Consider the following 72089-nt stretch of genomic DNA (forward strand, 5'->3'; position numbering starts at 1 on the left):
GCAAGTCTACAATGAAAGCTATTGTTGTACGTAAACTGAGACCTGACATGAGATTTGAACGTTGGCTAAACTCACATCAAATGGCAGACAGATAGAATTGCACTGCCATAACCGTACAACCATTTTTGTGTGACTTCTTATTTTGCGAGATAACATTAGAGATAACGTTAGAGATAACATAACAGTGTGGCTTACCAGTTTGGTGCTATTCTGTGAGTGTAAGGGTGCCATGGCATTGGTCCAAAGGTTCATTAGTCCAAAGGTTCATTAGTCTGTTAAGAATACTATGCCTAACCCTAACCCTAACCTCAGTAACCCTAACTAAATTCAGACTGATGAACCTTCGGACTAATGAACCTTACTGGACTTATGGGCAGTCCCCAATGTAAGTACAGTAGATTCCCCCCAATGGTGTCAGTAAAAAACAAACAAAACAAACAGAAAGTGTACCCTTTGTCAGCCCTTTTGCCTCCCTACTGTACATAGTAGTATTATACAGTATTATTTAACTAGTGCTTCAGATGCACTCTGTGCTTTATGTGTGTAAATGTAGTAATATCATTTTCACCAACAAAGAGGCTGAGCAAGAAGGTCCTTTGTTAGTTAGTTGGCAAGGTAAACACATTCCCATCCAAATGTAACATTTCATACATTTTAGAAATAATGACAATTTCCAGTTCACCAGTACTGTCACCAGAACAAGGATTAGATCACAGATAAGAGGGGAGTCATAAGACAGTTTTACCCACTGGTGATACTCAGGGTCTATAGTTCAGTAATGGCAAACTCATTTTGGGGTGAGGGCCGCATTGGACGAAAGGTGACTCGATGAGGGCCGCAATGGTGCAACCAGTCGCGGATCGGATGGCAAGCACACTCGCGCACATGTTCACTCTGTTTTTCTTCCTGTTGTCTCAGTCACTGCTATAGCTAGCAATATAGCAGTATATCATTTTATGAATTGTGTTCATTATTAAGTAAAATAGCTACTTTCATTATTGGTATTACAGTTGCAGCCTACAAGAAATTTGGTACGAGAGATGCCATTTGTTTAAGTGCCAATAAGAATAAACCATTTGATAATAGAATAATTCAATTCCTGATACAGTCCCTGCTATAATTTGTAAATGCCTACAAAACATTTTATTTGATGCAGGACAACAATAAAATGTATTTTATTTTATTTTGAGTAATGAACAATAATGGAATATTCAGAAAATATAATAAAACTTTTATTATTATTTTTCAAAGTTTTGATAAATAAGTTATTTTCTTAACATTAATTTTCATGCCTAATATGTGTAATCTTTGAGTACAGTTCGGATTTTGCAGGTATGTTCAGGTATATTCATAGCCAGACCCCCCCCCCCCCCCCCGCTCCTAGCAATGCTCTCATCTTCAGAGAGCTGATCACTTAACATTCCAATCAATCAACTCAATTGCCGCCAGCTGGTGGCTGAGTGAAGGGGAGAAACCTAGACTGCAGTGAGCATTAGTTGGTTAATTCTTTAGAAAATTATAACTCTTGACAGGAATGGGATAGACTTACTTTTTTTTTCTAAATGCTCAGAAATGTATGCTCTACAAACCTGGGCTTGAATCATCTCCGGCCCGCGGGCCGTATGTTTGACGCCACTGGTCTAGTTGAACTGGGCTTGCCTGGTCTTGTTTTGTCTATTTTGTCAATTTGTCTGTTTGTCGTCCACATTGCGCCCCCCCCCCCCCCCCCCCAATGCGCCACCCGATAGTTGCTTTGACACTCCCCTGGGGGACTAGTTAATGGTTAAGTGGTTCTTGGTTGCATGCCGATTGGCAATTTTTGGCCTGCTACACAAGCTTGCGACCGACCATGTATACAGTAAATCAGGCTTCAAACGCCTACCAATCAATTTCCAGCTGGTCTCACATCATTGCATGGAATGTTTGTCACCACCACCTGGGTGGTGACAAAACGTCGCATTACAGTGGTGTGTACGAATCAACGATGCATCCCCATTTGAGATACACTGCTAAATATGCATGCATAACAAAATACCATGCTCAGTCACTGTGATATCAATCGCTAGTGTGCTAGTGACTTCCAACAGCCATCTGCACAAATCCTTTTGTGACGCTCCATGGAACAGAGCTCCTGTCTCCTGCTGTGTTTTGTTTTCACATTTTCTCAATCTCTCATCCTTCTCTTTGTCTTTTTTTAAACGCTTCAGCGCCGTATTTGGACTCAATCATCATTACTCTTATAATCTCTGTTGCTTAACCTTTCTCTCTGTCTCTCTCCCTCTCTCTCTACGACGTGGTTCTCATCTACATCCAACCAGCACGATTCCTCCATCGGCTCATAATCAGCATTCCATGCAAGTAGTCTTTATTGATTTGAACACTTTAACTGGTTTTGAATGGGCTCTCAGACAGCGACCAACTAAAATGATGCAATTCATGCGGCTCCTCTCCTCTGTGATGAACGGGGCCCAACATTGGCCCCTCTCTGAGAGCTACCTGTACAGCTGGGGCAGCAATCATGCCCCCTTTTCTCTCTCTCTCCCACCAGCTCTGATAGCCCTGGCTGGGAAGGAATTACAAAATGTGTCTGTGTATTCCAGTTCATGCATGGCCCATAGGCTACAGTATACATTATGTGCAATCTCCATACTGAACAGCCTATATGCGGTTGCTTTTGTTATAAGACAAAGTGGGACGCAATAACAATGTTTATGAGCCTTGTGTGTGGTGGTGGAAAAAGTACTCACATTCTTTACTTAAGTGAAAGTATCAATACTGCTATATAGAAATACTCCGTTACAAGTAAAACTCCGGAATTCAAAATGTACTTGAGTAAAAGTATGAAAGTATTGGCATCGAAATCTACTTAATGTACCAAAAGTGAAAGTACAAAATAGAAGAAAATAGAAGATCTACAAGCTCACAGTGAGCTATTTTCAAACAGCCTAGGTATAAAATAGGCCTAACGTTGTTTATGTATGTTTTACAATATTATAATTTTTATCTGCGAAGTAACTAGTAACTAAAGTGAAATACTCAAGTAAAGTACAAATACCTCAAAATTGTACAGTACTTAGGTAAATGTTACTTTCCACCACTGAGGATGGGTGGTGGCATTCAGCGATAGAGATTTGACCACAGTAATCGACACTGAGAAGGTGAGCCACAGAGCGAGCTGACTTTGAAGAGTTTAACCTGCCAATCAGAGGAGTGTCTCTCCTCTGTGACAGGCAGCGAGGCAGAAAGCCAAAGACCCAGATATGTCAACTCCTGTAATGACCTAACTATGGCCTCATGTCATCACCATCCCTACAGCCAGCCAGTGTCAATTACTGTACTACAGTCCAGGCAGTTGGAGCTGGCCTGTTAAAAGTCTTACACCATTCAGTATACAGTAGATTTTGAATAATGCTTTTAAAATTATTAATATGATTATTAATGATTAAATCTAAGATCTCAGAAAATTCCAGTTGTCATTGTGCATCAGATAACTAAATTACTTTGATGAATATTGTGCAACTTTGTCTCATTGCTGGCATTTCAGAATATGGTGAAAATAAATAGTTAACAAAATAAGAGCCGAGGAACACCCAAATCAGAACAAAGGTACAAGCTCTCCTCTGAAAAAAATGCTACTATATGTGCGGATAAGAATAATGCAAAGAATGTGCTTTTTTCCCTAGAGAAGAAAAAAATGGCTAGTCTCAAGTGTGTGTGAGACTAATAACATTTACTCAAAGAAGAGCAACAACCTCATCCCATGCAATTATGAAAGCGGGTGTTCTGAATGAGATGGGTGACACAAGACTTATAAGAGTAGATACGGTATGCCGCGCTGCGTGGCTACGGACATTGAAAGGACTGCCAGTGAAATGCTTAGCAACTGTTTCCCTGCAGGCAGCTACCCTTCCCGGTTGTCCAATACATCTCCATATAGTAGGGCAGGAGAGAGGGGTCTACCAGCACCCCAATGACATGTTTTCGAAACCTGTTTTCTTTGGACCGTTATGATGTCTAGTTATGATTTCTGCTTGTTGCCGTCGCCAACTAATACCCCATGGGGTTCATTTTTAACCTTTTCTCACAACTATTCCCAATCTGAACCATACAATGGTCATAACAGAAAATGCCATAACGCTTGATGTAAACAACCTACAGGGACAAATGAACACACTTTTCTATATGATTTTGACCCAGGGAATTCATTAAAGTGGTTATTTTTTACATTTAAGCACATCTTGACCCTATTTCAGGACAGAAACGGCGAAGAATAACCCAAAAATGTTCAAAACACGTCTATACTTCTCTTTGTACAGATGAATTAAGGTGTATTCTTTTGATACCACAGGTTTTTTAGGACCCTTATGATGTCTAGTTATGATTTCTGCTTGTTGCCATGGTCAACTAATGTCCCATGGGGTTAATTTTTAACCTTTTCTCACATATCCCCAATTAGTGTGGGGATTTAGGGGAGCAAATGCTAAATTCGTGCAATTTTGACTTAAAGCGCGAAATTTTGCACAGATGTAGCCCAGGGCTTGCTCTAATGATTTAGCTAGGGCGCCCGAGTCTGCAACCTTCGGGGTCTCCACAGCGGTCAAATCAAGTTGGGCTTCCATTGACTTTCTATACAGGAGGAAAATACCCAGAAAAAGATTTTTTTTCTGGGTATTTAAGGAGGATCTGAGGGGTCTAACTAGGGGTTTGTCATGATGCTGAATCCATTGCAGGCATTTGTTTTGCACAAAAAACATTCAGTGGGCTAGAAATGGCCTTAGAAAACAATACACGTATGGGTGAGTATTCATGTTAGTCGGAGGCCTTAGGGTTTTTTTTCTCGTGCTAATCAGTCTAAAAGTTCAAGATTTTGCACAGATGTAGCTCAGGGCATGCTCTAATGATTTAACTAGGGCGCCCGAGTCTGCGACATTCGGGGTTGCCACAGCGGCCAAATCAAGTTGGGCTCCCATCGACTTTAGTGATGAAAAGTGATGAGTCATCACTTTTCAGAGTTGTGTGGGTGCTGTGGCGACCCCGAAGGTCGCAGACTCGGGCGCCCTAGTTAAATCATTAGAACATGCCCTGAGCTACATCTGTGCAAAATTTTGAACTTTTAGACTGATTAGCACAAGAAAAAAAAACCCTAAGGCCTCCGACTAACATGAATACTCACCCATACGTGTATTGTTTTCTGAGGCCATTTCTAGCCCACAGAATGTTTTTTGTGCAAAACAAATGCCTGCAATGGATTCAGCATCATGACAAACCCCTAGTTAGACCCCTCAGATCCTCCTTAAATACCCAGAAAAAAAATCTTTTTCTGGGTATTTTCCTCCTGTATAGAAAGTCAATGGAAGCCCAACTTGATTTGACCGCTGTGGCGACCCCGAAGGTCGCAGACTCGGGCGCCCTAGCTAAATCATTAGAGCAAGCCCTGGGCTACATCTGTGCAAAATTTCGCGCTTTAAGTCAAAATTGCACGAAATTAGCATTTGCTCCCCTAAATCCCCACACTAATTGGGGATATGTGAGAAAAGGTTAAAAATGAACCCCATGGGACATTAGTTGACCACGGCAACAAGCAGAAATCATAACTAGACATCATAAGGGTCCTAAAAAACCTGTGGTATCAAAAGAATACACCTTAATTTATCTGTACAAAGAGAAGTATAGACGTGTTTTGAACATTTTTGGGTTATTTTTCACCGTTTCTGTCCTGAAATAGGGTCAAGATGTGCATACATGTTAAAAATAACCACTTTAATGAATTCCCTGGGTCAAAATCATATAGAAAAGTGTGTTCATTTGTCCCTGTAGGTTGTTTACATCAAGCGTTATGGCATTTTCTGTTATGACCATTGTATGGTTCAGATCGGGAATAGTTGTGAGAAAAGGTTAAAAATGAACCCCATGGGGTATTAGTTGGCGACGGCAACAAGCAGAAATCATAACTAGACATCATAACGGTCCAAAAAAAACAGGTTTCGAAAACATGTCATTGGGGTGCTGGTAGACCCCTCTCTCCTGCCCTACTAATAAGGCAATGGAGCTGCACCAGACAGGCCATCTGTTCCAAGGAAGACATACACTATGCTGGACAGTACGCTGTTCAGAAAGAACATCACTGGGAGTGTCTAAGCACAAGTACTAGTACCACCCAAGGACGTTACGTTGTGCAGATCTGTTGACATTCCCAGGCTTCTGGGTGCACACAACAGAAGTCTTGCCCCTTTGACAGACACGGACACAGTGCCATAGTTCTTTACCAGGCTTTTCTACTCGTGAGATGAGAAATGGTTGGGAATAAGGTTAGCTGTACAGTGACGGGTGATATTCAAGTGCATCATCTGAACAACACTCTTTGTCTTGCTGAATTTAGTTGAGCTTTTTTAAATTGAATACACCAGCTCTTCTTTGGTGCTGTCTTTCACTGATTCAAACTAATTTCTAAAGATGTACTTGGAAAGGGTAGCCATCTACGTACGATACTTGCCGTAAGTAAGTGCTCTCAGATATAGCTGTCGGGTCCTTTCCCATAATAAGCTTTTATTTGATTCTGCTTTGGTACAGTACATGTATAACAGTGATGTTCTGAAGTCCAAAGATTGATGTCCAAAAAGAATCATCTTTATTGTCACATCACACTTAGGCATAAAGTAGTGGGCAAAAATAATAATAATAATAATGAGGCGGAGGTTTTGATACCAACTGCTTGCTCTCCACGGTCGCAATAATTTCCATAATTTTTGTTGTTTTCAGAAAGGGAGAAGAATAAAAAGTAGGGGCAACAAGAAGGAGAGAGCAGGAACAAAACAATAAACATTAAAGAAACATGTCAAAGAGGACAACAACAAAAAGCCCTTTACTCCTTCAAAATGTCCTTTTTATGACATGGGATTTAGAGTGACATCCAATCTTTGCGGTTTTGTTTTTGTTTATTTTGTTTTTTTGCTTTGTTTTATTAAAACGTTAAACCCAATAAAGAAAAGGAAATCTTTGTGACACGCTGTGGCATTCATGTTTTAGTTATCCTGCTGTGAGACAGTGCAGGGTTCCTGCACCATTTTGAAAGTAAAATTTAAGACTTTTTAAGACCTTTTTAAGACCTCAACAAATGTAATTTAAGACCCAAATCGCCCTCCCGGGCCCTTCGCCCTACCTCACGCTCACCACGCTGACGGTGAAGATGACGGAGGTGCGCCGTCTCAGGCGACCTTGATCCACGTGAGACACTGGCGAGCGAGCTAAAGCAAGCGAGTAGCCATGTCGAGCGTTGAGAAGGTCGCATGAGCCGGCTCAGCGCTGTCTGAGTTGTCACAATAGGGACAGAATAGTAAATAATTTCACCCCCGATTACGCTGGATAGACACCCAGGGCGAACGGCTGGGAGGGCGAACAGACCTGTATTTTAGAGCCCAATCTATTATATGGGTTGATAACTTGGGGATCGGGTGCGTATTCGGACAGCAGGTGGGTCAGCAGACCACCGTGGCCTGTCACCATTATTCAGAATTGGAGATGCACAATATTGTCTTTTGAAACCATAAACCCAGCTTCTGCAGTGAATTACAACTACAAGATGCTGTATTTACTGACTCATACATACAAGCAGTAAAATGTTGGGACTCCTACCACAGAAATGAAAAAATAAAATATTAATACACAATAAAAAATATAATAAAGCCTATGATATACAGATCCAAATAGCCAAATTCAGTGTTGCCAACCTAGAGGATTTGTCGCTAGATTTAGCTACTTTCCAGACCCCACTAGAGACTTAATTTGTGAAAAGCTTCTAGAGACAAATCTGGCTACTTTTTCTGCTGATTTGGAGACAGATATTGTTTACAGGAGCCATAGATAAAACCCTATTTTTCCTTCCTTTTCCCTCTCTCAGCCTCCATTTGCTGCTTGCCTTCTCCTCAGTGACACACAAACGTGCACGCCGCATCTCTTTCTCTCTCTACTGGTACTGCCGGCGTGCAAAAAAATACAAAAACTCGAATTATTACCCTAGAAACGTGCACGCGCATCTGTTCACTTGCACGCGCTTTTGTGTGCACGTGCGCGCAGCGCGCGTGCACCCCACCCCTAGCGACTTCTAGCTACTTCTGGGAGAGCCACTAGCTACTTCCGTTACTGGGGAGTTGGCAACACTGGCCAAATTAGGGACTTGTTTTAGAAGACAGGCATGTATCACAGCTGAGAATGCCACCCCTCAATGTTAATCTCAGACAGTCTGAGATCACCAGAACACCAGAAATCTGCTATGTTCAAAAGTTCTGGGGGAGGACCCCCAGATACCCTGCTTAAGGGTGTGGGCACTGGGCAGTGCATGTAATCATAGTGAGATATCCACTTAAGTAGTGAATATTAGTACATATGGGTCTTACATTGCTTCAGTTATAAAATCAAATTCTTCCATATGTCCCCCCCAAACTACCCCCCTAAAATCTCCTGAATTCTGACTGTCCAATGTTGGCAACCCTGGTCACTGAGTCAAATTATTATATTACTGAGTGAACGGGACTCAAGTCGGGAGAGGAGGAGATACGCGGTGTATTGATGAGCGTGTAGAACGTAAAATCGCTCGGTACAACAGCTGTTGTAAATCACAGATGATTGGTGGATTCTCCTCTTTGAAAACGGGCTGACTAATAACTTTATGACTGTCAGCTTCATTCTGTCGCACAGGCAGAAGGAACGGGACAATAGCCTTAGCATGTAGCTAGCTAATTCCTCATGGTTGAGGAAAATCAACAAACGTCGATTATGTCACATCCCCGCATCAATGCAGAATCGCGCACGGCCGCATCGCGAATTGTCTTAATCTAAAACTTTTTAAGAAGTCCACTCCACTCCACTCCACAGCCCACAAGCACAACTCCACTACACGCCAAGTGTGTTTACTTGTATGCTCTCATCTGCGCTCACTCACAGTGTGATGTGAGAGCGCTACATAACAGGGAGAGCACAGGGCAGTTGATGTGACGGGAGGCTAGAGAAAAGGAGCGCTTGTTTTGTTCAAAAACTAAACTACCCTCTTCCGCCTCCACATACATCACCACAGTACTGACAAAGCGGGCGGAGCCGAGAACAACAAGCAAGCTCCTCTTCCCACTGACTGCTGCTCGCTTCAGCCTGTTTGCAGTCGTCTCTCATCGTCTAATATTAATAAATCAAATAAACGAATCAAATGAATACGTAGGCCTACAAATGTTTATGGCTTAATTTCCCCATGAGCCTTAAAAACACCATATTCAAATTTAATACCTACGGTCAGATTTGGTCAAATTTAAGACTTCTTAAGACCTTAAATTCACGATTTTTTATTTAAGACAATTTAAGACTTTTTAAGGACCCGCGGGAACCCTGCAGTGGTCTCCTTCTGCTTAAAGCTACTTACTGGGAGAGTAATTACCAACCCAGGAGATTACTTTTAAACTACCCCATACAACAGCAGTCACTTTCCCACAGTCACATTGGACATGAAAAAGGCTAATCGCCGGCCACATATTTTCATTAGCCAGTGAGCTTCACTGGGAGGATGTAGTGCATGTGGAGGAACACACTATTCCTCACAGTTCAAAACCCCCGCTGACAAGTTCTCTTGACCAACCTGGAGGAGTCGTCATCCTCTTCCCTCCCATGAACACGGCCAAATGGGCTCGTGCCAATGCCTGGCCACGCAATAGGTACCATAGAGTATTCAAACCCCTTGTCTCTGCAGTGGTGGGTGGGAACTTGACCCCATGCCACCCGAATGCCCTGCCATTGCATATCTGTGTGCACACAAGCTCAGTTCCAAGGCCAATCCATCTTGTCTCCTTTAAAGTCATGAAGGCAGGTATCACAGTGCCTCCAGGGTAGACCTTCGTCCCCGTGGCAGTATGCTGTCCTCCATAGACACTGCCTTCAGAGCAAACAAGATTACATTGATGAACACAGGCAGGCTTGTTTACTCTCTGTCTCAAGGAACTTTGAGGGTGACTCGCTGCCAGCAGTGAGGACAAGAAACTTTGGAGATGAAAGATTTGTGATGAAGCCATCAGATATCTACTATCTACTGTAATTTAAAGTACTATACTGTGCTTGGGAGGGTACCTGTAAGTGCGGCTTTCAAATAAACAAACAAAGTTTGTTGTAGGTTTAAATGAGGTCTGTTTTTTTCCAGAAGGCTTCTGACATGTGCTATAATAGAATAAAAATTCAAGGACATTCAGGTAGTTTTTTAAACATCTCTCCCTCTTCTCTGTCATTAATGTGGTTGCTATAGGCAACACACTACTGCTCTAGGTCCGAGAATCATTTGCCAGCAAAGTCAACCTGCTTTTTGTTAACCTTTGCACAACAGAAAAGTGAAGCTTTTGGTCATGCATCACTTATCATCACAATATATAATATATATATACACCTGTTTCCGTGAGAATTTACTGTAGCATTATCTGCGGGACACTTCCGGTTAACAGCAGACATACAAGCTCACGTCGCGTCGCAGATGCAACCGTTGTGAGCTTGTAGATCACACTCGGCTGCGGCGCCGGAAGCTGCCGCACACCTTCTTCTGCGCAATGCACGATGAGATGTTGGAAAGTTGTGGATAAAAGATGGAATTCATTTCCCAGTGGATTCCTCGTGACTCACGTCAGTGCAACCACACTTGCAATTTCCCAGAATTGCTCCTTTCTAGTTTTAGTACTGTAAAGCCCTTTGCACACAGGCGCGTTTATCCGCACGGATAAAACGGACAATTTCATTTTTTTAAAAGAAAACAATGATTCTCTACGACCTCATGCACACCGGATCCGAATTAGCCGTGCGACGAGTGGCTGCGGCCGTGCGTTTTTTTCTCGATCGAACCCAGTTCGATTTGTGCGTCTTGTTGCATGCGGTAAAAAACTCATCACTCCTTTTATGACTCCTTTTGGGATCCGCAGCGCCGATTCCGCACAGCATTGCACACGAAAATCCAATGCGTTTTATTCATGCAGCAAACGAAAAAACTCAACTGTCCTGTGTGCAAAGGGCTTTACTGTATCACTTTGCGTCAGTGATATACTTGAGTGACTACAATGTACAGTACATAAACTTTCATCCTGATCAGCTACATTCCCACACTTACTGTACACAGCTCCTCCTGCAGTAGCTCAGTGTTAAATTAACTGGGTTAAATGATCAGGCAACAAAGAGGAATGTCAAATAGGACATTATTCCCATAAAGCTTGGGTTAAAGATTGGGTGCGGTCAGACGTCTGCTGCCCAATTGTGCAAAGATCTCATTCTGAGCAAGGCCGAGCGCATCCTTAATGACCCTTCTCAGCCCTTACACAGCAAATTTCAACTCAGTCACCGGGGCAACGGAAGGATGCAGCAAAGGAGAATCAGGACCTCCCGGTTCAGCAAATCCTTTGTCCCATGTGCAATCAGACTGTTGAAGAGCAGATCAATACACGTTGCCTTGCAGGAACATGTTTTATTCACTGTTATGCACTGTTGATTGTATAGTTTGTATTTATTGTTTTAATGTTGTTTGTGATGTTCTGTGTTTTTGTGTTTGCAATCGCACCTTGGACCATCTGAATTCCACTGTATGGGATAATAAAGTTGACCTTGACCTTGACATCATGGTTATTCAAGACAACAGCAAAAATCATTAATTATAGTAATTTGTATCAAGGTTATGGAATATAAGGGTGCATGTAAAACCTGGTCAAGAGCCTAACATTAGGATCTTCTTTCCACCAAACTTTTAGAGGAACTAAAATTTATAGGAATGTTGTGAGAGTCAGGGTTACAGTGTTGCACTGCATTCCTAAATGTCCTGGGTATCTCTATGCAGCAGGTATACGCAATAGTTTCCCCTCTTGGAGAACAACTAAATAATCTTAATTAATTCATGAGCCAGGTGTCAACATCTTGTTTCAACTTTAACAACATTGGTGAGGTGATCATTTTGTGAACCAAAGAAACAAATAGAAAAAAATGTAAAAGCCAAATACACTCAGCAGAGCCTGTTTAAACACAGGCTCAACGTAGATTGATATGATATGATATGATATAGTACTTTATTGTCAGTTCACACTGAAATTTGTCTTACGACACAGCAGTCATGTATTCAAAACATATATACAAACATTTGTAACACATCAAGGCATACGTGACACGCTGAGTCGCGGTGCAGCCCCTGTACCAGCGCACCAACAGATTTGTGAAGATAATCTTAGACCTAAGGCCGGCCACAGACATTAAAAACAAATGTTCTTTCAGAGTTCTGGGTGGAGGCGGGGGGCAGAGCAGAGCACAATTCATTCCCAATGGAAGTCACATGGTTTGGAGAAGCAAGCTTGCTTCTTGGTTGCACTAAGCATGCATCCAGCACCAAAGGACTTGCTTAGTGCAAGCACAGAGCAAGTTGTAGGCGAGCAGCTGGGGGCAGACAAGGTGCACTGGAGGAACCTTGATGAGACAGAAGGGCAGGGTTCAACTGCCAACCAATAGGACAGAAGGGCCATGATGTGATCCCACACAGCTGGTAGTCTGTACTCCACAGCAGCAGAGCCTGTCTGCACTGCAGTGACATGAAGCCTCCATTTCAGAACGAAAAATATTTTAAATAAATTAAAGTAAAGTGCGTGATTAGAACATGCTTAAACATTTGACAATAACAATTATTACAAATATTTATTTACATGTCATATAGTGACATAGTGATGCCTACAGAGATGCAATTGATTAAATGTGCTATTCATAATACAATTGAAGCTTTTTGTCATGTATTGTACAGTGGTGGAAAAAATACTCAAAATCATTACTTAAGTAAAGGTATCAATACTGCAACATAGAAATACTTTGTTAGGGTGCCCTCACACCAAATACCTATGTGAGTGGAATCCGCGTTCCGCCAATGCATTTCAATGAGGAGGGAGCGTTTTTTTGCAGAAATCCTCTATTGGCATGAAACCGCTTCACTCTCATTGAAATGCATTGGCGGAACGCAGATTCCACTAGGTATTTTGGTGTGAGGGCACCCTTACAAGTAAAAGCCTGGAATTCAAAATGTATTGAGTAAAAGTATTAGTGTTGGCATCAGAATGTACTTCAAGTACCAAAAGTAATTTTTTTAAATAGCAGATCTACAAGCTCACAACTTGGCGGCACGCTGTGAGCTTGTCACCAAAAAGCAGCAGGTACTCTGCCTTCACCCGATGACAACTCCAAAAGAACTACATGGCCAAAATCCATACCCGCTTGCTCCTCAAAGTATTGTGGGGAATGCATTCTTATTTCGAAGAGACTTTGATCCAACTTTGAAAGAGCACGCATCATGCAAAGAGCAAATGTTCTTAATAATATGTGATCGTGGCCTAAAAACTCAACCCCCTAAAACTATGCCTAAAATCCTAATACTTTATTCCACATTTTAAGATTTTACCCCCAAAACAAGGGTTTACCAAAACCTTCCCTGTAAATAGGTACATAAACTCTAACTACACCAGGAAACCAGGCTCCATACTCTAACTAAACCTCACAAAAAGCTATGCCTAACTAGGGATGGGACGGTGTTGTAGGAGTCCTAATCAGAGGAAAATGTAATGTTTAAAAATTAATAATAATAATATTTTTCACAATAATAACATATGCACATATTCTAGACATTCTAATTATCGCCAAAAGAAATATTACAGGCATTTTACTTATGTTTTTGTGAGGAATAGCTTCAGTTAAAAAGTGAGATGTTGTTCGTCCAGACGCTGGAATTTCGACTTCTCTCTCTGGGAGGTGTGAATGTCAGCCTCTGTGGGGGGTAATTATATGCAAATATCGTGGCCAATGGCATTGTAATACTAAACAATAGGATTTAATGGTGATGTTAATGTGAAAAAAGAACAGGAAAACTAATTATAACATTTTTTTAAAAATGATTTAATTTTTTTTGCCAAAAAGCATCGTTGGGCCTTGCAGGGTTAAAATGGTTAAAGCTAAAATCTGAACACATTGGGCCACTTTTTATGCGTACAGCTCTGTACATCACACACCATGCTTAGTCACATTGCATTTTGTCATTGCATCTGTGCTGGTCATCGTATGTAACCGTTTATAATTGGGTCCAATTTTGGTAAAATGTACGATCAAGATGGACGTTGACAAGTATGTTGTCCACTGGGTAATTGCCAGGGCAGAGATCGCTGCTTGCTTGGCTGGCCGACAGCCATTTGAGAGATGTTTCCATCCAGTCTAGGGTGGCTGATTCCTATCTCACCCGCCCTCGATTCCAACAATTGCTGGCATTACACTGGAGGCAAAGCTACTAAGAGAGCTACCTGAGGCCAGGTGATTGTTATGCTTACACATGCCTGGAGAATCACACGCAGTTCCCAGGGACGTTGTGGCCAGAGAGCAGCACTAAAGACGATGGATATCACACAAAGAAAACTGAGAGAAGCCATTGCCACTGCTGCCATTGTTTTACTCCAACTATTCAGTGGCTTCACAAGTTTAGAGTGGCGTCACAACCTGAAAAATACCTAAAAATGTCTTCTAAATCCTAATGGTTTTCTGAAAAAATGTATTTCTTTATCTGCGGTGCTCAGAGTTTTTAACGTCAAGGACCCCTAGAAGTAGGCCTCTATGTATTTGACTGCCGACCGCGTTAAAAATGTTCGATTTAGAAAAATGTGTATTCAATGATTTGCACACATTTTCACGTTTTCACAAAAATAGCATATCTACAAGCTCATAGCGCGGCACGTGCCGCGCTATGAGCTTGTATGTCTGCTACATACTGTGCAAGTGTCTGGGGATAGACTGAAAACTGTCTTGTCACTATTTCAGGTGAAAATGTATATTTATAAGGGTAATAATAATAATATTATAATAATAACCAGTAAGACGCCTAAGGGATATTAAGATTCCCAGATATTAAGGGCATATCTGGGAATGCCCATATTTGGTAATGCCCATATATGGGCATGTTCTGCCAATCTGTTGAGATTGGGTAACTGGTCCAATATACATCACTGGCCAGATAGCCAAGAATTGGCGCGACCTCGCCCTTGGTCGCCCTGAGGCGTCTTACTAGTAGTAAACTGCGACCTTCGGTCTCAAATAATGGTGAGGCGTCTTACTAGTAGTAAACTGCAACCTTCGGTCTCAAATAATGGTGAGGCGTCTTACTAGTAGTAAACTGCAACCTTCGGTCTCAAATAATGGATTGCATTTTTATAGCACTTTTCTAAGCAAGTTGTGAACTCAAATTTAGCTTTACAATGGTCCATTCATTTATACATTGGGAAGTGAAGCGGCGAACAGTCAACGCCAGCGTTCTCACCTCCCACATTCACACAATGGTGGCAACTGGCGAGCTAACACCATTGGAGGCAATTCGGGGTTCAGTGTCTTGCCCAAGAACACTTCGACGTGTTCACAGGAGGAGCCAGGATTTGAACCGCTGACCATGGGATCATTGGTCATTGGTCAACCAGCTCCACCTCCTGAGCCACCGTCACCCCTGTGCTTTGCTGAGTACCGATCTGCATTTCACACAAAACCATTTGTCTGGTGAGAACCTGTGTTATTTTCCGTGATGGCCTGTAATCAACCATGTGATAACATGTATAATTGAGTGTCTACAGGTGACAGCAACTGCAGTCTTCTGTGACAGGTTCAGTGGTAGGACAGACAGATGACAGCAGGATTTGAACCAAAGTTGTCATTATTTTCCAGTGATTACAGAACTGCGTTCCATGCCTCTCAGATAAAAAAAAAATGCTTGTCACACAGAAGTCAAATGGCAGAGGGAAAATCACACACAAACTGTAGCTCACGGTCCAATTCATAATGTGGGAATCAGTCAATACTGAATTTCCCTCGTGGGAGGAAACAAGTATCTATTATTATTATATCAGTGGTGGAAAGTATCCAAGTCAGTTTACTTAAGTACTGTACTTTTTGAGGTATTTGTACTTTACTTGAGTGTTTCAAATTTCCAATACTTTTAATTCTACTCCACTACATCTCGGATCCAAAAAATGTACTTTTACGCCACTATATTTATTTGAAAAGTATAATTAAATTAGCTACTTTGTAGATATAAATTATAATATTATAAAACATACATAAACCACTTTAGCCCTATGTTATACAGTGGCTATTTGAAAACAGCCGATCTACAAGCTTACAACGCTTCGCGACATGTTGTGAGCAGTGGAATTCTATCTGCATTCTGTTACTGAATGAAATGAATGCATTGTGATGTCCAAAGCACTCAGGACATAAAATCATTGCATCAACTTTCAGTGTCCTACAGTATATACAACATGACACGCACATTCACAATGAAGGCAATTAGAGAACATCAAGAAAACACTATTTTCACGTAATATTGTGAGGCAATAACATGGAGAGTGGCTATTAAGCATTCAGTGATTTCAGTAACAACAAAGACATGTAGGCTAATGTACTACATTTCTGTGACATTGCAATAAATGTAAAGACCCCTAAACGTTCCAGGATGCAAGCTATGTGCACACACACATTGCTTTTGTTTTACACTTATTTCTATTTACTAGTCACTTTACAGTTATGTTTTTTTATTTTGTCGTTGTTGTTGAACCAAAACCCAATAATTTCATTCAACAACACTGTGGGTGTGGCTAACTTCAGCTGGGTCACAACCCACCTGACAACCAGGCATACTTAATGAACAGGTGGGCGTGGCCACATCAAAGTATAATTTTAACCCTTCCAGTGCCAGCCCCTAGATGGCGCCAAAGAATGCCAGGGTATCTCTCATAGGCGAGCGCATTAGCATCCGGGGACTCACGTTGCAGTGACGCGCGTGCTCACGTTCGTGCACGTCATGAAAAGGTCCCGGATGAAAATGGCTACAAAATAGCTATTAGCTTGTTCTCATTTAAAAGATCATTTTTCGGCGATTTCGCCGTAAATAAACCTTGCGCCGCCTCCCTAAAAACACAATCCAGAGAAAATTACCTTCAAAGATGTGGGTTTGCATTGGATTCGGTGGCGATTTGCGGCGGCGTTACTCGTTTACGGCCGGCCGGGGGGCGGCCGGATCTCGGTCACTGGATGGAAAATTTAGGCTGGGGCTTCAGTAGTCCTCGGATCATTTTATTCATTTCATTAAAAAAGCTGCATTAATTCGGGATCGGCACACTGGACGTCGTGCCGCCGGCGGCGCAGAACATTCGGTGAACATTGGGGGGCTCAAAAATATATTTTAAACCATTTTTAAAGGAATATATCGTCGGACCATGTAAAATGGCTCGCTGGAAAGCGTAGGACGAGCCAGGACCACCCACGGCTCTACAAGCAGCTCGGGGTAAGTAAAAAAAAAAAAAAAAAATTGTATTGGATTGAAATAAAGCCGAACTTGTTCCCGCGCACTACACACTGGGTGTGATTTTCTTTTTCTCTAATACATCTGTACCCTTGAGGTGAATGCATGATCAAAGCATGGGGGAAACGGGGTGCAATGACTCAGGCCCCTCTTCCTGGTCTTTGAGGACCAGACTAAGCTTTCATGTGCTCCATCTATCTCCGCTGCTATTACCTATAGAGTAGACGTCACAAAGCCTGCTTCTTTTCAACTTTAAATGAAGGGGACAAGGCGGGCTTGGGAAATAATGTTCATTTGAAAAGGAGGTACAATGGTTTCCCCTTCATGTTGTCAGTGAATTCACTGTCTATACTCTGTTTTGGGGGTTTGCATCACAAAGCATTGTGAAGTGATGTGAAGGATAGACACTAGGAGCTAGGGATGGGACGATATGAAAATTTCATATCACGATTATTTAGTCCCCCCAGGAATCCGCGATTCTGCGATCACAGAATTTATCGTGGAACTCGCGACCACCCGCGGATTTCTCGGCCATTCGCGGACTTTTCTGACGGCCGCGGAATAACAGTCGCGAGTGGCAGCAGAGCGGCGGGAGTAGTTATTACTACTATTATAAAACAATTTGGCCAGTGGCCACCTCATACAGAGCCTGAGGGAATAGCTTAGTTTCCCTCCTGCTAGCACTGACGCTGGATGGTCCGGTCCCACATTCGTTCCTGACAGAAACTGTGTCCTGAACTATAGTTCCTCTCTATGCCTCTATGGTCCTGGCAATAACAATGCTAATGCAGACGAGAATAAATATTACACCCATACTAGGTAGTAGGTAGGCTATCCTCTAATGTTGTTACTATGGGCATGGTTTGGATGACAATATAGTCTTTGCAACAGAAAGTTATTATTAAAAACAATAGCAATTAAAAAATTATAGATTTAATATTAGATTTGTATTCTCAAAAATGATTATTCGATTATTCTAACCACTAATTACAATTAATTGTAGCTATTTCATGAAAGGTTTACTTGAATGTTAGAACTATATAATTTTTTGCTTGATAACTGGTCATTTTAGGTTGTCTTTTAATGTCCACGGAATCAAGAAATGTTCCCCGCAGAATTCCGCAGAATCAGGATTGGTCTCCGCGGAATCAAGACTTTTTCTCCGCGGATTCCTGGGGGGACTAATTATTGTGACAAAAGAAAACGTGATTTACGATATTATCACGATAATCAAAATCCATTTACCTAGGGCGGAACATTTGCCAAAAAAAGCAGATCGTTGCAACGCGTTGTGAGCTTGTAGATCGGCTATTTTTTTGGAAAAGACATTTGATAGAGTGAAAAAGACTGTATCAAGTACATATATTACCAGTAAGACTCCCTAATCGGGAGATAAGCGACCGTAGGTCACATGTATACACAAAGAGCAATGTGTAGACATACTGTGTACCGATGTGCGTGATTTTAGGGCAAAATCTGTAGGAGCAGTGTCCAAAAATGTGTTTTGCAAGAATCGGCCTCATGGTGGCGCTAGAAGAGGGCCATGTGAGAAATGAGGGGTGGGGTCTCCGCGTTGCCTTGGCGGACGAATAGGTACCGGCCCCGGCTCTCCCGGACGCTCCTAGCCCGAGTTATATTATAAGTACCTTTTACCAATTATAGAGGGTTTAAGTGGTACCGGATATGCAGCTCGGCAAATAAAAGGTAAATTGATCCCAGTGCGTGATAGAGGACGATATCACTATAATTTAAATCTCCATGATACGATTATCGTGAGTGTTTTTTATCACGATAAACGATAATATTGCTTATCGTCCCATCCCTACTAGGAGCAGCAGAATGCTTTGCATAATGGATGTTTGACAACTAGTGTAACTACAAGAACGATGGTGGCTATCTCTGTTTCACCTACTGTAAAGTAAAAGTATCAAAAGTAGAAATACTCTGTTACAAGTAAAAGTCTGGAATTCAAAATGTAATAAAAAAGAGTAAAAGTATGAAAATGTTGGCATCAAAATGTACCAAAAGTAAAAGTACAAAATGTCTGAAAATGCCAGATCTACAACCTCACAACTGTGAGCCTCACAACTGTGAGCTTGTAGATCGGCTATTTTCAAATAGCCAAGGTACTGTAAAACAGGGCTAAGGGTGCCCACACACCAAAATACCCATGAGAGTGGAATCCGCATTCTGCCAATGCATTTCAATGATAGTGAAGCGGTTTCATGCCAGTAGAGGATTTCTGCAAAAAACGCTCCCTTCTCATTGAAATGCATTGGAGGAATGCGGATTCCACTCTCATAGGTATTTTGGTCTGAGGGCACCCTAAAGTGGTTTACGTACATTTTATAATATTATAATTTATATCTGCAAAGTAACTAGTAACTAAAGTTTTCAAATAAATGTAGTGGAGTAAAAGTACAATATCTGGATCCGATATGTAGAGTAGAAGTAAAAGTGGAAATTGTAACTCAAGTAAAATAAAAATACCTAAAAATTAAAAAGTACAGTACTTAAGTAAATGTACTCAATGTCAAAGGCATGGAAGGGTAAACAGAGGATAGTTCAGTAAGCCACTAGGCCACGTGACAGCTAGGAGGAACAGCATGGCGTCAACTCCTGTGGGAGACATGGGGACTTTTTTGTCTGGGGGTCTCTGCTCCGAGCACCCATTAAGAGCAAATATGAGCAAAATATGTTTAGATCAGAATCATTTTGGGGTGAAAAAAGAAAAGAAAATATGAAAAAAGAATTCCGGACTATTTCTATATTGCAGTATTGATACTTTTACTTAACCCAGAACACATTTTAGTGTATGGGAGGGGCTTACAGTACATGTACAGTATGTAGCAACATATTTGTTTTTGTAGGCTAATTTCTGATTTCTGATAAATGGGTTTTAAAGGAGTGATAGATAGATAGATAGATACCTTTATTATCCCAAGGGGGAAATTCAGTTGTCCAGTAGAAGCACAGCAGTATGCAGTTATTTACAAAGTTACAGAGACGTAAGAAAAGATAGATAAGAGGGAAAAAAACAAAACAAAACAACGACAAGAGCAGTACAGTACCAATAAAGAGAAGGTGCATCAATAGAGGGGGCGAATAATATACAAGTATATATACATAAAGTGCAAAAGAGACCATAGCAGTCAATGCTAGTTAGTGCAAACAAGTATCTCACTGTCATTGTTAAATAAAGCAAAAATACTCAGAAACTACCAACACAACCTAATAGTGCAATGTCAAAAATCAGTGCGAAAAAAGAAGAAACTAGGAAGCATGTCACCGCAAGACGCACATGAGCACTCTTCCTGGACGGTCCTTAGAGGTCAAAGTCAATACAGCAATAGTTCCTTAGAGGTCAAAGTCAATACAGCAATGGTTCCGTCAGTCTAAATTAGGAAGGGAGACCTTTTCAAGCGTCCGTTATGTGTCTCGTTGTACAGCTTAAGGGCAGCCGGTACAAAAGATTTTCCTAATCTCTCACATCTCCGTCCTGGGTAGGTAAAGCGGTCGTTACCTCTCTTACTCCAGTAACTGGTGATCTCTAGATGGAGGGGTGGGAGGAGTTCTCCAAGATGGAATCTAGCTTCCTCGCTGTGCGCACCCTGGTTACTTCCTCCACCCCCTGCAGAGAGGACCCAACGACAGAGCCTGCTTTCTTCACCAGTCTGTTTAGGTTAAACGTGTCACCTGCTCTGTTGTTGCCACCCCAGCATGTTATACCAAAAAAGAGGACACTTGCCATGACAGACTGATAGAACATCTGTAGCATCCTATTGCACACCCCAAACGATCTCAGTCTTCTCAGGAGGAACAGCCTGCTTTTCCCCTTGCTGTGAATCGCCTGCGCGTTGTCCGACCAGTCCAGTGAACTATTCAGGTGTACTCCGAGGAATTTGTAGTTATCCACGAGCTCAACCACCTCACCGTTAATGGTGCTTGGCACCGGGGGGACTCTCTTGGAGGTGCGGAAGTCCACCACCATCTCCTTGGTCTTGCTTGCGTTGAGCCTGAGATGGTTAGCCTCGCTCCACTGCACAAAGTCCCTAACCACACCATCGTGCTCAGCCGTGTTGTCACCCGAGATCTTGCTGACCACCACGGTATCATCTGAGAACTTCTGCAGATGACGGGTCTTGGAATTGAAGCGGAAGTCCGATGTATAGAGAGTGAACAGGAAGGGTGAGAGCACAGTTCCTTGAGGGGCCCTGTGTTGCTCACCAGCACATCAGACCGACAGCTCTGCAGTCTCACAGACTGTGGTCTTTCTGAAAGGTAGTCTGTGATCCATGCCACAAAGCCCTTGTCCACCCCCATCAGCGTAAGCTTCTCCGCAAGCAGAGACGGTTGGATTGTGTTGAAAGCACTGGAGAAGTCAAAAAACATAATTCTGACTGTGTTGCCCAGATCTTCCAGATGGGTGAGAGCCTTATGGAGCATGTAGGTGATGGCGTCATCAACCCCAATATCAGCCTGGTAGGCAAACTGAAGGGGGTCCAGGTGATCACTGACCGCCGGTCTCAGTAGGTTCAGAACCAGCCGTTCGAAGACCTTCATGACCTGTGATGTCAGGGCGACTGGTCTGTAATCATTGAGGACCGAGGGACGGGTCTTCTTAGGCACCGGGACAATGCAGGAGGACTTCCACAGCTGTGGTACCTTCCCCGTCCTCAGGGAGAGGTTGAAGAGGTTGATACAGACCAAAATAGGACCCCGCCTGAATGAGAATGTTTCCACAGACCTTCTTACCTGGTTAGGTTGATATGCCTCATTTCTGCCAAAATATGTGAGCACTTTTTCCACCACTGACTAAAAGACAAAATGAAGTAATGTATTGCCTCTCTATAGTCAGCAACAATCACTTACGTTCAAACAGAATATTTATTTGTGTGCAGACTAGTCTTTGAATAGCACTGAGGAATTCAAGGATGGCTTAAGTGCTGAGGTTTTATGCCAATGCAGTAATCAAAAGGTAATTTGAATACAGCCGGCAGCAAGTTGAGGCTCTTTTGTCCGAAGATTACCATTTTACAAGGGCGCACATCGTTCCTGCAGCACTTTCAAGGATACTTGGAGCCACCCTGATGCACAATTATGGAATTCATTCGGATCAAATTGACAGCCGAATTCCAAATGTAGAACCTATTATTATCACCATGCTTACACTCACTCTTGTCAGAACACAATGGTGTGTCTGACACAATAGGGGTGCTGATAACATTCTCAATAGGTTAATAGAAGACATTTAAGGCTCCAAGACATTTCCAGTAGTCTATTTTTGTAATAGAGGTATGGTCATTGTCACATATCACACCAACATTTCTACTGCACATACTTGTATGAACAGTGACAAATAGGCTACGCCACTTGAATCTCGGCCAACCTCCATAGATTTGCAGAGGATAGAGGTGAGGGGGGGGATTATCAGCTTAAGAGTGGGGGGATCACTGATGAAGCGGCACGGGCAGAAGGTTCAGCGGTGTTTGAACACGACAAACAGACACCCAGAATTATGCTCCCATGTTCAATTTATAGCCAGCGCGGCACTAAACAAGCATCTGGGACATTTGGCTCACATTGCTGTCGGATAGATGGGAGGGGGGGGGGGAATCACTCTTCCTTTGGGAAAGCTACACTGGTCTGAGGAGATTTCCTGTGTGGGCAGTGGTGGAAAAAGTATTTCCAACTTAAAGGGGTACTGTCAACTAAAGGGGTACTGTCACTTTAAAGTAAAAATATCAATACTGCAATGTAGAAGTACTCTCCATTACAAGTGCAGAATTCTAAATTTACTTGAGTATAAGTACAAAAGTACTGGTATCAAAATGTACTTAAGTACAAAAGTAGAAAGTACTCATTATGCAGAATGTCCCATTTCACATATTTTCTAATGTATGAAAATCTTTGAAAATAGCAGATCTCACAATGCGTTGCGATGCGTGTAAGTAATGCGGCGCAAGTAATAATGATATTATGTGGAATGATTTGAACTATAAGAAGTTCTCTTCTGAGCACAGGTCTCTGCCAGGGCAGGCGTCCTGGTGGCGCTATAATAGGCCAATGTGAAAAGGGTGGCATGTGTTCTTTGCCAATCTTAGGCCTTTCACAGCAATCGGACGCTGCATGCATGATTTGAGGCATCATGTGTTTAGCGAAAGTCTACCTGATGGTGGTGCTATAACAGGCCAATGTGAAAAGGGTGGCATTGGTTCCTTGACCTAGTGGGAATATGTGTGGCAAATGTCACGGTAATCGCAAGCTGCGTTGATGATTTGAGGCATTTGGTTCAAAAACGGAGCAATCCTGCAAACTTTGGAAGCCAATATTAGCCAATTACATGTAGGATGGAATATGAAATATCTGACAGATCGTTCTTGATCACATGGCTATAGACATTCTGATATGCGTGATTGTTGGCGAAATTCTGATGGAGATCGTTCTTGATCACATGGCTATAGACATTCTGATATGAGTGATTGTTGGCGAAAATCTGATGGACTCTAAACACAAAGCCACCGAGCTGGTAGTGGACTTAAATGAAGAACATTCAGTAGAAAGGGTGACTGTGTTCAGCAGACCTGAACCAGTCAAAATGGCCATCTTTCATTCTCTTCATTCTCATTCTCTTTACAAACACATCATCCTATCAGGTGAAGCAAAAACATCCCTCTAAATGTTTGACTGTAAACAGTAATGAATGGGCATGCAAATGCAAAAAAACGTTTGTATAGCTTATTGGACAGCTGAAACTCAATGGCTATCCGTTTATCTCTCTATTTAAAGAGTGCCAAATGGTATTTTGAAAGCTTAAATAAATCTCAGACTTTCCATACAGTACGGTGGCATTTAGGCTCAAAGGTCTGTTTTGTGCGGTTTATTTCATCCCGTTAACGTCTCCATTGATTTCTTCCAGACGCAATGAGCGATAAGGTCCAGTAGGCCTAGCTATAATTCCACAAACGGAGAAAAGGGAACGTGTCGACAGAGTGTAGTGTAGACAGGGAGTTTCAAAGTGATGTTTGGGCCCCTCTGTAGTGAATTATACAGTATTTGAGCCCCAGGCAGTGAAAGTGTCTTCCTTGTAGTCAGTAAATATTTACTAAGGCAACACCTAATCCCTCAGAGAGGGCGAGAAAAATCACCCACACTTCCTAGAGTGTGGAAAGACGGATTAAACCCCCAGTTCATGCTTCAAAGATATTCAGTATCACACACACACACACTGCACGCACGCACGCGCACGTGCTTCAGTTTGCCCAAATTCATTTGTTTTATGTTCCCTAATGTGATTTTTATTTGGCACAAAACAAACATGTCTTATACTTATAGTATTAATTGAGCTGCTTGGAAGTGCCACTGCAATGAGTCACTGGTACTGTACAGTACTGTAAGAACGTTTTGGGAATCCTGCCTCCCCCAGATACATTTCTTCAGTAGTAAGATTAAAATACTGCAGCTTTGATCCTGCGAATACGGTACGGTACGCTAAATAAAACATCTGCTGATGCACAACGTACAAGAAATGCTCTTTAGCAAAGATTTTCAGGTCGGGATACCAATTTCATCCGATCAGGAGAGACAAGTCATACAGGATTACAGGATAAACAAGTGAAAATGGAAGTGGAGAAACAAATGATCTTTATGTTCTCTCTCACTCTGTATGAAATGTTGTAATCAGGCCTAGAATTTCATCGTTTTAGGGGCACGGCCATTTGGCCTTTGGTGGTGTCAATTATTTTAGGGCACAAAGGCCAAATGCTAGGGCAGGAAGGCCATCAAATAAAACAAAGTTTAGTCCATTGAAATAATTAATTGAATTTAAGGGTGAAGGAGGATTTTGAAATGTAGACTATCTGAAGTGAAAATAATCTTAGCCCTGCACAAATCAAATAGTTAGTAAGTACGAAAGCTGAGAGGGAAGGCGTAGATGGAGCAAATTATAACCTGTTTTCCAAAATTGCTTTAAAAGTCAAGTGTAATTATTGTTATTATTTCTATGGCCATCTCTGAACATTTGTCTACTTCCTTACCTTCTTCACTTTCTACTTTTTCCAAATGATGGCTTTGAACTTTACAAAGCACAAAAGATAATTAGAGACAGAAGAATTGTCACATTGACATCATCCACCGGTCAGTATAACCTGGACTCTTTATTAGACTGTTAATGTCAGTGTTAATAGAGCTGCTTGATGTCATTTACACAATACACATCCTACTTTTGGTTCCAGTTTTTTTTCCACCATTCTGAATTCCCATAGACTTTTTTTCATATTGCATCATATAAGAACTGTGTTCCAAACACAAACAAATGATCTCAGCGGTTTGACTCATATGGATATGAAGAAACAACTGATGGTGAGAATTAGTAACATTTTTGCCAGAGATAGACTGTATCAAATATTAGTGACTGACTACAGAGCCACCTCCCCGACAATATCGTGGAGACAGTTTGTATATTTTTGGACCAACAATGCTCACAACGATTCGATGTACATCGGCTTTTTGAAGTATTTTAAAATGTTTTTAAAAATAGTAAAAAGAAAAAAGGCAAAGAAATTTATAGCGATAAGGGGTAAGACATGGATAAAGATATAGCTGAGAATCTCAACACAAGACACCGTTGTCTACATGACAAGAAAGAGACTGGTGTCTACACAATGACAAGAAAGAGACAGATGAGAAAGTGGTACAGTCAGCTGGGGCATTAAGGCCACTGTGGCCTCAGGTCATGCCATTGGTTTGAGGGGCACAAGGCCAAACTGAGGGGCAACAACGGCCATGGTCTTCATGGCCTCCATGAAATTCCTGCCCTGGTTGTAATCCAACTAAATGGTATTTTCGGTTTACTAAAGAAGTAAAAGTATCAATACTGCAATGTAGAATTACTCTGTTACAAGTAAAAGTCAGGAATTCAAAATTCCTGCGACGCGTTGTGAGCTTTTAGAATAGATTAATGTATGTTTTATAATATAATAAATAATATATCTGCAAAGTACAGTATAGTAATTAAAGTGTTCAAATAATTGTTGTGGAGTAAAAGTACAATATTTGGATCCGAAATGTAGAGTAGAAGTGAACGTATGGAAGCATGAGGTCAGTCCGTTGTCTCCCCAGGCGTGGCAGAGGGAGAGCAGAGCCCAGGATTACATGGCCAATTGGCACTGGGTGAAAAAAATAGGTTACAAAATTGTGGGATAAAAAATTATAAAAAAAAAGAAGTGAACGTATTGGAAATACTCAAGTAAAGTACAAATACCTAAAAATTGTACTTAAAGGAGTCTTTCACCCACAAAATGACTTTTTCTCTATTGATTACTCACGCCATGGATTGGAGACTAAATGCACCCCCATTGATTCCAGATGGGGACCCATCCGGAATCAATGGGGCTAAAAGTACTATAACCGAATTTTTGTCTTGGAATACAAAAAAAATATGATTGAACTCAAGTCTCCATGGCGTGAGTAATCAATAGAGAAAAAGTCATTTTGGGGGTGAACTACTCCTTTAAATACAATACTTAAGTAAATGGGTTCGTGCCATATTCTGACACCATGTAAAACTAGTCCCAGTATCGTGTGTGAGTCAATGATCAGGCAGGTACTGTATAGCAAACACACAGAGAACATAGATCCAGCATGACAACCGGTGTACTGAATAACCAGTACGACGTCTAAGGGCGACACAGCGACCTCAAGGTCATGCCAAGTCTTGACAACAAGGAAGCAAGCACGACTCCAAAAATCTTCACTTCTTAACATTTTTACCGGGTGCACGGTCGGGAACATAACTTAGAACAAGAGGATACCAGCACTCACGGAACTGTCATTTTAAGGCACTTTTATTAAAGTGTGTCAGTTGGCATGGCACGCCACAGAGCAAACAAACAGCGAACGTTTCGGCGTCAAGCCTTCATCAGCGTTGTATAAAGAAGTGTACATGCCAAGTCTTGACCATCTGGCCAGTGATGTACAGTATATCGGACCAGTTACCCATACAGTATATGGAGACCCCTGGTACCCATATATGGAGATCCATGTACTGTATATGGAGATATGCTGTGAGACCCCAAACATGCTTACTCAGTTATTCGTTATGTGAAAGTCCTATGACGTCCGCATCTGACATCATACATACAATTACAATCCCTTGTATGCCCATATATGGAGATCCCTGTCTGTAGAACCAGCCACATAGATATGGGCTCTATATATGGGCATTCCCATATGAAGTCCTGTTAGATATGGGCTTAATATTGATGACATCAGGGATCTCATCACAGTGATGTCATGGCTCTGGGACCCCAATGTACACTGTGAAAACCTCTGCAAGAGTCTACAAATGGAACCAAATGGACCAGTAAGCGTCCATTTGTACACTTACAGACGTAACGTGTGGGTTCATTTGTTTCCTATAACTATAATTCATGAGGGGAAATTAGAGCCAATGCTGTAGAATACAAGCCATCATCACAAGATAGAAACTCGGTTTCTACCAGTTTGTACCACCAGAAGGTTAGTTTTTTGCTCCTTGCAACTCTGCATATTCAACAAACGTTGTCAGCTTGCTGGTTGTCGTTGATGGAACACAGGTTGTAATTTTGCAGATGGCCGATCTCAACAACAACAGAATTGCATCATTTGGTTAAAATGTTAAAGTGAACGATCCACACCGCAGCTCCCCTCACCGGCTGTGCAACTGTCGACGCAGGGGACAACAACAGTGCCACGTGAGAGGTCATGCACAGGACGCTAGATGAAACTGGTGCCAAGTTTATGACTTTAACAATTTTGCTGCCAAAAAAATACCCCTTTGTACCCCTTCTCTGCCATGCCCGTAGAACCCGGAGATTTAATAAGCTTTAAATATATTTTTATCGAAGCGGAACTAAAATAGGCCGGAACTAATGCTCTGTGATCGGTTTCAACACGGACACATTATTGAGCGGACCACTTATCATTGAGCCCGTGAACCGGAAGCTGATGGTCCGTCGTCTATTTTGGCCCGTTAGCTTTCTGTATAAACTCCGCGGCTTACAGATGGAGAACGGATTGATCAATTGAAAAAATTTCAACGGATTTGAGAAGCTGATGGAATACGCGAACACACGATGCATAGCAGTGTCCGATCACGCACGATGGGAACTGGATGAGCGCCCACGTTAACAGGTAGGAGAAGCCGGCAGTGAAAGACATAGAGAAATCTCCGGGCTCTACGGCCGTAAACTACGAATGAGTTAATACACCTGTGTGATTGTCACTGAAAGAAAACCAAAACATGATAAATCAACCTGTTTTTGTCCAAACTTCTAAACAAACATCAAAATACCAAAGTACAGCTAAATCACTCTTAACATATTACTGTATCCTAAACCATGAATATGTAGGACAGGCACTCTTTGATTTGTTATTATGCTGATGTATTTTGGGCTTGTAATTACAGTTTATTTTTATTTACATTCTCTTTATATGGTAAATTTGAACACTTTTATAACATATTACTTAAATGGCGTGTAGGATTTGAACCCGGGCGAGCGCCAAAAATCTTCACTTCTGAGATGGCGTTTAGGAAGACAAATTCTTTCCATTTGAGTTTCATGCAATACATAGTAGTCGTACCTGAACCATCTAAATGTTTCAATAGAAGAGCTTGGACACCAAAAACCACTGCAGTTGTGTTAGTTAATATTGTATTAATGCTCTAGTAGTCTACCATGTTTTTCCCCCTGTGTTTGTTCATTTCACCAGAGGCTCTCTCTGCTATCCCACAACAACTCATGCCTTACAGATGTAGGTCAACATCACAATATCTTGGAATCGTAGAGAGACAAGCTGTCTCTTGTGCTACCATCACTGCTACGGTGGAAAGGGCTGGTTTAGACAGTCAGTCCAGGTGCTGAAATGACCCACATTCCAATCTACAAAACTAAATCAAACTAGTCCTGTGCCCAGGGGGGTGTGCACAGTATCTGAGGGATTGAATGTAGGAGTCTCAGAAGTAATGTCGGGGTGCCGTTGGGCAGATCTTTATGCCCATACTGTATATGGGGCTCCATGTTGGAGTGCCCGTTGGGCAGTGATTTATGCCCATACATGATGTTCCGTGTCCGCGTCCAGGCCAGTCTGTGATGTCTGTACTATGACGTGATGTCAGCATGCAGACAGACGGTTACCATGGCGGCAAAACTGTGTAGTATCAGTGATGTCAGCATGAAGACGGTCAGACGGACGGACGGGCGGACGTTTCGCTAAATTAATAGTTATTAGATGCTTTCGTTATAATTATGGCATCATTTTTAATGAAAGAGGTCAAGCAAGGCTTCCAGCAGCATGACAGCAGTGTAGGTCATTGCTTCATTGCCAGAAGATGTCAGCAAGGACCAAAATACAGTGCAAAAACCACAGATACTGTAGGGCTACACCTTGCAATAATAACCATAGCATACAAAAGCATTGCATATACATGGCTTGGGTATCCATAGAACTATACATATATTTTACAGGTGAGTTTCAATAACAGAAGTTCCTATGATAGATCTTTGCGACCGTAGGTCGCAAGTTTACTATGAGAAACGTCACAGCTTGTCCGCGTGTAGACGTGCGGACACATTTTTATGGTCTATGGGTTTGCCACTCTGACATCATGCTCTGATGTCACTGTGATGTCCGGCACATCTTGTCCACGTATCCGCGTATCTCTGAAGGTCACGCCTGACACTGTGGTTCCCTTGACGTGACATCACAGATGATATCACAGGTGACATCACTATATGTAAAAGTCCATATATGGGTATTCCCCAGAATCCCTTTTATGCCCATATATGAAGATCCCTGATGTCATCGATATATATCACTGGCCAGATGGCCAAGACATGGCCCATATCTATGTGGCTGATTCAGATAGGGATCTCCATGTATGTGCATAAAAGATATTATATGTTGTGATGTCATGGGAACCACTCTAACAGAATGCCCATATCCAACAGGACTTCATATGGGAATGCCCATATATGGAGGAAGACAGCCCATATCTGTGTGGCTGGTTCAGACAAGTACATGGATCTCCATATATGGGTAAATGTTCCGATATACATCACTGGCCAGATGGCCAAGAATTGGCACGACCTCGCCCTTTATGGCGAGGTCGCGTGTCGCCCTGAGGTGTCTTACTAGTATATATACACAGTATACTGCGCGCGCACACACACACACACACACACACACACACACACACACACACACACACACACACACACACACACACACACACACACACACACACACACACACACACACACACACACACATTACACACATAGCTGTAATCTGTCAAAAGCATACAACCATGCGCATAATAAGTGTCAGTTCCCATCCTGTATTCAAGCAGTGATCCATACAGACACTTTATTTGTATAGAGTGTTTGTCACAGGCTTTAGCTCTCCGAGCCATAGGCATTGCAAGTCAAATATTCTACATTTTTAAGAGTGCAGCTCTGCCTTTATCTCGCGTATGGTAATTTTTGAAACCGTAACTGACATATGACAGTCCTCTGCAAACGGAAGAAATGCCGTCGACAGCTCATGCAATATCAATGAGCCACACGCTTGTCTCTCAAGGGAGAGGAGCGAACACGGTCTGCCTTTTGTGTTTTGCCATATCTCCTCCAGCCCATGGTGACCGCAATGTGTCTCAGGCACTCTGGCTCACAAAGGACAGATCAACACCCGTGAAGCCCAGGGAATATACAATACGCATCCTGGGAAATGGCGACCCTGTGGCCATTTTGAACACACCAGGTTTGTTTTTTCCCTTCGCGTGATGCTTCTTTCTTAACACTCTGCTAGAGGGTGGCTTTTCTTCTAACTGTATGGATCACGGAGCCTCGCTGGCAGAAACATGCCACCCAGACGCAGGGGTGTCGCACCAAATTCTGGGCCCTGGGTACAAGGATTCACTGCGGGCCCCCCATGAACGTTCTTCATAGGGGGTGGGGGTTTAACCCATTTAGACTGGGAACGCATTATTACACGTTATTTTGTGCTTTAACTATTGACAAATAGCAGATATACAAGCTCACAGCGCGGCTCTGCGAGCTTGTAGATCTGCAATTTTTTTTTATCATGAAAATGTGTGCAAGTCTTTGAATATTTCAAATCCTTCTTCAAGGTTTTTAGAAAAACCTATGTTTCCCATCTCAAAATATTTATTTCCAGGGACCCCACCAGAAGCTAAATTTGAGATTTGCACACATTTTCACGACTTTTCAAAAATACCAGATCTGCAAGCTTGCAGCGCGGCACTCGGTGCCACGCTGTGAGCTTGTATATCTGCTATTTTTCAGTAGCCAAAGTATAAAATAATGAAGGACCCCGGCTTCACCTTGGGCCCTATAGTAACTCAGCCCCACTTTCCCCCCCTTGTGACGCCCTGGCCCAGACTGATGGTTACTAAACACTGCGTGTCAGCCTAAGGCACAGGACCACGAGGCTTATAGAGGACTTACCTTTTGGTCCTTTTATGCAGTGGTGTAAAATACTCACATTGTGTACTTAAAGGAGTAGTTCACCACTTTTCAACCTGTCTTCATATAATAGGTCCTCACTAATGTTCATAATAAAATAGCACAATTTTTTTCTATTCAGTCTGGGTCTCATAGGAGAGCTGTCAAATCCTTCTACCGGTGACATCATCGTTTGACAAAAGAAAATTAAATAATATTTTTGAAAAAAAATATTTAGATTTTTATTATCACGAGAACAATGGCTTCCACTTTAACATTGCAACTTTTTCAGGAATAGAAAGCCTGCAGTTTCTATTAGCTTGCATTTCCCATTGATGATGTCACTGGTAGAAGGATTTGACCCACCCACAGCTCTCCTATGAGACCCAAACTGAGTAGAAAGAAATTGTGATATTTTATCATGAACATTAGTGAGGACCTGATAGGTTGAAAAGTGGTGGAGTGCCCCTTTAAGTAAAAGTATCAATACTGCTATATAGAAATACTCTGTTACAAGTTTCAAGTCCAGAATTCAAAATGTACTTGTCTACTTAAAGTACCAAAAGTAAAAGTATGCAGAATGTCCCATTTCAAGTTTTCAAATGTATACAAATCTTTTGAAAATAGCAGATCTACTAGCTCACAATGCGTCCCATTGCGACGCTTGTAGATCGGTAGGGATGAAATGATTAATGTATATGTTAATAATAATCAACGTAGGCCTACAAAGTAACTAGTAGCAGTAGAGTAAAAGTACAATAGGATCCGAGATGTAGGAGCAAAAGTAAAAGTATTGGAAACTGGAAATACTCAAGTAAAGTACAAATACCCTCAGAATTGTACTTAAAGGAGTAGTTCACCCCCAAAATGTCTTTTTTTCTGTTGATTAGATACACCATGGAGATTTGAGTCAAACAAAAACATTATTTATGAGAGTGTGATGGCTTGTGTGGGTTAACCAAGGCATGGATGTGTTTGTAATGACAACTAGTAAAACATTCATGAAAAAGAAAATCACTTTTGAACACAACACATAGCGTAAAAGTGATAGGCTTATAGGCTCCACTCTATGCTATGAGAGCTGCTGGGTTCTGCTGGGGAAACTGGACAACAGGGGCATTTCTGCCTAATAGACCCCATGGACAGTCTTTTTGGATCAATATAAGTAGGAAAATGAGCCTAGAAGTGATTTAGGGCGGAGTTGTCCTTTAAGAATGCGACAAATACAAAAAAATATTATTGAACTCAAGTCTCTATGGCGTGAGTAATCAATAGAAAATGTTTCATTTTGGGGGTGAACTACTCCTTTAAGAACAGTACTTAAGTAAATGTACAGTTACTTTCCACCACTGCTTTTATAGTTATTAGTATGTTACAGCTTACAGCAGGGTCTTCAACAGGGGGTCCCGGGACCCTTAGGGGGTCCTCAGAGTTACTACAGGGGGGCCACCAAATCCTTGTGTGATATGAGGTATGTTAAATGAACAATTGAACCCTCACATCCCTATACTCCGAGGAGAACTTCAGCCAAAAATTGCAGATCTACAAGCTCTCAACGCCTCGCGCTGTGAGGCATTGAGAGCTTGTAGATTGGCTATTTTTGGCAAATAGGTTTGGTGTAGAGGTAAAACAAGAGCAGAACAAGTACAGAGTGAAAGGTCAAGTATAGACGATGTATGATTTTAAGTGGTTAAGTGTCAAACAAGTCTATGAATCTATCTATGAAATCGATGAGAATCTCCATCACACATTGACATTTATACAATATATAGAGGGGGTCCCTGCTTCATCTCTCTCTCTCAGCTAAGGGGTCCCTGGCCTGAAAACATTGAAGACCCCTGGCTTACAGTTACAGTAATCTGCAAACCTATGTTGTATCTTCCTGCAATGTACTGAAAATGACAGCTTTAATGTACGGGACAATAAAGCTTGAGGAAATACTATTAACATTCACTAAGATACTGTAGCAGCTGTTGCTTTTTGCAACAGATAAAAACCATGACATTACTAACAATGAGATTGACTTCTTTCTTCCATGCCTAGAACACAAAGAGTAAAAACTGCACAAAACAACACTTCCCTATACTGCCTAGGTTTCACATTATGGATGAGTCACATTGTCCATTTTCTATTACTCTATTGTACTGTATTCAATTGTAACCCAGATTTCTGTGTCAATGCTGTGTAAATGTATAGATGAATATACACAGAGCACTTCTCTGTAGGTGTCACAATCATAACTGCAGCGTCAAGACTCCTGTTGAGGTGTGGAAACGGCTTGCTTTGCCTGCTATTTTACTAACTAAATGTGTGTCACTGATGTGTATAAAGTTATATCACTTGATCACATTGGAAGTGTCAAATAGTTCATTATATTCGGACGACTTTTATGAAAAGGATTATAGTAGCCTATCAAACACCACCCGATCTAGGATGAACACGCGCATGTACATGCGCAAGCACACATATGCAGGGGGGAATGTTGTACAATCTTTTGCAATCAGTCTGCTGTCTTTATTGATAAGACAGCAGACTGACAGGAAATGGGGAGGGAGATGGGGATTGACACGCAGCAAAGGTAGTCGGGATCGGGAATTGAACCAGCGACACGCTGTCAGGCCACACCGAGCCTATGTGGTATGCGCCTGGACCGGTAGGCCAGCGGGCACCCCGGCCTGTTGCACAATCTTTAATGTGCTCTTACAGTGAAGACATGTAATTAATGTTAGTGTCTTCTCCGATCTCCAAAGAATGAACTCATTCTGTGTAAACAGGGTGATTTGCATTAAATGATCATTTTAATGCACTTATCTTGAACCCACTCACTCTCTCCCTGGGAGGCCTGCCTGAGTAAGAAGCTTACTCCGTGAGATGAAAGTGAGATGACATCGATAGCCAGTTTTATCTAGGGAACTGTAAAAGTTAATACTGTGAACAAAACCGTATGAAGTGTTCTGGTGAGAGGACCTCAATAATCCCAGTAATACATGAGTATGCATTATAATAACCTGAAAAGGGTTATGCAGAATTTCATGGACAACTAGAAAAAGTGCTCCTCGGAACACAGGTCTCCGCCAGGTCAGGTACGTATGTTATTGTGGCCTCCTGGTAGAGCTATAATAGGCCAATGTGAAAAGGGTGGCATTTCTTCCTCTGTCTGAAATGTGTGCGAAAATGTAATGGAAATCGCACTCTGCCTTAATGATTTGAGGCATTTTGTTCAAAACGGACCAATCCTGCAAACTTTGGAAGGCAATCTTAGCCAATCAGTATGGAATATGAAAAATCGGACAGATCTGTCTTGAATACATGACTATAGAGATACTGTGTAATGATTTATTTATTTGTATTTTTGGCAAGAATCTGCCTCCTGGTGGTGCTATAACAGGCCGATCAGAAAATATTTAGACAGATGTTCTGCTCTGGCATCCAGGAGTGTGTGCGCACAGTTTCGCTGCGATCGGGCCAATGGTGCTGGAGATTAGCTGCTCGCAGACGGACACACACAGAGACACATGGACGGATGGATAGGGTGCAACACATAGACTTGCGGCCATGCCTTCGGCCTGGCGGAGACAGCAAACATAGCAGTCATTCCTGCCCTACTACCCTCAGTCAAAAGGCTATTTGGGAAACAGTCTCTGAAGTCTGACTTAGTAATTTATTTGTTTTGAGCATAACATACATTAGAGTGTCTTCTCTTCCAATAGTTAAATGAACACATGTGGTGCTAAGGGTAGAAATTATAGTGCTTTTGGAGGTGTGCTCTATATTGACCCCCTCAACATCTGAATCCAATTTGGCATTAATTGGATGTTGCATTCATGACATCCTGTTTTTGAAAGAAATAGGTCCCTCCCACTAATTTGTGTAGCCAATTACGGGCACATAGGATGCAATTTCAAAACCCTGTTGATGGTCTTGACACATGACTGACAAGATAATTTGATATAAATCATGTTGTACAGTGACATTTGTATCATTTTTGGTGAAAGCGAAATTGTGTTTGGCTCCATGTTGTTTAGAGGCCCCACAATGTCTGAGTGAAATTTTGGTGCGCTGGTACAGGGGCTGCACCGCGACTCAGCGTGTCACGTATGCCTTGATGTGTTACAAATGTTTGTATATATGTTTTGAATACATGACTGCTGTGTCGTAAGACAAATTTCAGTGTGAACTGACAATAAAGTACTATATCATATCTATATCATTCATATTTGGGGTAGATCGGACAGTATACAGTACCATTTTGATTAAATGGGCCTCTCCTGCAAATTCAATTGGAGATTATGAAAAATCTGAATGACACATGTATGGTACACAAGTCGAGAGATAATGTTTAATGTTTACCAATTTGTGTTTTTGACGATCTGTATGAGAAATTGCAAGATGGCGGAGATTTGTGCAAAATCAATTAAGTGGAAATTGTACAACTTACGTTTCAAGAGTTAATAGCCAAAACATAAAACAGCCTGTCTTAGTGCTACCGTGAGGGCGATTTGAAAAAGGTGTTGTATCTGGCCTAGTGGGAGTGTGCAAAGTTTGATGCCGATCAGTCCAGCAGTGTCCGATATTACCTGTACACAGACACACTGACACACACACGGACCTGTCGGCCTGGCAGTCACAGAGATAATAGGACATACCTGTGCTGTCATGGCACTGGATTTAAGAACAGCCGGTAGGTGCAATACGTTTTCTCACTGTTCCTAAGATAGCAATGAGCCGGCAATGCAGCAGACCACACCTCAATGGCAACAACGCCCATCAGCGCACAGATGAGCTAATTATATTTGGTAATTATACAACGTGGGCACTGGACTGACAACCATGACAACCTGCGTCGGTTGTAAACTAGCAATGGTAATTGCTAGTCACAGCTCAGGTTATGACATGAAAATGGGAAATGAAAAGTTGTGTCCTACAGATTTCAGTATTTTTTTCCCCCTAATTTCTATATCATGATAAATATGTTATTGTGGACTTGTTATTGTGAAGTTATTGTATAGTGAGTTTAATACAACATTATCCAAAATCAATTTTATATCTGTTTTCTAGCAACCAGCGCCACTTCTTTCATTTCACGCACAACTGATGCTCAGTGTCATTACGAATGCCTGTTCCTGTAATGTTGCCCATAAATAATTTTGCTGTTGAAATAGTTCAGTAATGTCTCAAATGCTCTTTTGTTTCATGTAACAGCAATACATTAATGCCATAACAAATCACATTGTGTATCATGCTTAACACATTCCTGGGTAAAATGGTACATTACAAATCTGCTTCAAATGTGGATAACAGGGGAATATATTATGTCTTATTCTTCTCTCTGACGAAACACTGGAGGGAGATGAACATACAGTAAAGCACTCAAATCAAGGTGATAGGCCATGCCTTTCACCCAGCAGACATGGTGACACGATAAGCCAGGATTTTAACCCAATCATATGGTGTAGATGATGATTAATATGGCAGATAATCAGAGGAGGCCGACGCGTCTATGGGTGTGAGGATGGGATATGGGGCGTAAACAGAAGGGAAGCACAGGGAGGCGAAGCTGGGCCGGGCACAGTGCATCAATCACAGGTGACAGCTGGGAGGCACGCAAGGAGCTCCATTCATCAAGAGTAGGACCAGGTGCTCCACCACGTCAAACCAGGCAGTGCCAATAGCTGAACTCTGAGGACTAATTTCTTTAACCAATCATCAGCCAAACCTCCACGACTACTCCAGTGAAACCCAAGGATGCAGGAGAATACTGTGGACATTGAAGTTTTTTTTTTTTTTTACAGCAGACATTTGGATAGCTTTTTTTTTTACAGCAGACATTTGGATTGGTTAACACAGCTGACGGTAATAACATTAATTATGTGGGTGTGTTTCCTTTAGGACCTAAAGGAAACACACCCACATAATTAATATTATTACTTGGTACACCTAAAGTTTAGGTGTACCGAGTGCCAGGTCCTGTACAGTTAATTTCATGGGTAGTCACACATGTGCGATGGAAGGTCTGAACCCCCTCACTATGGCATATGACACACCAACACGCCACAAACGGTCGGAAGCTCCATTCCTTTCAGCCACGCATGTCATGCGTGACTGCACCCTGACCCCTTCCTGTACATATTGTGTTTTTATATCTGCGATATTATTGAATGTTTTCTTTGCTTGCTATTTATTATGTCCATGAATTAAATACTGAGGGCTTTCAACGTAAATAAAATACCATAAAAGGTCTTATTTGAGATGTTCCTTTTAGGCAGGGTGTTTAACTGTACTTGTACTGTACTACATTTCAATTGTATTGACTATACTTGTACTGTTCTCCATTTTTGTCGAATACAATAATCAATCAATAAATTCTTTTTACAGTATTTTGAACACAGGCACATTTAAAGTTATTTCTTTAGCTGCAATCCTACAGTATTTAACTGCAATCGGTTGGTATTGGTGATAACCATCCCCATTCATAAGGAGGTAAATAGCATTTCCTTCTGGTGTACATCATTTTATGATCAAATTAAAATGATTTGAATGTAAACACATCATACAGACTTAAGTGTCTTGCTACCCACTCAGCCACGGACGCTGCTCTAAATGGCATGTGTCATTTGGTGGAAATATCTGATACTTGAGTATTAGTCTGGGATCACTTCACTTTTCGGACTTGTAACCGGTCTGGAGCGGAAACCTCAAAACGTCATGTTGTAGTACTCAAAGGACTACAATTTGGCTGGAACTATCCACCGGAAACAGTTTTAACCCAAAATAATTCCCCTGCACACAAGGACATACTTTTAAGGCCTACCTAATAACTCCTTGATGCGGAGTAGTTTTGCTTTTGAAAAATTTGTTTGGTATATGCATCTTTTTTTAGTCCAACTCGTAGCGACTGGAAAGACTACACTAGGCTACTCGAGCATTTTAAAAGGGATTGGGGAAACAAACGGAGGGAAACAAATCAGAGCGACGCCGCTTCTTCTAGTGGTTTCCGCGTTGGGCGGAAACCAAACAGGCTGTTGTGAACAAACACCAGGCTTTCTCTCTGAAAGCCTGGTGGGCGAGGTTACTTGAGTATTGGTTAGTGACGTGGTACGACACAGTATAAACAAGCTTTATCAACGTCATATATGACAGTGAAGCACGTCTGGCAAGGACTCGTTGGGCCCCTTTTCCTCTTAACTGAATGACCTCTCCAGTCCCTCTGATCACAGCTGACTCCACTCCATTGAATTAGCAACGCGGCCCTCTGGGCTACAGGCTTCAGGGGCCATGTTGGAGCCTCAGTGGTGAATATTAGATTGCACGCCTCCAGATCTCATTAAAGGAAGCAACAGGACAACGTCTGCATCTCCAATGAGACCAGAGGCCATCAGGCATCCTGACTCCCTGTTGAATTTACTGATTTGATTGATACTGTGTACGTGCATGTGTGTGCATGTGTGTGTCTGCGTGCGCACACACAACAGCTGTCTCACAATAACAGCGGGGTAGATGCCGTTTTGTGTAAAATAGAATTACTTGTAAGAATTGCACAATGGGTAGAAAACTGCACAGTAAAATTGACAATCTTCACTTGACTCTGAGAGCACGAATGCAACCAAATGGAGCCATAAGGGCCTCAGAGGTATTTCGCTTTACAGTGTAGAGCTTTGGATTAGGCACAATGTGAAGGTTTTACTGACAGTGATGGACACTGTTCATTCAGTACATTCAATAAGAAGGCTGTTAGGAAGGACACTTACCACTTTCTTCAGCTGCAGTTTCCCCTTGTCTTCTTTTCCAAATGGTTGTTCACTGAAAAAAGGAAATGGCACAGTGTTACACTTAGCGCTTCATAAGCAGAGCACATAATGCAGTATATTTATATTAGAAACAGAACATGTAGGCCTTTGGGACATCTCTGAAGCATTAGTATTATGAAAAGCACTGAATGGTCTGTCAAATGTCTGCATCAAATAGCCTATGTTAAAAATAAGTGTTTACATAAATATGACACCAATAACATACAACTGAATTCACGCAGGCTCGCATAATCAAACAGTCACACAAACTCCAAATCTATTCCATATAGTCCTCTCAGTGAGGAAATAACATGAGATTATGTAGTACACGTATTTCATATATATATATATATATATATATATATATATATATATAAGTGTAGGACCACAACAGCTTCACATGGTTTTGCAACTCAGAGTTTCATGCCGGCAACAGTCCGCCATTCCAAAACACTGCTATTCCGAAGCAGGGTTAGGGTTAGGTTTAGGGTTAGGGTTAGGGTTAGGGGTAGGGGTAGGGTTAGGGGTAGGGTTAGGGTTAGTTAGGGTTAGGGTTAGGGTAAGGGTTAGGGTTAGGGTTAGGGTTAGGGTTAGGGGTAGGGTTAGGGTTAGGGGTAGGGTTAGGGTTAGAAGTCAACGTTCGGAATAGCGGTGTTTCGGAATGGCGGGGTGTAACCTTTCATGCCATAGGACAATCATCAGGCAAAAAGCCTGCAACAACAAGAAAGGACATACATGAGATAATATGACATTTGTAAAAATACAGGCATATCTGCAAATCACAAAAAATCAATACATGAGTGTACATCAGGTTGATAGCAGGTATGGACTAGAGTAACTCAGACTACTATCCAGTAAACAGACCAGGGCTGAGGAAAGTCATAGTACATGCAAGTTCTATACTGTATGTGCAAACAAAAGTGCATAACTCACCAAATAATGTGCAAGAAACAACCAGAATTACATTGCTGCCATGTATAGCTAATATCTGTGGTGCCTTGGGCATACAGGTGACAGAACTGAAGCAGCCTCACTAGCAGACTGACAGGTGGTCAAACAGCAATCAGGTCACACTGACACAGCCACACCCAGCCACACTCAGCTGCTTCATGAATGGTAATTAGCTCAGGCAGGCTAGAGACTAGAGTGTGGGTGAATGCTGCCAATACATACTTGCCCTTCTTGTCCTTTCCTACATTTACATTTATACATTGCTATATGCTGTATTTTTATTATTGAATGGTGATATTTTGTAGACCTTGAGTCACTCAACACAATGTTTTGCTTTTCTGTGCAGTTTATTTATTTTTATCACTCTGCATTTTTGGAGATTTTGTCCCTTTTATAACCCCCTGAGTCCCTGATAAAATTTGTTATATTTTACCTTACAGAGGCTTGCCATTGGTCACTGCAGCCTGTTACTGTGGTAATGTGAGGGGGCGGGGTTACTGAGTTTGCAACATTGTGATTACATTGTGATCAGCTGTGTACATTCTACTCGCCACTTGGTGTGCCTGTACTTAACATGCCATTTCCCTGTTTGTCGCCATGCCTGACGAAGACCTTTAGTGGTCGAAACGTTGCAATAAATTTATGCCTGGGAGCTATTGACGGTGTGCGAGCCTCCTTCTTTCTACTTAATACATACAACCATACATACTATACTGTACATGTAGCTGTGTAAAGTATAGGTCACAGACACATATGGTGGTTACATACAGTCCTTGCTTGTGTCGAAGCGAAACTTAGCCCTGTGCCTGCAAGTGGTGACAATTTCTGCTTTCTTGGGTGGCTGGGTCAGCCAGGGCTATAACAGCTTTCTCAGAGAGGCATATGTCACACTTGCGGGTTCCACATTTGTAGGGGGCTGCTTTGCGGACAATACTCCATTCGACATTGTGCTCACGCTTCCCGTCTTTCAGCTTCCAGATATACTCTGATAGTGTTGTTTTAGACCTCTGGATGCTGTTTTTAAACGAGGATTTGTGGTTGTTGAAGCGGGTTTTGAAGTCCCCCTCACAGAGGCCATATATGGATACCAACTAGTACATTAAGTATTTCATTTCAACATAGAGTAACAGTATAAGCCAATTAGCAAATAGTTTGAATATCAGCTACCGTGGCCTGAAGGCAGCAGTTTTACATTTCTGAACCAAAGTGATCCCCATTAATAAACACAACTCAGTACCAATGCAATTTCTTAATGTCAACTATTACTGCAAATTAACTAGAAGCAGGGTTATACTCTTGAGAGGTTGTGTGATAGTCTTGAATTTGTATTTAAATTCAAGTTGGCTTCAAGGAGGATTAAGATAGCTTTCGCAAGTGTTTTCAAGGTTACACCCCGCCATTCCGAAACACCGCTATTCCGAACGTTGACTTCTAACCCTAACCCTACCCCTAACCCTAACCCTAACCCTTACCCTAACTAACCCTAACCCTACCCCTAAACCTAACCCTAACCCTGCTTCGGAATAGCGGTGTTTCGGAATGGCGGACTGTTGCCGTTTTCCCCATATAGCAACAATTGTCAGTCTAACCCACATTATTTCCCTGCAGTAACCAAATTACTGCTCAGCATAATGCACATAAAATGCATAATAAATACTGTGTGCATGTGGATAAGGCATGAAGATGGAAACATTATTTGTTATAACAGAATGAAAGCATCACATAATAAATGTAGCATAACCATATTACAGGTTTGAAACCCACACTCTGTTCTGTCCACCATACAGCTGACATGGTAATAAATCCATCTCTAAATTGACCATGAACAACACGCACACTCCTATAGGTGACATACACTATACAGTAGCACCATCTTGAATCTCGGCACAGAATGTTTAACTGTGTACTCTTATGTTACAACCTGTACAATAAATCACTAGGTACTGTACAAGACCCAGTGTATTCCTGGCCTAATTAAAACAATTCCCATCAATAAATATTGATTTTCTTTCATCTGTCACAAGGATTCTCAGCATCAGGGTCTGTGGACATTGGGAATGGGGTACCTTGTGGCTCAGCCAGCTAGTGCACACTGCACAGACCATCATGTTCCTGAGTACGAGGACCCTGGTCCGAGACCCTTCTTGTCTCACATGTCTCTCCTCTGCCCTTGATTACCTGTCTCTCTACACTGAGGTAAAACACCTAGAAATCTTAATAAAATCACATCTGTGAACATTGGACAGTGGAACACGGCACGCCATCTGATCTCACTTGATACAGTTTAAATATATTTGCCCAACAAGAAATGCAGTGATTCTTATCTTACCACTATTTCACCGTCAACACAATGTGATGTGAGATGACTTTCTATGATAACTTACAGGAACTTAGCCTGGCCGGCCAGCCAGCCAGCCATATACTGTGCATTCACTCACTCGTTCCTTCCCACAATATAAGTCTGGACTTTGGGCTATAGGCAGCTTGAAAAGTGGGCGGGAGTACTTGCCTTGACAGACAGACTCCTCTAACCAACAACAAACATCTCTCGGAAGAACGGCAAACAAACACGTCTTTTTGGCCGATGAACTCCGCTAGCGCATACTCCTGTTCCTTTTTAATTGTTGTAATTGATTCCAACTCTGAAATAACTTCGCTTATTGCTTGTTTTATTGTTTCAGCGTTAACTGTTACACTTATTGCATCGAGGGCAGCCATGTTGTTTTGAAAATGCTGCAGCAAGCATCTACGTCACCATCAACACATGGACCAATCAGGGGAAGCTTTTCACTTGGTGTGCAGACAGCAGTTGAAATGCAGTCACTGATTGGCCCCGATCAGAAAATGATCGGGGCCAACTTCTCATACTCGATGCCTATCTGCTGAAGTCCGGCCTCATACTATGGGAAGGAGGAATGAGTGAACGCAGTATGAGGGATGGCCCGCCAGGCTAACAGGAACTATCATCCCCAACAAACTTTGAAGAAGTTCCCTTACCATCTTGTTGGCCATTACTAGACCCTTCTTGTTTAAGTTTTGGCCAGGATTACATCCATGAACTTGTTGAATGAAACATATTGGAGACATCTACTTTGTAGGCTACATGAGATGAATTTAGTACAACTCCATTGGCACAGGGTCATAAACCAGATCACATCTTTGAACCCGTTTCAACTCTGCCGCCACAACCCGTGCCATGGTTTTACAATGGGTTAATGGTGCTTCTTAATTGGCCCTTATGGAGTCATTAATAGTTATGTGTCAGAGGATAAGAACAAGCACCCAAGAAGATTCAGACCTATGATATGGTCAAGTCCATCCCAAAGGCCAAAAGTCCTCTCCCTACTTTTTCACCATTCACCTTTCTACTTGAGATGTCCAGCTCAAAACTACATTATATGCAGCAAATGGTTCTGAAAGGAAGCATTTCGCTTTGTCCCCAAAGACACATGAGCGAGAGAGAGAGAGACAGAGAGAAAGAGTGTTCATCTATAGATTACTATAAAGGTAGGGAATCAGTGTCTAAAATTGGCCCACAGTATTCCAGATGACGATGCTGTGAAACCAGTAAACCGCCATTAATTAGAGGTTGATATTTTCCAGTAGTCCGCAGGAAGCCTTTGAAAGCTAACACAGTTCCTTCACTGAAAAGGTGTTCCCTAAATAAACCCCTTGTAGGACCACTGGGATTATTTATCCCAGAATAGATTTCAAAGGCCTGCGGACATCTCTTGCCAGCTGTGGCAATAATTAACACTCTACAATATATACTGTACTTGGTAAAGCAAGATTAAACATGTCTTTTTTGAAGCGGTGAAAACCGCTTCCGAGTGGCTTTGTGTGTCCCACGCCCATATATGGTCATTTCAGTCCAGAATGAACAGGCTTTTTGAAAAACAAAATGTATGTCACCTCATGTCCATATATGGTCACTCCAGTCCAGAATGAACAGGTTTTTTCTGTCTCGTACGTCCAGAATATCAGTCCAGAATGAATAGGCTTTTTCAAAAAGCAAAATGTGTGTCCCATGTCCATATATGGCCATTTCAGTTCAGAATGAATAGGTTATATCTGTCCCGTCCGTCCGTCCGTCCGTCCGTCCGTCCGTACGTACGTACGTACGTACGTACGTACGTACGTACGTACGTCCGTACGTACGTATGTGTGTAGTGTCCGTCCCGGTCTGATGATTGGATACTTTGAGGATTGGTCAAGCTTCACAGATAAAATCCAGATAAAATCATTAATTCATTCAGAATATAAAGAATGTATAGATCACAGAGTTCATAACTCTAGAACACATAGAATAAAAGGTCACCGCTTCACTTCGAACCGAGGTTTGATTTTCTTTTTACTGTGCCAGTGTCAAGTATAACAGAACCTGATAGAATGTCTGTTATAAGGAGTTCAAATCATGCCCTCCCACTAAAACTAAATACAACTACAATTGCACTCTGTCGAGGTGCCAACTTGCGCCTCACGTACAAGCAGGCCACACATGGCCTACTTGTGCGCAAGCAGAGCGAGGTGTGCTGCTGGCCTCATTGGAGGTTAATGAAGATATTACCAAGAACACTCTTCTATACCAAACTCTGCTGACATCACCAGTGGCATCACCAGGAATGCTGGTCCCTCATTGGCTGTTAATGATGAGACATCAACATACACACCGACATACATACATACTGTACATACATTCCCAAAATCCCAGCCGTTTCAGGGCTACGGTCTTCAAAAAAGGGGGACACCTACATACTACTGTACATACCCAGCCAATTACAGTACTTACGCACTCTGCTTGCGCAAGTAACTAGAGATGCACTCTGTCGAGGTGCCAACTTGCGCCTTGCACACAAGTAGGCCATGTATGGCTTACTTGTGCGCAAGCAGAGCGCGCCATGAGGTGCGCTCACCACTGGCATCACCGCTTCCAAAAGAACACTTATATACAGTATTATGCTAATGACATCACCACTGGCATTACCAAGAATACTGGTCCCTCGTTGCCTGTTATGACGACGTTGCCAGAGATGCTGGTCCCTGATTGGGCTATACGTACGTACGTACGTACTCTTGTCATGTGTGTGACAAGTTGGCAGATGGTTCAAGGCTCCCAAGAAGTAGACAGGTCCACAAGTACATTTTCCGGTATTGTATTTACCTCTCAAGGATTTGACAAACTAGCAAAAATACGAAAATAAATAATACTGGCCAAAAACAACGTTCCACAAATAGGAAACAAAATGAACACTTGAAACTAAAAACAACTTATCAGGAACTACAGGTTATCTGCCTTGCATAAAGGCCCTGGCTTGCAGTTTAACCCTGATTTTGTCCCTTCTCAGTCTCAAACTATACTGAACTCTCCTCACATGAAGCATGGCTGCATGCCTTTTAAACAGGTGGGACAAGCCATACCAGAAATCAGTAACTCCTCAACTCAACTATGGCCAACTAAGGCCCATGATTTATCTTGTCTAATTACTCTTAATCATGAACATTTTCCAAAATGTTTAAATTATATTTTACAGGCCCAAATAATTCAAAATTATACAAATAATGCAAAACATGATACAAACATGAACAAACACCCCTCCTCCTCTACAGTGCTTGGCCCCTTCCAATCAACAGGGTTGCCAGCACTGCAGAGGAGAGAGGTGACCCACAAATACTTCAACTTCCCCACAGTGTCAATAAATAAACCAATAAACATTTAAAACATTTTTCAGTCCTTGTGTTAAACGTCAGGCGTACATTGTAGAAAAACATGTAACACAACACTACTACAACTTCCCAACTGGCTTGATCTTTATGTCCTGCCCTATCATGGATTCATATGCCTACTATCATGTCGATGTAATAACCGTTTGTCTCTAGACTCTGGGGGCTCAGAGGTCCATGTGGTGCTTGCACCACATGGACAAAATCATGATTTAGAGAGACAGAATCATGATTTATTTTTAACATAAATGTGGAAAAAGTTTTACAAATATTTAAAGACAAATGGACATTTATTTATATATCAAGAAACAATTTCGACCCCCTGTTGAAGACCTCGGATATAGACAGATGAGGCATTATTGTGCATTAATATCTTAAGACAGGGGTCTTCAACGTTTTCAGGCCAAGGACCCCTTAGCTGAGAGAGATATGAAGCAGGGACCACCGAATACGTATTGTATAAAGTTGTGTTGCTGATTAAAAATGTTAATAGATTTTTTAGCTTAGACTTAGACTTGTTTGACAACACTATCATCAGTATAGGTTGTTGGATTAATGTTGTATTTTTAGACATTGAACTACTTGAATCATCAATACTTAGTCTGCTCTCTTTTCTCTCTGCAGCAAACCCCTTTGCCAATAATAGCAGATCTACAAGCTCACAACGCCTCGCAGCGTGAGGCGTTGTGAGCTGTAGATCGGTGAGCTGTAGATCGGCTATTTTTGGCTAATGTTCCACACAGAATAGGGATACTAGGGTTCACACACAGATTTGGAGGACCCCCTGTAGTAACTCTGAGGACCCCCTAGGGGTCCCGGACCCCCTGTTGAAGACCTCTGTCTTAAGAAAGCATTTCATCTGGGGTTCTGTTGTTGATCATAACTACCTGTAACCATATCACAATGAAGCCCAAGCTCTATTGTACTTCAACTGTGACCTGAAGCAATTACAGTAGAATAACCTCTCTGTTGGCTCCAGACATGGTGACACTTGATGTCATTGAAGAACTTATGCTGTAACTATGCCAATCACCATGGTCTGAGGTAGCTAGTGTATAATTGTATGTATGTGTATAAAAGCAATATTACACAAGAGGGTGTGTGTTATCGTGAATATCGGCACGCCTGCGTTGCTGCAGGAACGAGCCGAAGGAGAATTCTGTAGGCAGCGTAGAAGTGCCGATAATGGCACACACTCTCAAGTGTAATATTGCGATTATACAAGAGTTACCCTTAAAAACACGTCAACTTCATTTCATTGTAATTAAGATATTGTATCGAAAGAAATATTTTGTAATGCCACATTTAGTCCCTGAACTTCACATGAAACTGCTAGCGTAGCTTACAAGGCATCACCTATGAAAACAATGATAGCGAGTCGGCAGCTTTTTGTTGTATAATGAGAATGATTAGTGACTTGTGTCTTCCAGCGTTTTCCATATGTTAGATGACGGCCAATGAAATGAACAGCTAAAAGTACAACAATGCACCAAAACCAGTGTTCATCCATTTTGTCTCTTAATATATCCAACACTTAAAATATTCGACAGCTCACACAACCAAATGCCAAATGACTCTGTAGTCCACACACACAAATTCACAAACGCACGCACGCACGCACGCACGCACGCACGCACGCACGGCAATATTGAGCTTTGACCAATGATTCTTATATCTCTATAGCTATGTAATAAGAACCTCACAGGTCCAGTGTTTAAGGAATAATGGTGTGTCCTCTGTTGAGCAATATCAACACAAAGCCAATATCCGGCATGGAAATATTACTCGAGGGGTACTGCTCTCATCACTCTGAACCCCCATTCTCTCTCTCTCTATCTCATTTGATGGTATATGCAGGACAGATACGTTTCCATTATTCCACCCAAAGCCAAGGTTGCAGTAGCCAAAACAAAATGAGAATGTTTTCTGGAAGTGCATGGGCGGTTTACGAGGCTAAGGTTGCAGCTCACCTGAATGAAATGCCTGGATCCCAAGGCCACAGCTCACCTAGCCGGCAGGCCGGACAGCAAGCACATTTCTGCACAATTGGAATTTGCTGTGATTTCGTCAGAACAATATTCTAACCAGGCAATCAAGTACCAAACAAAAAAGATGGCCATCCTCCCTCTATTATGCAAAGTTTTCCCACGGGGGCAGCAAAGCATTTTTTTCATGAAGAGATAAAGGGAGCCTACTGCACCACGGCAAACTGCTGGTACATTTTCAAAACATATAAAAGGAGTAAATGCAGCTGCAATCAAGTCGATCTTTTTTCAAACTGACAATTTACCAGCTGCTTGTATAAAGTGCACCACTTTTTTCTCAGCTGACAAAATCATTTTATTTTGACTGAGGTGAAATAAGAGTTTTGATCAGGGTCCAATCTGTCTGTCTGTGTGTCCAAAGTGCTGTACCGATCAGCACCAAATTTCTTGTGCACACCGTCAGTGGGTTAACTTACTTCTATTATTGCTTGTGCCAGCAGAGCGTGCAAGTACTGCGTTCGGTGCCGTCTGTTTCCGACCGTTTCCGGCCAACAGTACAAAGTACTGATATTATCCTAGATAAAGTATGTTCTATCCGTCTGTCTTTCAATGTTATATGAGATACTTAAAGTGTGGTTCCTGTGGAAATAAGCCTCGGCTTTCTAGGATCTCCTTTTAGTTGACCTTGTACCAGTGATTTGTACTGTCATGAAACTGTACTTTTTTCTATTGCAAACTTCTAATAAATTCTTCAATCAATCAATCAATCAAGTCAGGGCCTTTATCCAATGTATATTTGGTATAGTTATTCTTTTCACATTTTATACTAAAATTAACTACTCAATATGTAATATGTAAAAGCCTCTAGATTTATGGCTGTATGCATAGCCTCTAGACTTTATTTAATTTAACTTCATAGTACATTTCAGATGCAGTCATGTCCAGTCAGTTCTCTTATAGCAGAAGTCAGGGGGGGGGGGGGGGTCCTCAAAGAAATTACTTTGTTCACAAATAATGAATGGATGCCTGAACAGAATAAAATTACTTTTGCAAGAAATAAAAAAATAAAAACTCTTTATTTTTTGACAGGCAGGCAGTTTGGAGATAACCAAAGAAGCAACGTTTTATGATACAGGGGTTGGCCATGAATGTTTTGGCCAAATTCAATTAAGCACAACAATCCATCTCCAGAGGTGGAAGGATAATTAAATGCTCGGAATGTTCATGTTTTTCTGTGAAGATATGCCGAGAATGGATGAGCCCGGTCCCAGAGAAGCTTTCCTGACAGTTAGGATGTGAAGCGTGGCGCTTGGCCAGGCTTGTCGGTCGCCTGTCAGTCAACATTTCTCTCCCCTAACATGGAAACATTTAATAATCATACAACTACAGATTCTGCAGAGCGGCTAAATAAAAGACTAACAGCCTTGTTTGCCTTGCCTGTAAAATGTGACTCGTGTTTTTACCTTCATTATCATTACCTGTCTGTACATCTGTCTGTCTGTTAGTATGATATTATGAATGGATTTGCACAAACCTTAGTGGGAAGATTGGTGCTCTGCCAAAACGGATAACTTTTTACAGTGATTTGACAGATTGGTGATTGGCACTGGGTGTGGTCTGGCACAAACATGCACTTAAAGGAGTAGTTCACGCCCAAAATGATTTTTTTCTATTGATTACTCACGCCATAGAGACTTGAGTTCAATAATATTTTTTGTATTTGTTGCATTCCTAGGACAAAAAAATGTGTTTATAGTAGTCTAAATTTATCCCCAATGATTCCGGACGGGAATGCATTTGGATCCCGGAATCAATGGGAGTAGATTTATTGTAATCAAATTGTTGTCTTAGGAATGCAACAAATACAAAAAAATATGAGTGAACTCTACTCTCCATGGCATGAGTAATCAAGACAACAAATTTAATTTTTGGGGTGAGAACTACTCCTTTAACTTCTGATCAGACATAGCACAAAATCATGGGCCTAGTTAAAAGCACATTGTGTAACGTTTTCAGTTAGCCTAAACAAGTACTTTTTGATATAATCTTTCACTGGTATGTTTTTTAACATAGTTCACGGGGAAGATTATGTGCACATCTCATGCCTGCATTTAGGCTATAGGTGCTGGACATAAAGGTGGCATCAATGAAGAGATAAAAACATCTGCACACTGATCCAAAAACATACCTTTTTATTGAATGGCTCAAAAGTTAACACAATTAAACATTGCTGTTTCACGGCAGAATGGATTGGGAAACCTGTCATTCACAAATTGAAACAAAACCCAGAATGGATGGCGGTGGCGAATGACTGTAAGTCAAATGTTTTGTCTTGTAGCAGTGAAAGGACATATGGGTCTTGCTGAGTGCTTAAGAAAAACAAAACACACAAAAAACAACCGCGGCCTGCGTAGAGGAGGGTGACCTGTCCTTGAAGCTGCCTGGTATACTTAAATTAGACAGTATAATATCATTCAGATGGTCTCCCTGCATGATGATGATGACACAGCATTGGCAAAGGCCTGCCTCTGTCTCCTCTGCCTCTGACCTTCACTGATAAAGCTTTTTGCCCCTAACTTTACCATAGACTACTGCCTTCAGTATCATCATAATAAACAGTATATTAACCACTTAAACCCTATATATGCCAATATACCCTATACTTCGTTGCCCGGGGGGACTATACCAGACCACCAAGTTTTCTCCACCTAGACCAAAATCTATAGCAGATCTATACAAGCTCATAATACATTACAAATGGTACCCCATACCTTCATAAAACTCTAACCCCCACCCCCACCCCCCCACCCCACACCCCAAATAAAAAATACAGCAAATGCTGTTTCAAAATAATTAACTGTATACTACAGATACAATAAATCACTTAATCACCAATCACTGAAAGAATAAAAACATGTTTTTAGTCTTTTGGTGGTGGGGTTTCTATTCAGCTGTGTGTTCTGTCCTGTCTGTAATTCTGTATATTCCATTAATTTCTGGAACCTCTATGATCTCCGATGTGTGCAAAACCCTGTTTTTTTCCCCCAGAACCGAATTTGTCTCAATTACATATAAATAATGGAAAATATTTCTGTGACCCTGACCCAATGTTTAAGTGAGGGAGGTTTCTCTGACTGATACAGTACATTAAACTTGGTATCACACACTCGGTGAAAAAGAAACAAGGCATTATGTTTATCGCGACCGTTAGGTCTCAAGTTACTATGAAAACCTCCACCGCGGTTGTCTGTCACTGATCATGCCTTTAAGCTTTCATCTCTTACAGTCAGTCTCAGCACCTTACAGTAAATATATTATTTTTTTTTCTCTATAATGGAAGAGGGACTTGGAAGAGTTGAAACTTACACTCAACGGACTGACCTCATGCTTCCTTTTATGCATGAGGAGTCCAAGTCGCTTGGGGGAGTTTCACCGGTTGGACATAGCATGTGGAAGGAACACGTTATTCCAACCAGTTCCTTTCCCCTCCATCAGGCGCCCGGTTGGCCAGGATTACTGCATGTTTTTTTGTGAGGGTACCTTCCCTACGAGACATGTGGAGAACATGCAAACTCCACACAGAAAGGCCCTTTTGCCAACCCCAGCCAGGGTATGGGCACTGAACACTGAACCCACCCTCAGCGCCCACTGCGTCCAGGTGGGAATCGAACCCAGGACCTTCTAACTGTGAGGTGACAGCGCAACCAACTGTGCCACCGTACCCCCTCATCACTTTGCATATCTTGATGACTAAGAATATTTATTGGAGAAGACAGCTGTGACTGAGAGGTAAGTCGACAGTCATGCTTGATCACCATCACTGGTCGAAATTACCCTCTTTACAAAAGCATCAATTGAGCATGGTTAATTTGAGAAAGAGCACCTGGGAGCTGAAGTGCTCTGGGGTAAGCTGTTTAAGGCAATGTTCTTTGGATGATCTGCAACAGAAATCCATGGTAGATATAAGCTTGACATTGTACAAGTAAGGATACCCATGGGACCGTGACGTACCTCAGCAAAGCCGAACACTATTATTCCTCCAACAGTTCACGATTTTTCATGTTTGATGGAAAATTACTTTATCTAGAGACTGAGATGGGATACATTTTCAGCTCTTCACCTTTATTACTTAGGGTTAGTCCTCTCATCCAGCCTATTCAAGCCGAATGACAGCACTCAGAATCCACACTCTGGATAATCATGCAATCAAAATGCATTATTTGGCTTCCACAGGTGCAAGACCCATGAGGAGCATTTTAGATTGATGCTAATTTGAGTCATATTTGGTTCATTTGCCTTGGCAGCTACATATCTGCAGAAATCATATTTCGCAATGAGATTAAGAAGCAATGATTTCATACGGTAGCTTAAATATGTGAATATTTGGTAATGAGATGTTACAACCTATAATTTCACTGTAAAAAGCTCCAGGAACTGTTTTATTGTGGACACTTCAGTATATCTATCATGCTTTGAACCAACTCTTTGGCTTCATTTACCAGGTTTTATTCTGCAGGATATAGCCTTGTACCGGCGTACCGCAGATGGAAAAAATAAACACCAGTGATGTTTTGTTTGGTGGAAACCATAATAACATCCCCACAAAACCATTGACTTGGCATCTCGTCTTATTGCACACATGTCATCTGAGCAATTACACTAAAAAATATCTCAAATGTCCGGCATTTAGGAAAGCACTGTAATGATGTTTAGGTAACAAAGAACCTTTCTGGTGCTAATGTGGAAACGTCCATTGTTTATATATATATATATATATATATATATATATATATATATATAGCTAGCCTATAGCAATTTGAGATGAAAGAAAAAAAGGAGCGCTTTGAAAAAGCTGACTCCACACAAGCTGTTTTACTGGTTGCTAAGCAACAGTCATTAGTGGGCTCCAGTGATAGGGAATGGAGTGGGAAGTATGAACCTTGATCCTCTTCCAATGTTAGACTTCTGCTACAAGGCAATAATTAGTCCTCTTTAGGGCAGTATGGGAATAAACACAACATCCAACATACAGTAGTAGCCGATGAGTTGAAAATAATGTTGTATGCATACGTACTGTATACAGTATAGCAGGGGTCTTCAACAGGGGGTCCGGGACCCCTAGGGGGTCCTCAGAGTTACTACAGGGGGTCCACCATATTCTGAGAACTTTAGCCAAAAATAGCAGATCTATTTTCGGCAAAGAGCTTTGGTGTAGAGGGGTAAAAAGAACATGAATCCAAAATATACTGACAATTGTGCTGTCAAACAATGAAACTATATGGAATCTCAATCTGTGAACAGGTTGTGGGTGTCCCTGCTTCATCCCTCTCTCTCAACTAAGGGCTCCTTGGCTTGAAAACGTTTAAGACCCCTGAGCTACTGTACAAATGTGAGAGAACCTCGAGTCCGGAATTCTCCTTTAATGGTGTGAAAGAAATGAATTGCAATTCACCCGTATATAATTCAACAGTATTCAAGGGTTCAGGGTGAAAATCCTGAAATTGCCATGTTTGACCTTATGATAAGACTAAAGTTATACTTTTCATTTTGAGAGTGATGGCAAATTGTAATGTGGTTGCATATCAACTCTTTAACACTGTGAATCATGAGGCCATATCAGTGAGCGGCTCATTACTTCCAGATTGAGCACTGAGAATTTTGTAGTGAAGAGGGTGGAGAAAATCCAATTTTGCACTCGTCCTATACAGCACTCATTTTATTTAGGAATCTATCAGGTGGCCTCTCTAATGAGCTGCCATGAAATCTGGTTATCACACCAGACAATATACCTCATTGTTTGGGCCATGCAGCATTCATTTCTGAATGAGGTTGGATTTGGATAGCGTTGCACTTAACGCTGTCCAAATCCATGAGCTTGTAGATCGGCGACGCTGAATGTTCGCCTATTATGATGAGTCTGACATGCTCAAAATAGGGACAACTATCCTGCAGGATTCTCCTTGATTTCGAACCCTCCTCCTTGAGGACTCCTTCATTATTTGCGTGGTTGCCCATACTATACTGTAGTACTTGCCTGACTTTATTCCATCTTCCGTCTTCCAAGTACATTTCTTTTTTTTTGCAGCGGAATTCTTCCCACAGTTTTGGTGGCACGCCCTGTCTCTACCAGGGTTTGATAGAGACAGCGACTGGGGGAGATTTGGGGGGAGCATGTAGGTGTAGATCAAGCTCCATTTTGATGTACTTATGAAACCAGCAGGGTATTTGCTGTGGCCAGATTTTCAATATTCTGAGTCAGTGGTTCTCAAAACGTTTTCATGTCAAGGACCCCCAAATTGACGCTTATTAGCCCACGGACTCTCATTTGAAAAGATATGCCAGGGATATGCCAGAAAAGATTTTTACCGCTCTAGCAGTGATTCCCAACCTTTTTAATTTCAAGCACCCTCAGTTTGACATGCATTAGGCTACGGACCCCCATTTAATGGCATTTCTTTCTCTGAGAGAGCCCATTAGGTCCATTTGTTTCCATTTGTACACTCTGAGTTACATAACCATAAGGGTCCATTTGGTTCCTAACTATCATTTAGCTGGGGACCCCCTGGAACTCCCTCAAGGACCCTTGGGGGTCCCCAGACCCCACTTTGAGAACCAATGTTCTGAGTCACCGTAGCACTGAGCAGGGTATAATCTGACATTTCCTGTTTCATTATTCGGAAATGAGCACACATGCAGTGTTCATCACAGCCGTCCATTTCTTTATAAAGTATAAACAATTTAGCAGCGAAACTTGTCCATAATGAATGCAGCTCGATCAAATACATGATTCATATTTCATGAACGTACGCACATGGCCACTCTGAGATACCCAACACAGACAGAGCCTGATCGATTTCATTAAAAAGCAGACAGGAATATTGACCTCACAAATTACAAACATATTTACTTACTAAGTAAACAAAGAAAGATTCCAGAAGTTCATTCGTGATAAAGAGGACTAGACTTATTAAATGCATAATTCACTCTGTTGCACGATACAATGTGTGGCGTTGTTAGTTTAAGTACACATTTTCTGAGGCTAGAAGGACAGACTTGGGAAGTTCATGTGTGATATCTGATCCACCGGCAGTGCTGATTTAGGGGAAATGTCTGTCCAGTCTTATTAATGACCAAAGCGTCACGTTGTCTTCATGACGCAGCTCCCCTGCGCTTAATCAGCTTGTTTTTGTTCTGGCAGAAGCCCCTGCTCACGTCCATTATCCATAATTAACAGAGCAGAGGGCCGCAGAAGAGCCAGGGAGACTCAACATGACGCGTAGGTCGGATAAAGTCTGATTTATGCTTTGGCAACAAAGTGGCATTTCTTTTCAACTGAAAAACAAAAACAAAAACAAAACTAGTGTGTGTGTGTGTGTGTGTGTGTGTGTGTGTGTGTGTGTGTGTGTGTGTGTGTGTGTGTGTGTGTGTGTGTGTGTGTGTGTGTGTGTGTGTGTGTGTGTGTGTGTGTGTGTGTGTACCCTAGGTGTGCTCCGTGTCTCATTATTGTTGTAATCGATGGAACCTGGCTCACAACTAAAAAAAAAATCTGCCTCAAATTCATAGACGCGTAGCGGCTTCCCTGTGGCTACAAGGGAGACGTGACTAAAAAGCTTTTCAAGGATTACAGGTGCCCCCATTGTGATGATGAGTCACACCCCCAGTATAGTATAATGTTCAGGTGAATACGTCGCTGGAACAAACTACAAAAGGGTGATGTCCATATGTTATTTCCTCTCCTTGTTACAATGCCTCATTGAATACAAGTGATTTGGTACTTCATTAGACTCTGATATTAAAGCCAATCAAACCTGCTAAAGTGGAGAAATGAGTATTCAGCAAGGTAAGTGGTTCCTCCTATCCACGTTAATTATTTTTGACATTTTAATCAGCTAACTACTCAAAAGTGAATATAATTTGGTATTGTCAGGAGTGCGCTATAGTGAGGTTTGATAATGGAACAAAAACTCACGGCTCCCAATCTGTCGCCTTGTTCCTGCAGCAAGGCTGACGTGCCAATACAACCACGGTAATCTTGTGTAATATTGCTTAATTCACCCATTCACACACCATAATTGCGACCGTAGGTCGCATTTACTACCAAAACCTCCACCGGCTGTCTGTCCGTCAGTCAGTGAGTCACACGTCACACGTCACACTTTTGCCCTGCTCATATCTCCACAACCGTTGCCCCCATCCATGCCAAATTTTGCACACACACTCCTTACCTGCCAAACTACAACCTCCAAGGACCCCCGGAGCTCCGGGGACCCCCAGGTGTAAAGAAATGTCTCTCCGTGAGTCACACGTCACACTTTTGCCCTGCTCATATCTCCACAACCGTTGCCCCCATCCATGCCACATTTTGCACACACACTCCTTACCTGCCAAACTACAACCTCCAAGGACCCCCGGAGCTCCAGGGACCCCCAGGTCCCTGGGGGCCCCCCAGGTGTAAAAAATGACCAAATGTGCAAAAATGACCAAATGACCACCCCAACGGGGCTGCTCACGGGGAATTCCTGGGGACCACCCACTCCTGGTGCTCCAGAACGGATGCAAAAGTGGTGGCGCCCCCAGTGGAGGACCCCCTCCACTGCAGCTCACATAAAATGCCGTAACTCGGGCTAGGAGCGTCCGGGAGAGCCGGGGCCGGTACCTATTCGTCCGCCAAGGCAACGCGAAGACCCCACCCCTCATTTCTCACATTGCCCTCTTCTAGCGCCACCTTCAGGCCGATTTTTAAAACACATTTTTGGACACTGCTCCTACAGTTTTGGCCCTAAAATCACGCAAATCGCTACACAGTATGTCTACACTCATCCCATCAACATGCATCTGTCCCATATAGCGCCACCTTCAGGCCGATTTTTAAAAACACATTTTTGGACACTGCTCCTACAGATTTTGCCCTAAAATCACGAAAATCACTACACAGTATGTCTACACTCATCAACATGGATCAGGAAGACTTTGGAAAAACAAATTTTTGCCCTATTTGTGGAGATAAGCGACCGTACCTACGGTCGCTTATCTCCCGATTAGGGAGTCTTACTGGTAGTGGACTTAGTAACACATTGCGTAAATGCTGTACACACTCACACTCCAAGGGTGGAGGTGACCATGAAAGGCACCAGAGCGATTAGAGGTTCAATGTGTTGCTCAAGACAAGGACACTTTGACAAACCGTGGACCTTCCTGACCCAAGACTGCTACTCTACTTGTTTTTTGGGGGCTTTTTAAGGCTTTATTTGACAGGAAATGGGGAGAGAGATGGGGAGTGACATGTGGCAAAGGTCGTCCGGACTGGGAATCGAACCGGCGATGCCGCCAGGCTACACAAAGCCCATGTGGTATGCGCCTGGACCAGTAGGCCAGCGGGCACCCCTACCTCCTGAGTGTCTGCCGCCTTTCTCAAACGTCTGTTGCCGCACTCTAAGCGCCATGCCATAGACGACGCTTAATGCTGGTTCATCTGTTTCTCCCAAGTAACGCTTTTCATCTAGTTAAAACCAGTAAGACTCCCTAATCGGGAGATAAGCGACCGTTGGTCGCTTATCTCCATAAATAGGCCAAAAAGTAGTTTGTGCAAAATCGTCCTGATGGTGGCGCTAGATGGGACAGATGCGTTGTGATTTCATGACTGTAGAGATACTGTGTACTGGTGTGCATGATTTTAGGGCAAAATCTGTAGGAGCAGGGTGACTGTAGAGATACTGTGTAGTGGTTTGTGTGATTTTAGGGCAAATTCTGTAGGAGCAGTGTCCAAAAATGTGTTTTTTAAAAATCAGCCAGATGGTGGCGCTAGATGGGACAGATGCATTTTGATGACATGACTGTGTAGTTATGAACAATAGCTAATGTATACAATTGAAAGTGAAAGAGATGACCTTTTTAACATTCCAGCATTTACAAAAGCAGTTTCTGTTAGCTAAAGGGTGGGCATCTGTATTTATGGTTGCTAATATGTGGCTATTGTTCTGAGGTTTCAGCAATGATCACCTGACACTCCAGAGTTCGGAGGGACAGCCGGTGGAGGTTTGGATAGTGTGCAAGTGAGAAATGCCAATACTAGCATGCAAGATGCAAGCTCTCCTGCTAAAAGTAGACACACCCACAGGCAGATCTTGATAGTGGACCCAGGTCTGTTTATTTAAGCATGGAGGCTCATCCTTCCTGGACTCCCTGGTGTGAAGGGGTGTGTGTGTGTGTGTGTGTGTGTGTGTGTGTGTGTGTGTGTGTGTGTGTGTGTGTGTGTGTGTGTGTGTGTGTGTGTGTGTGAGAGAGAGAGAGGACAGTGGCAACATTCCTTGCCACTTGGCAGGTCACACATTATGGTTGAGAGAGAGAGAGAGTGTGTGTGTGTGTGTGTGTGTGTGTGTGTGTGTGTGTGTGTGTGTGTGTGTGTGTGTGTGTGTGTGACACAGAGAGAGCAGCCCCGTTGGGGTGGTCATTTGGTCATTTTTGCACATTTGGTAATTTTTTACACCTGGGGGTCCCCCAGGGACCTGGGGGTCCCCGAAACTCCGGGGGTCCTTGGAGGTTGTAGTTTGGCAGGCAAGGAGTGTGTGTGCAAAATCTGGCATGGATCGGGGCAACGGTTGCAGAGATATGAGCAGGGCAAAAGTGTGACGTGTGACGTGTGACAGAGGGAGTGACGGAGGGAGTGACGGAGGGAGTGACGGAGGGACAGCCGGTGGAGGTTTGGATAGTGTGCAAGTAACTGCGACCTACGGTCGCAATAACAACTAGACTGTACTCTGTCGAGGTGCCAACTTCCACCTTGTGCACTCGTGGCCATGTGGCCTACTTGTGAAGAGCGCGCCTTGTTATTTATATATCAGGTCACACTTGTTGTTGGTGACGTCACCAAGAATGCTGGTCCCTCATTGGCTGTTGATGGCGATGTCACCAGGAAGGCTGGTCCCTGATTGGCTACAGGCATAAGCACAAACAGATACGCGACAAATACGCCACCGAACGCAGTACTTGTAACAACCCGTTTACTTACACGTTACATTGAAGTGTAAACCTCAGATGTTTTTATGGAGGCTAGCTGGGGCCATTCATATTACTTATTACTACAACAGGATCACCCTGAGTAAAAATCATTTTGTTATACACTTATCATAGTGAGGGGATTAACTCATTCTTAGCCAAATGGCCTTCCATCGCCATTTTGAGGACGCCAAACCGTGCCAGATCGCCAAACGTCGCCTTGGGGATCATTTTCTGATTATTTTGGTATTTTTTTGACATTTTTTGAGCTATAAATGACCATTCTAGCTTCATATAAGCTTCAGCAATGATTTTGCGATGGAAGTGACGTCATCGCCGGAAACCGGAAATCGAGCGTGTCCCACATGTACACAAGCATATATTTTTACATTGGAAGCCATTACAGCAGCTCGGCTCTACCTCACGTTCAAAACGTCGGATCTTGATCCGGTTTGAAGGCTCTGTGCGTCAATTGGGCATCTAAGGCACATAGTCGATAATTTTTTAAGAGAATACGGCGCGCGTATGGCGTGCACGGGTCCCGGGCCGTTCCATGCTAACGGTAATGCTAAGTGAATGGACTGGTTGCTAATTTGAGGCCTTCTAGCAATCGCCAGAGACCTTAATCGCTGGCGACATCTAGTGTACACTATATAGACTACAGCCTACCAAAATGTCATGCATATAAGGGAGATCTACTGTGACTCTGAAAAATTAATAATATTCCTGGCAGTATAGGCGCAAAAGCATATTGTAAATGGCTGTTTATGTGTAGTTAAGGGGAGCAAATGCTAATTTCGTGCAATTTTGACTTAAAGCGCGAAATTTTGCAAAGATGTAGCCCAGGGCTTGCTCTAATGATTTAGCTAGGGCACCCGAGTCTGCGACCTTCGGGGTCGCCACAGCGGCCAAATCAAGTTGGGCTCACATTGACTTTCTATACAGGAGGAAAATACCCAGAATTACTTTTTTTCTGGGTATTTAAGGAGGATCTGAGGGGTCTAACTAGGGGTTTGTCATCATGCTGAATCCATTGCAGGCATTTGTTTTGCACAAAAAACATTCTGTGGGCTAGAAATGGCCTCAGAAAACAATACAAGTATGGGTGCGTTTTCATGTTAGTCGGAGGCCTTAGGGTCGGGGGCGCCACAGCGGCCAAATCAAGTTGGGCTCCCATCGACTTTAGTGATGAAAAGTGATGAGTCATCACTTTTCAGAGTTTTGTTGGTGCTGTGGCGACCCCGAAGGTCGCAGACTCGGGCGCCCTAGCTAAATCATTAGAGCATGCCCTGAGCTACATCTGTGCAAAATTTTGAACTTTTAGACTGATTAGCACGAGAAAAAAAAAAAGCTCCATTCCTAGGACTTCGCGCCCTCCGGGCGCTCAGGCAGGACTGCTCTATATTTGATCAACATAAGGGTTAGTCTGCACTATACTGTCCCTGCCACCAGGGGACACAGTAGGCCTACTACACTCATAAGTACACTACACCGTGGAACTATTTGTAAGTCTGTGTTTCGGCCGGAAGGTTTATAATGGACGTACTATGATGTAATTCGCGTCATAGCATTAAATTATTGTTTTGTTTAATTGTACATCGTGCAAGTACAATACGTTCAGGGAAAGCAGCTAGGAATGTAGGGGGGAAATGCGGCGATGTATGTGTGAAAGGAGGAATCTGTAGAAGCAGTGGTGTGAGAGTCTATCAATGACATGCTTAAACAACACCAGGAGCTGGCCTGTCAATTAGTAGTGAAGATTACTCAGATTTTAAATCCCATCGCCTGAAGGGCTGGTCCCCTCGGATAGGTTCAGAAACACACAGGCTTCCTTTTCAAACTGAAACTTCAAAATAAAAACCCAAAATAGTCATTTCATTGGGTCTTTAAAAGACTGAATATTAGCGCGTAGTGCCGCAAAGAGCTCAAGACAGGGGGCCGCCATCGTGTTGTCAAGGCAGTTCACATGGCAACGGACTCTGCCCAATCAGAGGAAGGTATGGGCGTGATCAAAGGCAGGCAGGGGTGTGTCTTGCGCCATTGTTGTTACGTTTCAATATCACGCGCCCAGGACAGTCTATGATGCCAGTCCTATAACGTCATGTTGATAACATCAGGGTAAGGATACTGCATACAGTATATAGATATTTTTTTGCGCCCCGTTTTATAGTAATAACATATTTTACTGTCACGTGAACCTTGACCAATCATGGAGACCTGGAGATCGCCTATTTATAATGTGGTTGGCCGAAATGTCATGTGAAGCTCACCAATCCACCAGTCCTCAAGCTATAGTATGCCCGTCTGACGTCTGACGGCCCTTCTCTGATTGGCTAGGGTCATAAACACAGACTCACAGATAGCGTTTCACAAATGTATAGATAGATAGATTTTGTGGACAACCGCCAATCCAACAGACTTCCTACATGCATGGCACATAACTACCTCCAGTCCTTGCCGAAGTCAATCGGTTGGCCGGTTTTCAAAATACGACCACACACACACACACACACACACACACACACACACACACACACACACACTCTTTTGTGAATTTATAGAAGGATATTGTGCATTATAATCAGTGTCAGTCAGCTCATTTATTCCAGGATGCTCAATTTCCACTGTTAATTTGAATTTAATGTCCATAGGAAATGCCAAAATGAATACTAATTTCCTAGCCGCAATACATTCATTATCAATGCTTAACTAAACAATGGTTTCTGTTCTTGCCATGCTCAGGCTCGGCCCACCAGATCAGCACTGATCTTGTGCCAATTGCATTTCTGCATATTATGAGCTGCCATTACCAATTCTACGGCAGAATCCCCTTCAGTAAGATCCGATATTGATTCATTGGTGCTTGATAACAATAGGACTAGGATTGTCAAATAAATAATCAAGCCTCAAATAATCATTGATTTCGGGGGAGAAATTTGCAATTGATATCGAATAAAAACATAATTGTTGCTGCCACTGAATGTTTTATCATTTCAATTAAACCAAGGCAGTGCATGATGGAGGCCTTTAAATCGTCTGAAACGCATCCGCATGACAGTGACATCACTGACGAATCCCAGAATAGCAAGATCAATGTACTGTAATCAGAAGTGTAACTCAGGTAAAATAATGGGTCAATCTGCAATAGTTTAGCTATAACTTTTCCACCGGTCCAAAGTCAGTTAAACTGACAAAATAAATATTAGTTCACATTGTGTTTTGTAAGCATGTTCTTGACAATGATCTTCTTGTGGATATACAATGGTATGGTATTGACCAATTTTACTATGCATACTGACCAAACATTTACTATGCATAATGATGATAATAACATCAACAACAACTAAAACAACAACAAACAACAATAATAAAACATAGAAATACTTTTCCTACGAAACAGTAGCCTCGCGTAGCCAGGCTTACTCATCTGCGAGGAGAAAAGCCTGGTTATGACGTGAGGCTGATAGGGCATAGAACGGTGCCACTTCCGCCGGGAGAATTTCACTGGATGTTGTTATCTTTTCACAGTGTGGTGTATTCCCCGCTGGGGAATAAAACTGTTCTACTTCTCCCACTCCCTTGGTTGCGCTCGTAATAAACAATATCCAAACAAAAACATGGATTCTGACACACCTATTAAGAGTGAGTTAAGAGCTACAATCTATTTAGGTTTGTTTCGCTGGCGGATGTAAACAGACCTGCGCTGCGTGACATAACTTCCCTTAACCGCAGCACTTCCGCCGCTTCAGTTATGCAGCCCACTGCGGATAGTGGCCAGGGTGACGAAACAGTGTGGGTTCGCTGCTCCCTCATTGGCTAAAGGCCCTGCATTTGTACTATTGGCCAGTTTTTTTGAGGAGAATAACCTGAGTATTTTTGAGGAGAATGACCTGAGCATATAAAGATTTGTGAGAACATAGTACAAAAGATTTCATGTGGGTGTTGTTATTTATATCAGGTCGTACTTGTTGGTGGTGATGTCATCAAGAACACTGCTCCTCATTGGCTAAAGGCCCTGCCTTTGTATTGTCGGTAGTTTTTTTTTAGGAGAATAATCTTGATCTAAAAAGTTTTGGTATAACGTACTGATAATCGTACTGGTCTCAAGACAACGTGTCGTTGTTATTAATATCAGGTCGCACTTGTTGGTGATGATGTCACCTAGAACGCTGCTCCTCATTGGCTAAGGGCCTTGCCTTTGTACTGTCGGTAATTTTTTTGAGGAGAATAAACTTGACCTATAAAGATTTGGTATACTGTACTGGTCGAGCCCACAATAAGTCATTGCAAATCTTCCAACTTTTAAGACTCAAGTTCGGTTGTAATGTCTGAGCTCAGCTGATAGTCCCTAAATGTAACCAATATATTATATTCCTGGGATAAATTACTTATGCATGCAGGGGGGAAAACAAGCATACCTGTTTGCATTTGTCTCACTATACAGTTATCTTGAGCCAGGCAAGGTAGAGGAGTGGGGAGCGAATGGCCAGAATCCAATGGTTGGCTCACGTGGTCTTCTGCCCTAGTTCCAGCAGAGATGTGTGTTACATAAGGTGGTCTGTTGCATCATGTGAACTAGTCTGTGCTGGCTAGAACTGCTGCTCCTCAACACGGCTGGGGCACTCCTTTCGTGAGTGTGTGTGCGTGTGCGTGCGTGCGTGAGTGACTGAGCGAGAGAGAGAGAGAGTGTGAGAGAGAGAGAGAGAGAGAGAGAGACAGACAGACAACACATACAACATGTTTACATTATCATGTCAGGGTTGACTGACAGGCAAACAGTACAGCACCCCCGTCAGTCACAAATATCATCCTCCATTTCAAGTGTTGGTTGATTGCCTTAAGGGACAGATCGTCTGGCCTGAAAGACCACGTGGTTATGAAATGGGGGAGGGGGAACTGCCTACCGGCGGAGACTCAAAGGCCCCATTTACACTGGCAGCCAAATCCAGCCTGAATCAGATCTGCCACATTCAGATTGGAATCTGATTTGTTTAAATAATAAGTCTAAATACAGACAGATCACATGGAAAGTGATTTTTACAAAATGTGACTTGAGCCCAGGGGGCCAGTTATCCAGATTTAACATGAAACAAACCCGGAACAAAAGGTTCCTACGAGTCTTGCTGTTTTCCCCCCGGCTGGTACCAAAAGGAATATGTTCTCCATTGGACCCCATTCATTTTTCCCGAAGTTTACATTAGATTCTCTTACCATAATAAACATAGTCACAAAATACTTTGTTATGGTTCCTAAAAAGTCTCCTTTCAATCACCATGATATGCACCATATACATGACGGTTCCCACCGTCCATATTTTTACGGTCTAAGCTTGAGCCACATACAGAGGTGGTTTCAGATCTGATTCAAATCTGATTTCTAAAGACGTGTCTCAGTCTGATCTAAGGAGCCAAGTCGCATATCAAACTGTCCAAAACGCTCCAAAACGTCACTTGCAGCAGGACCCGAACGCCACTGACTTTTCCTGATGAGGTCATCTCCCAAAGGATCATGGAAAATGTCGTTTTTGCATCACCCACGGGTCCTAATGACCAAAAGTTTACCTGCTGGTGGAGCTATAACAGACCAATGTGAAAAGGCTGGTATTCATAGAAAGAGACATACATACAGTACTAGTACATAGGGACATACTGTACACACTCGGTCAAGCATGGGAGCGCGCTCAAAATTTTTAACAGCTGACAAATGTGAATAAGAGATAAGAGACGGTTGAGAAGTTGATACTCCAGAGAGAAAGCATTATCACTGAAGCGCCTGAAGAGTGCAAGCGAAGCATGCTATCAGACCCTCTTCTGACTATCTCCTTTCCTCTGCAAGGCAGCCCCCACTGGGTCATGGTTCCCCTCAATCACATGCAAATGTATTTCATTTCCCCAAGTTGGCCACAGCAACTGCCCACCTACAGAGATATTTGCATATGAAGATTGCACTGATAGACCTGAGAAAGGCTGATGAAGGTATGTACCTGAAAAAAATAAAGATCTATATTCAAGAATTTGTTCTGCAATTGTAGCGCACAGTGGCATGCCGCCCGCAAGCGTCTTTCAGCGATCTTGCGAACTGAAATGTTATTTTGGGTGAATGTTTGCAGGTTTATTGGTTAGATATCTATTACCTGACTGTGTGCTGAGCATGCAAATACATATATGAATATGCACAACTAAGGCTGTCACGATTACAAATTTAAGTTGACCATTAACTGTCACACAAATAATTGTGATTAACAATTTAATTATGTCTTTGGCGTTGAACATTAGAACATAATAACTTTTTAATTTCTGTTAGTTTTTTTTAAGCTTCATAATCACAAATTGCACTGGGCAGACATGACCATAACTTAATACTTAAATACATTTAATACTTTTATATCTTAAAAAAAAATCTAAATAGCGGAAATAGCTGATCTACAAGCTTACAAGCTTGTACTGCAGATCTGCTATTTCTGCTATATATATATATATATATATATATATATTAGTGCTGTCCGAGTTAACTAAATTAATCGCAATTAACTCACCGTTATGTTAATCGCGATTAATTATTTTAATCGCAATTAATCGCATATTTACAAACATTGGCTACAATATCGGCTATATTGGCTACAAGGTCCATCCCTGTTGATGTATCAAAAAATACAAAGTATAATTAAAGCATAAAGGTGGACACAACAGAAATCATTTAGCAGATCCTTATACCCATCAGCTGCAGTCTGTTTAATGCAATACCATTATGATTTATTCAGGTTTTTAATTGATTTTGAATAAAAGATTAACATACTTTCGCATAAATCCAGCAAATATTTCCACTCCCAAGTTAATAGGGCCACGAAAGACTTGAAAGATATCCCTCTAAGTTACATTGTGACCTGATAAAAGCTGATGACTTATTTGCGATTAATCGCGCGATTAACTACATAAATCATGCGATTAATCGCGATTAAAATATTTAATCGTTGGACACCACTAATATATATATATATATATATATATATATATATATATTATTATTTTTTCTTTTTTTTTACAGTTTTACAGTTTTGGAACATGGAAACCATTATGATGATTATTGCAATTAGGCGATTAACATGTAATAATTGTGACAGGCATATGCACATAAATGTATACATGTCCATAGCAATCAACAACTCCATCATGTTTATTGGATTTTTTAACATAGATCTAACAGAATGAAAAGGGCATCCGTACACTCAAATCTGAGAACAAATCTTTTTAATTTGCCAGCTTCTGGTCAGAGACCTTCAGCAAAAAACCTAAAAAAAAACAAAGGTGAGGAAGGTGAGGTGGCGGTGGAGTATAGGGTGTCTGTGTGTGTGTGTGTGTGTGTGTGTGTGTGTGTGTGTGTGTGTGTGTGTGTGTGTGTGTGTGTGTGTGTGTGTGTGTGTGTGTGTTGGGGGGGGGGGGGTTGAGGGGTACGTTTTAGCATCAAAATATACTTTGAGTACTGACAGATCAATACAACAACAACTTGCCAAAATCCCACAATATGCTTCTGTTGGTAATCGCACTCATTTTGAGCGACCTGCTGCTGCAGTTAATTGAAAGGCCTCTCCATCATAAAGTCCCGGGCAGTATTTTTTGCCCAGTATGTCCTCTTGTCTTCCTAGTCAAATTCCAATACTCTAACATCCATTTGCTGTATCTCGCTCCAAGAGGCTTGGGGAGCTCACTCTCTCTACGGTCTCGGCTCCTCCAAAAGCAAATTACGATTTGGGGCGCGAGCGATTTCAGCGTCAAGCTGGAGGACCGAGTGCGGAGTGAGCAAATGAGCAGAGATTTGGCTATTGGAATTGGCCTCCTGTATCTCTAACCAGCCAGGGAATAATCTGGCTATGGAGACCACAGACACGCATAGATTAAACTAGAAAGATGCAATTGGAAATTGCAAGGGTGGTTTGCCGTGACACGTGTCACACTTGCAAATGAATCCCATCTTACCATTTGAGTTTTTCCCATTCAAGTCAATGGGGAAAATGAATTCACTAATAAATTAATGGCCATATACTGTATGGAGATCTCAGTGTCAGTCTGTGTCCCTTTTTATGGCCATATATGGATATCCCAGATGTCATCAATATTAAGCACATATATATAGACATACTGTGTCAGTCTCATGTGGTCTATGACGTCTGAGAGGTTCAATCCTTACTAACCGAGACAGAAATCAGTGTTAAACCTTGATTGATGGTGTCAATGAAGGAGCTGAAGAAAGAAAGACAAAACTTGAAAGGTTGAAACAATGACCAACGAGACTGTAGTGGTAGAGGCAAAATGATTCATATGGGTGACAAAAGTTTGTAGCTCAAAGCAACCCAGAATACTCAAGTGACCTCAAGCACTGTGGCTCAAACGCTCATCGGATTCTGTCATTCCAGTCATTAAACAGATAGTTTACAGTTTACAGTTTAGGCATTTAGCAGACGCTTTTAATCCAAAGCGACTTACAATAAGCAGATACAAAACATCACAAGATAATGTCAGTACATCAACAGCAATATAACAAGTGCAAATGGATATCTATCTAGAAAAAAACACAATATAATCAAAGTTCTAAAAAACCTAAAAACAAATGCTAACTATCTTCATGTATGGTCAATGATTTTCTGTAGTGCTAAGGGTTTAGGTGGAGTCTGAAAAGGTGAGTCTTCAGTCCACGGCGAAAGCTAGCGAGTGAGTCCGTTGTTCTAAGTGCGACAGGGAGTTTATTCCACAACTTGGGGGCCAGGAGGGCAAACTGTCTCGGACGAGTGGATTTTTGCCCTGGAGTTTTTAGCGAGGGTTCTGTCAGCATCCCTGTGTTGGCTGATCTAAGTGAACGGGTGGGTGTGTAGGCGTTGATCAGGTCAGATACAAATCACTGTGTATTAAACAAACTACAGATTTCCTTCCACTCCAATACTGTCTTTCTGAGAAGAGTACACAGAGCACTGAGAACAGAAACATACACACAGACACTTTTATGTCATGCTGCGCTCACTCTGCCTTCTCAGGCCTTTAACATTGATTATGGAAGAAAACCCATAGGCTATCCTAATAGCCAATGAATGTTAAGCCTGAATATGATGCAATCGCCCCTTTTCTTTTTCAAAGGGCATACACAGTTCAATGAAACCACCAAAAGGTGACAGACACAGTGACATAGCCTACTGCAGTGTGAGTGAGAGAGAGAGAGAAAGAGGGAGAGATGGAGAAAGGGAAAAAGCCAGGCAATGGGGCAGTGCCAACTCCCATTGCTGCTTCAGCAGGCGCCAGACGAGCACCCACCTGATGGCCAACCCTGGGGGGCAGTGAGCAGGCCACAACAGCTGGCAGTGTCAGGTTTATTGCCTGTGCATTATTCTCAGACAATGGCAATTAGCCGTCTCTCATTGGCAGACAGAAATGGAGCTCAGCTGTAGATCTCGACTCGGGTGTTTTGTCCCACTGCACAGATTGATTCATTATTATTATTACTTTTTTTTAGGAATAAAATTAAATAAAGGGAAGAAACGAAAGAGAATAATATCCTACCAATGGCAAAATAAATTACCTCTCACTGAAGGTATGCCGCCATTTTGACTTTGCGTGCGAGTGCCATTGCTTCCCCATGAGCCATGTTTATATTTAGATTGGGGAGGAAGAGAAGCATCCAGGAAAATAATGCACATCACCGTGTGTGTGTGTGTGTGTGTGTGTGTGTGTGTGTGTGTGTGTGTGTGTGTGTGTGTGTGTGTGTGTGTGTGTGCACGTGTGCTCACTTGTGTTCTCCTGTCTGACCCATAAAAACTGTTGAGCCAATCAGGAGATGCATGGCAGTTGGCGACAACGCTCCACAATATAAATAACACGCTGTGTGCCAGTTACATGCATAATTACAGAGCAGGGAAAGCAGAGACATGCAACCTGAAAATAAACGTCTTCCTGGACCCTGACTACACCATATTCCTTTATCACTGCATGCTGTCTTGGTTATCATTCAATATATCATGTCCAAAGCTGTTCGTTTTTTGTATTTATCATTTAAAAAAAATATTTAAAACTAGTGAAAATAGCAGATCTACAAGCACGCAACGCCTCGCACCACGAGGCGTTGTGTGCTTGTAGATCTGCTATTTTCACTACTTTTGTGCAACAGTCTTGTGTGATGAAGCAGGGCTTTACTTACGAAAAAACGTACACATTTGAAACTTGGATATGAGGTTTATTCTGCCCGACAGTGACGATATTCTGGACACCAAATTAGGGTCAAGACCCAAACTAAAATTATTTTATATGCATCTGTGTTCAAATTCAAATCAAATGTATACCAAATTCCCATGAATCAAGGGATTATTCAGATACTATACAGAAAACAGGACATGCAGCTAAAATCCCACATACTGTCGACTTATCTTATTACGGCTGTTAAGAGTTAGGATTTGTGTTTATCACACATTTTGTAAATGAGACGGCATTAACATGTGCCAACTCTTGACCTGAATACTTGAGTGCCCTGATTAATATCACATTATAAATGTGCATAGAAATGCTCTTGCAGTATGAATGTGTAATCACATGAACAAAGAACACACAGCTAAACTGAAATAAAAAGAGGGATTTTTCAGAAAATGGAGCACTGTAGGTAAGATGTAGCATGCCAAAAGCTGGTAAATAGAAGAATATGGCACAAGATTAGACTTAATTAAACCATGTTGAGGCGCTTGTGCGGTGCAGTGGTAAAGTGCCTGCCCACTAACGCGGAGGCTGGCGGTTCAAATCCACCACGGTGCATCTGGCATTCTCGAGCATCTATACGAACACTATTGGCCTGTGTTTGGGGGAGGGAAGCCAGGCGGGTAGGGTGATATTTGTCACTCTCTCCCACAGGCTTGGGTGGCACCTGTCAGCAAGGAGTTTTGGGTGGAAGGAGTAGGACGGAGGTTCTGTGTCCTCCCGGTGGGGGCTCCTCACTGGCAGGTGAGTCAGTAGGATACAGAGCAAGAATTCATTTAACAACTAAACATATTTCGAATAAACCGTGACTCTGAGGCAGATGCAGTAGCATCGAAACGTCAGTTATTGCGACCGTAAGGTCGCAGTTTAGTATGAAAACCTCCACCGTCCGTCCGTCCGTCCGTCCGTCCGTCCGTCGGTCACACACGTCACACCTTTGCCCTGCTCAATGTATACGTGTAACGCCTGATACTGAGGTGATGTGTCACTGTGACATCACAGATACTGAGGTGATGTGTCACTGTGACATCACAGGTGAGATCGCAGTGATGTCAGATACTCAGAGCAGGGATCTCCATATTTAGGCATAAACAGGTGACATCACAGTGATGTCAGATACTCAGAGCAGGTATCTCCATATATGGGCATAAAATGGATTCTGTTAGGGATCTCCATACTGTATATGGGCATAAAAGGGATTAGTGATGTCAGATACTCAGAGCAGGGATCTCCATATATGGGCATAAAAGGGATTAGTGATGTCAGATACTACTCAGAGCAGGGATCTCCATATATGGGCATAAAAGGGATTCAGATGGAGATTCAACTTCAATGAGTAACAATGGCAAACTGTCAACTGCCCGTATGTCTTGATAATTGGTAAAACAAACTTTTGGCCTATTTGTGGCTTATCATCACATCCAACCATCTTAAGATACTCAGCTAGTGGGGAATGCTCTCTTCCCTGGTGAGAATTGCCCCTTTATATAGGGCTTGTTTGTGTATTGTATGACATCACGCCACATCATCAGCTGTGGACTCTGTGATGTCATCGTATCTCCATATATGGCCATCTCCGTATATGGAGATATAAGTCGTCCATGCCCAGGTATGGGCTGGTGAGGTCAGACTTTGTGTGATGGGTAGGTTATCTCCATATATGGAGATTCAACATTCCAGGTGTAACTATGGCTGCCCGTATGACGTGAGAGGTGGAGGCTGTGATATTTGTGGAGATAAGCGACCAACGGTCGCTTATCTCCCGATTAGGGAGTCTTACTGGTTATCCTTTGTACTAGCACCTGAATAAAAGGCTTGAATTGTCTGAGCTGCTCCAGTGTCTCTCTCCTCTGCATTCGTCTGTCCCTGCTCCTGTGATGCACCAGACTAGCCGTGTAGGCTGAGGCGCACCGTAGAACCCCTTTGTTCTTAAAATAAACCATGTTGCACTGTAACACCTTAGCAGCACATACAATATTTAAATTAAACACAAGCCCAATATATACTTTAAAGTTAGTGGCTGATATACAAACACGGTTTTGAAAGACTGCCAATCTCTCCAATGGGGAGGGACTGACCTGACTCAAGGTCAGTAGGGAATCTTAGCAGAAAGGGCAAATAATACAGCAGGCAGTGAAGGATGCTCTAACCTTTAACTGCAAATGCAGCAGCCAAAGAGAGAGCAGCAGCCTACAGTAGGTGGATGGGGATGTGGCCTGGGGCGTTTTGGATGGCCCTCAGACTGCCATCGCCTCCGCCTCCTTGCTGAACCTCTTTCCCAGGAGTAAAACAGATGTCACGTCCCAATCTAAGCGTTATGGATGCTGACAGGCTGTGCAGCTGTCATAAGAATTACCAGGGAGACTGTATCATTGATCTGTCTTTACACGGGGCACTGGACCTCAACCTCATGGATGGGATGAACTTATTTCTGGAACAAACAGCTCTCTGCTGTCTGACACCATTTTCTTGATCTCCAGAGATCTGATCAGAGGGTTTAAAGAAGATGATGATGTCCAATTTCACCATCTTTTTGTGTGGCCTGTCTGTCTGTGGCCATG

Source organism: Nannobrachium achirus (assembly GCF_963921795.1).
Source record: "Nannobrachium achirus genome assembly, chromosome: 23".
Classification (NCBI taxonomy): Eukaryota; Metazoa; Chordata; class Actinopteri; order Myctophiformes; family Myctophidae; genus Nannobrachium; species Nannobrachium achirus.